This window comes from Rhagoletis pomonella, unplaced genomic scaffold, assembly GCF_013731165.1.
Source record: "Rhagoletis pomonella isolate Grant_MI unplaced genomic scaffold, Rhpom_1.0 Rhpom_scaffold_00005, whole genome shotgun sequence".
Taxonomy (NCBI): domain Eukaryota; kingdom Metazoa; phylum Arthropoda; class Insecta; order Diptera; family Tephritidae; genus Rhagoletis; species Rhagoletis pomonella.
In genome coordinates this window covers 43,709,288-43,781,376 of record NW_023458559.1, presented here as the reverse complement: position 1 = coordinate 43,781,376, position 72,089 = coordinate 43,709,288, and the positions used below count along the sequence as shown (strand labels likewise).

The 72,089-nt window shown below is 35.6% G+C and overlaps 1 protein-coding gene across 1 annotated transcript; it reads left to right on the top strand.

The window, feature by feature from the left end:
- The first annotated feature begins 24,869 nt into the window (after positions 1–24,869).
- On the top strand, positions 24,870–71,758 carry LOC118739029 (proline-rich protein 36-like). The gene is made up of 3 exons (XM_036470118.1): positions 24,870–26,017; positions 69,675–70,244; positions 70,317–71,758. The coding sequence occupies exons 1-3, from the start codon at positions 25,102–25,104 to the stop codon at positions 71,306–71,308; spliced, it is 2,478 nt and encodes an 825-aa protein (XP_036326011.1). The 5' UTR covers positions 24,870–25,101; the 3' UTR covers positions 71,309–71,758.
- Positions 71,759–72,089: the final 331 nt, after the last annotated feature.

The following is a 72,089-nucleotide window of genomic DNA, read 5'->3' as shown; positions in this document are numbered from 1 at the left end:
GCGCCACGCCGCATCGCTTCGCATCACGCCACTTCAAACCACTTCACTCCACGCTACTCTAAGCGCGGCTGCACATCATTGAAATAAATGCATACATAAGTATGTACATTGCAAGTATTGCGCAAAAGTCTCTTCAAATTTGGATTTCAATATCTGCGGCGCATGACTCAAGCCATGGAAATGGTTGTTAGATTCCGCGCGCAAGTTTCGGGTTGTTTGCAATGCGACACTGCGACGATGGCGGCGACTGCAACGGCATGCAGGCCCAGCGCACTTCAGCGCACTTGAGCAAACTTCACTCTACTCTATACCGCCCCACTCCATACCGCTCCACTTCACTTTTCTCTACTTGAAGTATCTCTCCCCATCTTCTCCGGCTCCTTCGCCGCTGCTGCGCTTTACTCTGTTTCATTTAATTCCACTTCAATTCACTTTTTTTTTTTTTGGTTTTGCTTTTCGCTTCACGTCTGCCGTGCGCTCGTGCATCGTTAATACTGCAGCCTCCTCCATTCGTTTTCTTGCTCCTTGTTTCACCTCATATACGAAATATTGTTGCATCGCTTTTCATTAATATAGCATTTTTTTTTTGCTGTTGTTGCAGTGCTACCGTATTGAGCGTCGTCATCGTCGTCGTTGAAAGCACATTGAAGATTTCACGTTCGCCAAGTTTCGATGCAAAAGTCTTTCGACGCGTTCCTTTTTTTAATTTTTATTCTCTTTTTTGTTTAGCTTTCCTACTCGTACTCTTGCAATGTTTATTGCCGACAGTAGTAGTACAAGTCGTGCGTAAAATTTCATGGGCCTGGTATTGAATTGAAAACACGTTTTTTGCATTTAACTCGTCGAAGTTGGCCCATAGCCGGGTATAGGAGGCAAGCTGTTGTTGGTGTTTGCGGTGGCGGTGACGTTGAACTGAATGTCTTAGCCATACAAAAACAAAACAAAAAACAAGTAAAAACAACGCAACTCAACACCGCGTTGCGTTCCATCCAGCCGCCGCCATACTGTGCCAATTGCCCGCCGCATCAACCAACTCAACAACTTTTCGCTGTGCAGCTCTGTGGCAGTAGCCTGGAGAACGGGTTTCTTCTTCGGCTGTCGACTTTTCAAAAAAAAAAAAGTAAAATAAGAAAACGAGTTGGTAAAAAATTGACAAAGCAAAGCTAAAGCAAAACTCTGCTCGCTCTGCACAAACACGGCATGGACGCGGTCATGAAGTAACTTACGCCTTTGCTGTTGTTGTGCTTGCTTTTTCTTTCTTGTTGCTCACCCCCTACCACTTTTGGGCAGGAAAGCACAACACTCAGAATGAACGCGAATGCGGCAATCACAATCACAGTCTAGTTCAGCTGCGCTTTGCGGCGCTCCTCCCTTCACATCAACTCTTGGAACTGGATTTTGTTTTGGGCGCGTATTTAATCTTGAATTGCCAAGTATCTCTAGCCGCTGAGCCATTTTTTCAATTTATTATTTTCACTGTTTTATATTTGTTTTCATCTTTTGTTTTCTCCTTAATCCGGGGTTTACTGACAGCGCTGTCTTAATACTCGCAACTTGCGCGTCCAATCTTGGTTTGCCTTTTAAAGCGACTTCACAAAAAGAGGAGGTTGATTAATCCAATTGTACAACTAGGCAAATAAATGAAACGGATTCATCAACGCTTCTAACGAACGTTCGAACAGATAGGCAATGGAACTGTTTGTAAGAGCAAAGGCTCCTCGTCCTTGGGCTTATCCTTATCTTGCCCTGTACGCCACTTCACTCGCGGCATTCACTATACTGGCATTCTCAGATTAAGGCTTCTATCGACAGTAGAGATGATCTAAGTGGAGAATTATTGGGCCGTTTAGACCCCCTCGTTGCCGTCTTAAGCCATTGTCGAAGATTCAGACAAAGATTCATTGCAGTCTACAGTTGCACCACTTACATCTGTGCGGGTATCCAAGGCGCTTATAGAACTTCTCATCGAGTTCCCTACTCACCTACATAGGTGAGACCTTAGCGTGACACGGAAAAATAAAAGGAGAAAAAACAGTCGACTACGGCTACTACCATAGCAAGTGCACCGTTATTCTCGGACGCAGACAGGCGTACGGGATACGCTGTTCAAATGCAGTCGGAAAGCCTTTGTCTGCAAACCATCCGATGGGCATAGTGACAGAAGCAGCTCAGAAACTAAACTGGTAGGGGCTCCGCTGGAAAACCGTCTGCTACTGTGTTTTGCCTATTTTAGAGCTTCTCTCTTGCCCTCTGTACTTCGTCATAGTCATTAGACGGTCCATGCGCGTCTAATCCATCGTCCACAATCGCATGGACCGTCTAATCCATCGTCCACAATCGCAGGCTCGGAACCTTCATTTTGTTTTGGTGCAGAAACTTGTTGTCTTTTAGCCGTTTAGGTATGGTCCTTGGAAGAGTTACCCGGGGTTGATCTGGCCTTCATAACATCGTTATCGGCTCTTCATTTCCTGTGTTGACATCCATTCTGGCACCATTCAGCAATTAACATCTTCCAATTCACCGTTCTTATTCCTGCAGGTATTCATACTGAAACCTTCTGTAAGTCGCAGAACTTTCTCATAAATTACAAACTTTATGTCTTTCCATGGATGTTTTACAGATCAACATCTTAACGTCTGCACATCCACGCATTTCAGTATCTATTTTCTTCTTTCAGGATACCCGTTTAGATTCCCTCTCTACTTTCTAGTACAATTTCTACGTTGTGAGAGTTGTGCTCGATTGCAGAGTGTCCCTGTGGCGCATTTTTGCTCCCCTCAAAAACATTTACTTCTGCAGCAGTGTTGTATTGAGCACGAATAATTCCATTTCGCTGCTCGCTGATATCGTTTTGTTGAAGAATTCTCTCAGAGAACAAATTTTTTTCGTTAGCTGCTGTTTAACGTCGATCTTCGTATGGTGAGGCCTATCGTTAGGAGCCGTTGTTTAGACCTCGGCTCTTGTTATGATCTGCCTCAGTCCAATAGCGGACGTTTCATTAGGTAAGCTGAATTGTCTGACTATTAGAATGAAGGGCCCTTATTTTCCTACCTTGGCGTTGTAGTCACAAAAAAACAATTTTTATATCGTATCAAGACTAGCGGCTCTTAGCGAACATTAATATCTCATAGCCTTGGTTTTTGGGTTCGTCATAAATACTTCTCTTTCCTCGAGGTGTGGTCACAAAATGTTGACGAAGGCGCGCCGTATTTAATGAAAGTCCTGCCCTCAAAGGATCTAAACACACATGGAAGCTATAGTAGTAATGTGATCCAAGTCAAGTAATGTCCAGTAGCTGCTTAGACGGCTGCAATATCCAGACCGTAATTGAGCCCGAGTAACGCAGGTCATCGTGGCTGTCGAATCTCTGCGTCTGCAATGGAAATTGAACTCCGATTAAGGCATTAATAGGTCGAGAGTCGTGGTATATGGTGACCGACTTTTTATGAGTGCCGCTGATCACTCGTCGTTATGTCGTCGGGTCCAAAGGTTTTTTGATGTAGGTCTAAACCACGTCCATATATTCGAAAAGACGTGCCTGGGCGGAGGCTCCTCCTCTTCCTCAAGGAGGCGTGTCATCTGCGGCTGCTTTGTCCTTTTCCTTGCAGCTTTTATTCCTTGCTGGATACCAAACTCAAGCATGGATGCCTTTCATTAACTAAGCGCTTACAAAAGTTGATATTATTTTCTCGATTTCAAGGGTTTCATTTCACAATTACTTCTTTTACTCACTCACTTGCGAACATACATATGTATGTATGTATGTATGTGTTTATCTTTCGCATTTCCACACTTTTTATCCATCCAGTTGTCTTTTTAATGTTCGCATCCCACACAAAACTAATCCCACAGCTTAGCAGCAAACCAGCACTGCGTGCAGAAATTACAACAAAAACAATAATGTATGCTGCATTTGCGTTACTAATATTTTTGTTTGCCTTTCCCGTTTTTCCATTTCCCCCCTACTGGCTTTGTGGTTGCCATTACTAACTAGTGTTGTGCTCAATGATACTCGATGTCTAGTAGAAAAAATTAAGGTAAATAAACAAAAACAATATCTCCTCTTACTACCTTCCCTCTCCCCACTTTTCTCCGCTCCACCGTATCTAAGTACCCACGTCGCACAGTGGTCGGCAAGGCCATGTTTTACGCGGAAAATTAGAAGGACTGTTACGATTTTCATAAAACTGTAAGACTTATTTTTGTGATACTAAATTCACATAAGCCCCAAGATTTATAGTTTGACAGTTGACAGCAGTCAAGTCAATTGTCAGTTTCGCAAAAAATATTAAAATCTTTTGAAAAATGTCACTATTTAGGTTTTTAGATACGCTAGTCACGAATTTTATGTCAAACTAAAACTTTAACAGTGACAGCTGTCAAATAAATTTCCAATTTCTCCAAAAATAAGAAAATACTTTTTATTCTTAAAAAATTTCAGTTTTCTTTGTGAATTTTCTTGCAGTTGAGTAACATAATTTTTTTGTTTCGCAAAGTAATTGAAAGTTTCCACAAAAAATGTGGAAGTCACCGTCGAATTCGTTGATTTAAACGGTTTCAATGACTTTAATAGCAATTATTATAGAAAATACAAATTAACTTTGAGTTTGTTGAACATTTATGAATAGGTAGGCGTGGCTTTATTTCGGCTAATTTATTACAATTTTTAAATATATCTTTTTTCGCGTTAAACATGGCTTCTCTGACCACTGTGCGCCAGTGTTCATTTCCATTGCGACCTCTTCGCCAGCATTACCGGCAACTACTCGCTTACTTACTTGCTGCTAGTTTGTTTTCCTTTGTCACTTTGTTGTTAGCAGCAAGTTGGCGCGCATGCGCACACTTTCCATTCACCTTTCCTCCATGCTTAGACTTTTGTAACGATGCCACAACGGGCGACCAAACGACCAGCTGTTGGCGTTGCGTTTGGGCAGTAAGCGAGTTGCACTTGGTATGCTTTTGTGCAACTAATATTACGTTCTCATTGAGCCATAAACTCGAGTTTAGCGTTTTAAGTTTATGAATAACTGTCAAGCGTTCACATTGGGGTGTTTAAGCTTTTAATATGCCTGTTCCCGTACTACAGGATGTAACTTACACACACATAAGTCTAGAATACCAACCGTTGGGCTATAAAAAAAAAAACAAGAAACGAAGATCTATAGAACTTTTCATGCTGATTTCAACCATACCAAGATCATTTGGGGCAAATAAAAACCAAAGCCAATAAAAGAGTTTAAAGTTCAACTTTTCTATTTCTGATGTGTTTAATATCTCGGAAACTACTAATTAACCGGTTGTTAAAAAATTATTCATGCTAATTTCAACAAAATTTAAATGCCTTTTATATGACGTATATACCATAACCAGTTTCAAAACTAATTTTATATAAACGCCATTTAACAAAATATATCTATATTTTTTTTTGTGTTTTGTAGTATTTCAGGACTAAAAATATAAAAAATTCATATAAATTATATACATACATGCAAGACTAATTAATTACCTTTATTTTGACGTCATTTGTTTTTTAACAGGTTATGTTGTTCAGAAGATATTAGTATTTAAAAAAAAAAATCAAAAAATTTAACTTTAACCACTTATATCTTCCTTTTTTACTTGCGCTAGATTGGTAGGGTTGAAATCAGCACAAAAAGTTCTATCGAGCCACATTTTTTGTATTTTGCATTGCTAGATTGTTGATATTCTAGACCTACGTGCTGATTAAATCCTGCAGTACGGGAACAGACTAACTGTTGTAGGTTTGTATTATCAAAGACACGAACAAAATTCGGTCAAAAAAAAAGGGTTGCATTCGCATAAACTCCAAATAAAAGTGGTGTTTAAGGAGAGTTGAACGAAATTGTTTGTATGGTAAATGCCGATTCTAAGAGCCGAGTTTAGCGTTAAACTCCAAAATGGACCATAAACTCGAGCTTGTGGCTCAATGAGAACGTAATATAAGCATCTATTCAGCTAACTCATTGTCAACCATTCTCTCGCTTACTTTTCATAAACACGTACACTCCACTTTTCAACAAACCTTTCTAGTTTTCTAGCCTATACTTCACACCCCATTCGCTGTAATAAGTTGCTTTCTCGTATTTTTATTTTAGGGGGATTCATGAAACGTTGCAATCTTGTTGTAAATGTCGTATTTGCCGCAAAATTTGCCACCTTGCGACACAGCTGATTACTTTTATATGGAAACTTTCTTGCGTAAAAATTGCGACATTGCCATAGTATTTGAGCTGGCAATCATTGCAAAGCCAAAGTTGCGAAACACATGTTTTTTTATTGTCTTCAAATACTTCAAGAAAAAGTCTATCAGTTACTGCTGCTTCGAAATACTATAATTGTAAAAATGTTTCTTTTCTCTAACGCGCGGCATTTTTAGAACATTTTAAAATTTGCAATCCGGAGTTGCTACAACTTTGTTCGCAAGATTGCCATTTCGCCAAAAATGCCACTTTGCGACGTTTTATGAATCCCACTTTTTATTTATTTTTTTGCGATCCTCTATAGCTTGTTTCGCAAAGTAAAGTTAAAAAGTTTCAAGTTTTTAGTTAAGGTTTGATAGGAAATATCGTTGCTAATAATGCCTAATTTAGCTTTGCTTGATTTCGTTGGACTTTTTGCTCCGTCTGCGTAGTAATGAAATTGATTTCCGTTTTTGTTTTCAACTGTTTGTTGTTGTTTACATATTCATTGCTCTACAATTGCTGCATTTTCTTTGCTCTTCTAACTTGTTTTGCCTCGAATTTGCTCTCCTCTGGACGTCTTAGGCTGTTTGTAGACTTTCTTTTACTATTAACGTATGTACATATGTAAATATTTTATACTATGTACATTGTTGGATATAGTCAGCATATTCCATGTTTATGCTTTTAATTATTTTTTTTCTGTTGCCACTGTTTTTCTGCTACTTCATTTCTAGACAAACTTCTTTGCGTTGCTGTTTTTATCTGTTAGTCCGGCTATTGAACTGAAACGCTGGCAGATCTTTTACTGTAAAAATTCGTATTTATGTAGATGAAAGCGACTACGGCTTGATTTGGAGAGTCCTAATCTAAAGAAAAATCTTCCAAATCCGGGAATTCCTACCGCTCTTTTATTTCTGCGCTTCATTGGAAACTGGCCCTTAAAGCGGTTTAGAAAGTTAAAAATAGTTATGTTCCTCTCCTAGAAATTCTTCTATGGTAAGAAATTCGTAGCAATCCAGTCCGAGAAGTCTGGAAAACCGGTTCATTTTAGCAGGATAGCGAGCAAGTTAAGAAACTGGAAAAACGTGTTTGCTTACCATAATCTCAAATATGGCAGACAACGAGTGGCATACTTATTTCTACTTCTGCACATTCGAATTATTTCGACCAAGGTCCTTGTATGATTTATTAAGAAAGCGGAAGCTATCTTGGGAATTCGGTGTTATGGACCGTTCTTTGGTATTTGAAAGATCTTTCCATGGTTGTTCTAAATTAAACGATAAACGCGATATTTAAGTCGAACGTACCGCATTGCTCGTCCCTGTACCGACTAAGGCTAACAGGTAAAACGAAAAGATTTCAAGGGAGAAAAGGTGGAATAAACTCATTAAGAGAAAGTCAAATCCGGTGAATGAAATTAGAACAGCCCGTTTTCACAGCCCCAGCTAGTGCATACTCAATCTACTGGCTGGCGAGTGCCGTTCGATCCTGTTCACCGACGTTTCAATAAATCAATCACCCAAGGCTGTTTAGCTTGTATATATCCGGATTTTCTATTTTTTGTTCCTAAAGACGCCTCAAGTCAAACTATTACAGAAAATCAGCGATTTGGATTACTATTGGCTCTTATCTATCTTGGCCTTTTTTCTAACTTATGAACTCACTTTCTCCCGTTTTGGGCCATGAACAACCTCTGGTTTGACATACTTTGGGAACTCTACGGTCAGTTCCTCTATTAAGTACAATAGTGTTTCCCTGACGCCGTTATGAAACGGCTACTGCGGTAATCTAAATTAGTGCCCCTAGACGTTGCCCAAAACCTAATTAATACGGTCTGACGTCGTCCATACGATTTCGAATCTGGAGCTATCTCCAGCTGGCTTGATTGTTGGGCGCTAAGTATGTAATTCATTTCTTTAGAGCTAAACGCCATTTTTTTTTTAATTTTAAATCTGGGCTCCGTATGTTTTCTATAGGCACTTCATCATCTAAACTTGTACAAGTTTAAGTTATTTTCGTCTGGTTGGCGTTTAAGGAGGTCATTTATCTCGAGCTATATGCGATAAAGGCCCATTTAATAAGGTAGATGCAATATTATGATTTTTGCGTCTGAAGCTTTAAACTTCCAAACAAAATATACACAGTGGATCATCGACAATGCCTATGGCGACCATATGTCGTCGCCATAGATTGTACCCCATAATCAATCCGAACAGGGCTCGTAAATTACTCCTGCTCTGTCTGAGAAGGAATTTTGATACAACCCTGGCAGGCCTTCTCAGCAACCTTTGCTTATTTTGCAGGCGTCAATACTACACCAACGGCTCTTATGAGTTTTACTAATGAAATCCTTGATGTACCCGATTGTTTCCGCTATGCCATTGCATCTAAAGCCGGAAAGAACCTCACATTACTGTCCTGATGTCATCCACTCCAGTACCATTTTCAGTCTTGTATCTAAGCCGTCGTTATAGAAAGTTTTTGCCTAGCTCCCGAAGATAGTTTCTGGATAGCTTCAGTGCTCCTGTATTGGAATGCTAACGACGTTGTTGGTATTGACATTAAGACCCTGCAAAGTGCGCCATTCTTCATTCGTTTTCAGTATTCGCCGTGTCTTTACTCATGCCAACCTGAGGCATTTTCCTGATGGTAGCACACAAACATCATCCGAACGTTGCATTTCTGTTAACAGACAGGGTATAGAATATCCCGTCCCGAGGGTATCATCTCCCTACCTCTGTCATGTTACAAAGGCTGGCTTCTGTGGAGGATAGTCGATAGTCTTCTGGAAAATATCAACTGAATCCATCTTATAATTGTTTCGTCCATTCCATGTCTTCTGGCCGCAGAGCACATAGAGTCAAAGTTAGCATTATCAAACGCCACCTCAATATAAGCAAAGCTGCCCACTGTGTACTCACCTGCTCCCAGCCCCACTTCGGTCTTTGTTAGGTCATGTAGAGCTGATTCACTGGACTTTCCGCTTTGGTATGCATGTTGGTGAACATTAAGGGGGCTGTTCGCCAAAACCCTTTCACTTAACCTCATAACTATTTCCAGCATTTTGAAAGCGCATTACTACAAATAATCCATTATTAACACCATCATTCATTGCACGCATAAGAATTGTCTAACTCATTTCCAGAGAGCAATGACCAGTAGCAAAAGCTTATTTCCTTTGTTCCTTGAGTTAATTCCTTTTTTAGGAAGCACTAAACTTTATTGTCACTGAGTTTTTTTTTCATTTGAAATAGTAATTGAAGTATGTACATACGTATGTACGAGTATAATATTTTCGTGTCTACTATTATTTTCCGCATTGCAATTTTATAGTGTGCAGCTACCAACAGCAGGCAATCCAGCAGCAGAACTAAGATAGTAAATAAAATAAATTTGTAGCTGCCATTGTACTCGTCGTTGTTGGATTTTTATGAGTTTTCAGATGTAAGAAATTCTTTTAGCAGCTTTTGCTAACACTTTCCTCTTTACTGCCGCCGCGCTACCTTTCCGCGCACTGCTGCGAGGCAGCGCGACACGTCTGTTTTGTGCAGTGCAATGCAATTGAATGCAGTTTCGGTGAAGGAAAGCATTTTAATACCATTCTTAATGGGTGATACGCTCACTGTAGCGAATGTTTTAAGTGTTTAGCCAACAGAGCGGGGCCAAGTAAAGCGAAGTAAAATGAAGTGAGTGGCCGCGGGATGGAGAAGAGGCGACCGAACGACCGACGATTTGTGAAGCAATCGCGAAGCGTATGGCACTCCACATTTATACGACTTGGTTTTGGTGGATGACGGACGCTGCCGGCCATCAACCAGTCAGCAGGCACAAGACCTCTGGCGGCTGGCGGCTGGCTACTAAAAACCATTCGTACTTTTGCTACTTGCACTGTCGTCCAAGCTTATGGAATTCCCATTGACTTAACGTGATCTGGAATATATTCGTATGTTTGTACGAGTAGAACGCTGCACAGTAGCCAAATAGCTATTTGCTACTGCACATTTATGACAGTCTTAAGACTAAGCCGCAGACGTAGCCGCCGCCGTTGTACGCCCTTCACTTTGCACCTTGTCCAGCACCTCGTCCAGCTCCGTTGAACATTTCGTTTTTTATTGTTACTTCTTTTTTATTTCACGCTTTTGTATCTGTACGGTTTTTGTGCGCTATTATATTTTCCAAGACTACCGCCGCTACTCTGCTTTGTTTGGAAGTGTGTTCTTTAAAGTTCTTTGGAAAATTTACGAACTTTACAAGGAAAATCAATTATCGGAGCTGCTCCAATGGTCAAGCGTACGGGTTTGTTGGGTAGTAAAAATACGAAAAAAAAAAAAACGTTACTGCTACCGTGCGGCTAGCCAAATAGCTTTCAAACCGTATATCCGTGCATGTAGATTAGACTGGGTCACGCTAAAAAAATAAAATTTAGCCACATATTATATCTGCGTTGAAAGTATTGCGCAAAATTGCATTTACCATAAAAAAAAATATATTCAAAACTATTTTCCCAGCAAGTAGACGCAGAGGTAAGTTTGAGAGCCCCTCATTAGTATGCTTCCCGCGTCTTACAAAATTAAACTTTTGTTGCAATTTCCGATAAATTTTTAAAGCGAATTTAATGGAAATATATGAAAATAACGCAATCATTAGGTTAGGTTAGAATGGCCACCGAAGGCGTGTCGCGCATTTAGAGCACTAAAAAGTTGTCCTTTGTAATACGTCAATGATTAGAACGCTAACTGCTAAGCTGTAAGGTAATGTACTGCGTCAAAACTTTTTAGAAAAGGCCAACCGAGATCTTTGATGGTAGCTCTCAGAAAAGTTGGTTAGCTTCGGAAGAAATATTGAGATGAGTATCCATTTCACTGTACTACAAATAGCTGCAAAAGTAGATACCAAGTGTGACTGTGTCAAGTCCAGACCATCACTATCCTGACAAGAGCGCGACCAGAAAAGAGAGTAGCGCATTTGCATGACTTGGCTCGCTTATATTACACCAGTAAAGGGTACTCCCATTCCCTCTTCATTCGGTTAGACCACCTTCAGTAGTTCAAATCTGGTTCAAACCTCTTCTACTTGAAGAAACCATACTTCACAAATTTCTTCCTAACCGACCAGATAGATCTTTCAATTTCATATGTTCTGGCGCTCTCTAAGCAAATATGGTACCCATCTGACCAAAAATGGTCCACAAGATTTGTACAAAATATTCATAATCTCCATTTACTTGATGGCACCACCTCATGGTGTACCTCTGTTTCTCCTATGCTGGATGAAGGCGCGGTCCTACTTTTCGCTGCCTGTTTTGTCACAGATCGTACTTGGGATAACACTCGCTAAATCGTTTTCGACTACAAGCCTATCTAGGTAGGCCATTATTAAAGGGTCCTTCGATGACAAGTAAATAATTACTCTTTTCACATGTAGCTACTTTAACTTTTCGTTGATATAAATCTCGAGGAATCCCATTTCTAATGCGTATGTCCTGCAGTGCACTGTGGGTAATTTGATCCCATTTTTGTAGCAAAAATTAATTATGACCAAACAAGTAGATTATTTAAAAACATGATCGTTTTATTGATTAGCTTATGATTTTCCACATTTTTGCAAAAAAAAATAATCTTAACCCATGACGACCAATGAGTCTAAAAGGGTCACTTTTTAATTTGTGTTTTTATTGAAAAAGCTTGAGTGCATTTTTTTGTAATAAAGCTAAATAAATGCCACCTAGCTATATTAACTATTTATACAGTTGCTATTTTTTAAGTATATTGCCAAATTTGATTAATTTCAATTGAAAACTTGAAAGGTCTGAATTTCCTAATTTGCCTGCTGAAAAGTTCAAAGGAGGAGCACAACAGCTTTTTGTTTCCTCTCTTTATTGAGTTCCCGGCTACAAATTGTAAGGAGTTTACTACTGGCATTTAAAATAATACCTACAACAAAGCCATTTTCTCGGAAATTGCAGCATGAAATTGAAGAATTAATCTCGATATTCTCAATTTTGCACGTTTGTGATAGTCTTAACACTGCGAAATACGGGGAACATATTAAAAACATTTTCAAATTTGTTTCTTAAGAAAAAAATAACTAAAGGTTATGTAAGTATGCATCTTTCTACAAAAAAAATTAAAAAACGTTATACTAGTTTTCGAAAGCATATACTTTATTATTTATTTTCTATATTTTTGGAAATTTTTTACAAAATGTATATTTTTGTAAGTATGAAAAACCACTTTTGCCACAAAAACTGATATAAATTACTCATAGTTCAGTATTTTTAGCAAAAATTAAAATATATTTATTGGCCTGTAATACTTGGGAGATATCTAAAGGGTGACCGAACTTAATGATTCCCTTTGGGGAAGCCTGAACTTTTTTTGGTGAGGCATCCTAGTGCACTTTTATATATCTCTTGAACAGCGCTACTGGGCACCGATATCCGTATATGTACTTGCATATACATATGCGTTATATCTATGGCGATATTATATCTGTCATGCAGGGTCACCAGGGAAGCCAACTCGTGGGGAATTCCCCGATTTGCGGGGAATTTCAGTTTGCGTGGGGAATCGGGGAATGGACCGTTTTTTGTGGGAAATTTCAGCTCGTTCAATTTTAGTATAACAAAGTTTCAAATGGCCAAAAATTACCGTTGATTTTTCAGAATTTTTTTCGCCGGATTTGCTTTCATATAACAAATAAACATAATTTATTTTCCAATGGAAGAAAACATCGGTAAAAAAATTTTAACTTAAAATTTTAAGACACTTGAAACTTGCTCTTTTTATAATAGAATTGAGTGGGCTACAAAACGACACAATCAAAATCCTTCTGGAAAATTTAGTTAAAAAGCTTGAAATTTTTACGATAGTTTGTTGAATTTTTTTTTCAAATATTGCACAAAGTTTCAAACTTGGATTTATACGGTATTTGTTTAAGAATGAACTATATTTTTATAAAAAAAATAACTCAAATTAAATAACAAAATATAAATAATTGGTGCGATTAAAATTTTTTCGTCCAGTGTATTTACTTAAATATTATATAAATATTTTTTATTATTTATTTGTTAACTAACTTTGAAAAAGTTGGGTTTGGTTTATGAATACATAGATAAAACATTTAAAAATAAAATAAACAGAAAGACGAGCAGTATAGCAAAATATATTCAGTTTTTGTGTTTTTTTTTTTGTAAATAAGGAGATATCTACACGGGTGCGGCATTTTACGAAATTTCGGCCAAAATCGGTTAATTTCATTGTGAAAATCGGGGAATTTTCAAAAATGAGTTGGCTACCCTGAATGTCACCAGTACCATCAGTAGCTGACTGTGTGCCTGTCATGGTGGCATATTTTAACTGCATACATTTTTCAGATACAAACATATATTTTTTTGAATGAAATGTAAGCTTTTCTTCTAATCATTTGTTATTCAAATTAAAATAGTTGATTCTTATTCAGTAGCATGCACAGCTAGTTTTTCTGTGTATTTGTTGCTTCGTTGTTCGTATTCCTCATCTATTTTGTGCTTTTGCTTGAAGTGCTACTTGTCATATGAACATGCGTAGATATTTTTTTTCATGTATAAGTAGCTTCGCTTCTTAACCATTGACGTGGGTGAAGTACTCGTTCTTAAGTATGCAGATAATAATAAATAAAATACTAATGTATTTTGCCGCCGCAAGCGGATACAATGCAGGCGGATGGTCACGCTGCTGCTACTTTAGTACTTATGCAGTTCTTTGTCAACGTTTCTTAGGAAAAGTGCAAACAATAGCTATGCTGTTCTGTTAAAGAGAATAAAATACCTTTGAGTAACCAGCTCGCAATCAGTAGGTCTACTAATAAGCACGACAACGGCCGCCACTCTCCCCTTTTATGGACTACAGCCAAGGCTTTGAGGGCTAAACACCTCCGACCTCAAAATCGGAAGTATGACGAGTCACATGAAGATCCTAATGAATAGTTCCAGATCTAGAAATCTCTAGGAAATTTGAGGTACTTATTGCAGAACGAGCTCTTTGGAATGCAGGAAACCCATTTACCAAACCTAATGGAGAGATCTAAAGTTACAAAAAAAACATTGCTATGGGTAGTTCACCCATCAACGAAGATTCATGTATTCATGTTATAGAAATTGCCTTAGAAGAGGCTCAGTCTCGAAATATGTCTGCATTATGTCGGATAGTCACCCAGCCCTACTAACACTGAAGTTCCACAAAATAAATTCTCTCTCTATGTATTATGATTGCTTAAATATCCTAAACGCTTTTCGAGCCAACAATGCAGTTTTATTAGGATGGGTACTGCCTAGCCAAACAATAAGCTACCGGAGTATTACATGGTCCGGAAACCTTTTGTGAGCTCACAAAAGCATACATAAGTGAATCGTAAATAACTGGGTAGACGAAATGTTCAACAGGCACTGGATGAAATATCCAGCGCAGAGGCAAGCCAAACGATTAATCTGTCCTTCAAAAGAAGCTTCAAAGAAACTATATAATTTAGGCAGAGAGAAGCTCAAAATTTTCAAATTTGGTGAAGATACGGCTCCTTTCGTTATGACCTCAGATCGCGGTCCATAATAATTATATTGAAAACTTTTGATCGCTTAGAATGGTACGGATGTACTGAAAGACTGGTGCCCGAATAAAGCAATAGGCCAGTCTTTTCCGCCTCATTTTGCGTCATTTAATTATGACAGATTCTGTGCTCCACTTAGGCTTGGGCTGAAATGGAGAGCATTATCTTTTAATTGCAGCCGTTCAGGCATCTCAAGTTTTACAGCCGTTATAAGTGTATACGTCCGTCAACATAATTATAGCCGGAATAAACATAACCGTAGCAGTTGCAACGTAATCGACGTAAAGCAAGGCGAAGACGAACGATAGAGCTACAAAATTGCAAGCGTAGACGCTATAGTCTGCAGACGAATCGTTCGTGCGGCCTAACGTTCGAGATAGATAATAAAGCTGTTTGACTACTCTTAGATGCAGATCAGTCAAAATATCCACAAACATATGGATTTGTATGTATAAAGGTCTACAGATGGAATATCCAGGAGTGTGCCTTAAACTACCTCTGGCGTTCCCATTACTTCTAGACATGCATCCATGTGAGTTGTTACACAGATTAAAGGCTGAACTCCCTCCAGACGAATGCACCATAGGCAATGTGTAATTACGACCGCAAACCCCGTTTATACTATAAAATTCAATTAAAATTTACATACATACATTCAAATGTCTGTGTTGTCCCACTTTTTGTGCAGCACACTGTAAATATTCTCTTCCTGCTTCAAATCAACAAATTCTTCACACTAATTTCCGCAACTAATATGCAAGCCATAATTGTTGTCAATCAAATAATCTACACCCAATAAAATTTGGGTCAACATCTACTTGGTTTTCTTCAGAAGGACGCTGACCGCTTTGTTGCTGGTCACCGCAAGGAATTCCACGCTTGCTGACTACATACATACATACATATGTGTTTCAAAAAGACCAGTCAGTAGCAAATGTTTTTTTTTTTTTATTTATTACTGCACAGCTTGTCTCGCTTACTTGTCTTTGCATGCCACTAATTAGCAAGCTTCAGCTACCACCTGCACCTACCAACAAACCCTACTCATTAACCCTTGCCCACCCTTGTAGCGTGACACATCTCGCCCTATGGGCTCCGCCGATACATACACACATAAGTTGTGACGAAATGTTGTACAATGTACATTATTACTGATTGTGTAAAAATTTTACGCATCACGCCCCATAATTGATTTTCCCACAGCGAGCGGAAGGCAAACGGCACACCAGAGATTTTGCAGGTACTTACTTTACCTTCTTTGTATGCAGTAGAAGTTCTGTTTTTGGCTTGACGCCTGCAAAATCAACAAGAAGTTGGTTGACTTTGTTGCATGCAACACATTAACTTAACTGCTTATGCATATATTTACATAACTGCATGCCAGAAGAAGCAATGAAGCCGTTTGACCATCCCTTGCCTTCATGTAGTACTCGGTGCATACATATGTACATATCTGAACTTTTTTTTACAAATTTTTAATTGTTTTATTTTTAATTTTAAGGTTGAATGTAATGGCAAATACAAACTGCATTATCTACACTCTAAAAAATTTTTGTTTAAATTTGCGCATATTAAGATAGGTAACCAGTTTCCTTTCTTAATGAATGCAAATTTAAACACTGCTTGCTTACTTTTACTTATCATATGTGTGGCGTAGAACAAATTTCAAATTTGTTTTTTGAGTTTTAAACATCTATTGTTCACATTTTCACAGTTTACACATAAAATGTTTAAAATTTTCTCTAAAAAATTTTCGTTTAAATTTACGCATATAAAGAGAGGTAACCAGTTTCCTCTCCTAGTGTGTGCAAAATTAAACAATGTCTGTTTACTTTTACATATCAAATTTGTCACGTAGCGCACACAAGGGGAAAATTTTCTTTTCCATTTCTTGTGCGTCATTTTGTAAGAATGCAATGCATACTCACTTACTGTTGCTTTTTACACTTTACAGCCTAAAAAAGTTTACCACTGATATGTACTTAATAAGCATTCGAAGATTTAATTTGCTAACTTCGAATTCGTTCCACCAAAATGAGCTACATGATAAAAATACAAGTTCAGTTAAATTTTCGTTATTCGAATTATTAAAAAATGAGAAACCAGAAATCGACGAAAATTAATAATAAAGTGTAAAAATTTCGTGAAATTATTTAATTTATTTATATTAAAATTCTTTTGTAAAATTTTGTATTACTTTTGAAAGTTGAGTACATCTTTAAGCATTAATTTTTTCATGATTTAATGATCGGATCTAGACCAAATTACGAGACGACCCTTAAGGTACCATCTTTCCATTAAAAAAAATAATTATTGGAATCGGTTCACGCGGTGCAATGTTATGCGGTGGAATAAATAAAAGAAGTAAAAATACTCCGAAGAATTGATAACCTCTCCTTTTTTGAAGCCGGTTAAAAATGTCTGAGTTCTTTGTAAATTTTATGTAAATAAAATGCAATTGATGATACTTTAAAAAGTTTATTTATTTATTTATTTCATACTGTAAATAAAACTTTCATAAATGTATTTTAAAGAGCGAATTTTCAGTATTTGCTGATTATATATATTTAGAAGTATAAACCCTTTCCCCCCAAAAATATATTCCTGCGTTCGCCCCTGGCACTTAGTATTTATTATTCGTAAAAAATAAATTTTTATTTTTAAAATGTTTGTAATTTTAAACATTTCATGTGTATATTTTAAACAACTCATGTTCAAAATCAAATTTTGAACATCTTGTGCGTATACTTGAACAGATTCTGGTTGAAAAATAAACACTTTTCAGTAGTAGTTTTACATGCACTTTTTAGAGTGTATGCTACTCGTACTTACGACCGAGTTTTAAGTAAATAATTAACGCCCTTACACCTCCCTCTCTTCCCTCTGCTTCATCGTTTTTCTGCTTTGATGAAGAAAAATTACTATTTATTACAAAGGGTTAACATCAACACATGGCAAAACATTGCCAGTGTGAATAAGTGATTTGCTAGGCAATTAAATTCTTAAGCGTTGCATTAGCAAAGTTTAAACAAGATGGAGATAATTAAAAAATTTTGCATTTAATAGCTAGTGGTATATGCATAAACACATACCTTTGCATGTATATACAAATTTGTATTATAATAAATATATATTATATAAATATTGTTCGTGGCTTTGGATTCCCGCAAATTTATTTTTAAATACTTATTTAACATAATGACATAGTATTCACCCTGCGATGAAATGAGTTGAGTTGAGTTAAGATGTGTTGAATTGAGGAGAGGTGAGAAGAGTTGAGGTAAATTAAAGTGAGATTAACCCTGGCATTCAGTAAGCGGTCTCTAGTCACTAAATACTAGTGACTTTTAGTGGTAAACTTGGATTTTGACAATATTTGGTATTCAGTACGCTGCCTCACGTCTGTAGTCTAAAAAAAAAAGTCACTAATTTGTCAGCTGGCTAAGAGCAGGTCACAAAAATAAAGATATGGGGGAAAAGTTAATTGGTTACCATTTTATTCAAAAAAAAAAAAATGAAGCGAAATGAAGGAAATTTTTTCAACAACAATTTCGTTAGGAAATAAACCACAATGCTTTAATATCATATAAATCCATCGAAAAAAATAACTAATTTTTTTTGTTTTTAAAACATTAAAATCTAAAGATTATTAAAAAAAATAAAACTAATAACAAAAAGAAAAAACACTAAATAATAAAAATAAAAAATCCTCTACGCCCGAGGAGGACTCGAACCCGGACCCTCTCGACCGGCAGCCTAATGCTTTGACCATTTTCGGCCATTGTGACTCTTTGGGCCGCGCGGCAAACAGCATAATTAAATGCTATCAGTTGGCTGTATGTGTTTGTTGCCACCACGCATTTTTGGTGAACTTTTTGTGACTCTCTCCTACTGAATACCCAAATCATCTCAAGTCACAAATTGCTAATCTTAAATTTAGTGACTTGAGATGAGACTGAATTACTGCATCCCAGGGTACGTGAGTTGGTGTGAGTTGAGAAGAGTTGAGTTGAGCTGAGTTGGAGTGAGTTCAGCTGAATTAAGGAGAGGTGAGGTAAGTTAAGGTAGGGTGAGGTGAGTTAAGGTGCGCTGAGGTGAGGTGAGCGCCATAACATTACATGCATAACATGTTTTAACCTTCAGTTTTATTTTCTTCATTATCCCTTTCTCTATGCCTATCTTTGTATTTATCCTTCCTTTTGTCTGTATCTTTTTTCTCTGTCTTTACATTTAATTTTATCTTAATTCTTATCTTTATTTTTATTATTTTCTTCAAATACTTATTCAACGAAGAACAAATATTTTTAATCACACAGTTCGTCAGCAAAGGTGTATTTTAGCATTTGAACAGCTTTAATGCCCACTTTACGCGGGCCTTTATGCATCGCCTAATCCTCTTATACTAAAAATTAGTAAAAATTTAATAAAAATCATGTATTGTTGCCACCTATCTAACTAATTTACAGCGCTATTTAAATAGCTATTACCAGTAATGTAACCTATAATTTTATTCAACATACACACCTTCAAACGCCATCTTGAATTCGCGCCAACGCATATCCAATTCATTAACATTTTTAAACTGAAAAAAAAAACAAAAAATAAAACAAAATATCTGTGGTCATAAGCAAAAATCGCCTAAGTCGAAAAACCTGAATTCGAGAAAAAACGTTTTAAACATTTGGATTGTAATGTTAGCCTTATAGGGAAACTAAAATATTGTCGCCTGTAACTTTTTAAGTAGCCTAGCTGGCGAGATGGGAGTTTCACATACGCATGGAATAGTGGTAGAAGAATACGATAGCATATACAACTCCATTCTTTCTTATGTCGACTTAAACGGTTATTGTTTATGACCACATATATATTATAATCCATACGCAAACTATTTAAAATTTGAATATGCAAATGCGAAGTATTTCTGTAACTTGTACGGGTATCTATGAAGTTGTTGCACACCCAGCAAATGCTGTTGAACTCGAATATGAAACCTTTTTCAAGAGAAAAGCAAAACAACGCGAAAAAAAAACCAAACTAACAAATAAAAAAGTTAAATGAAGATCGAAATCAATAAGAAACGAGGTGAGTGAAATATACACAAAGCGAAAGGCCAAGCGAAAAAAGCCAACTAGCCATTTTTATAATAGCCATAGGAGGCGCGCTGCTGTTGAAGAAAGATACGCCGATTGAATAGAATCAATAAGCAACAAAAAAAAACTAGGTAAAACAAAAAAGTCGTTGATTGACTTGTTGAAAAAATAATTACAAAAAAAAGCAAAATAGCACCACAACAAATAGCGCGAATGGAACAACAAACGAACGGGCGAACCAGCAAACGATCGAGTTGTTGATCAGTGAGCTGAGTGTTGATCCGATCGGGCGAGTCAGCGAACAAATAAACTTTAATATGAAGCGACGGGAAGTAAAACAAAAAATAAAATAAATAAAATTAAAATAAAAAAATTTTAAAAAATAAATAGATAAAAAGTAATGGAAAAGCAGTAAAGTAAATAAATGATATTAAAAAAATGCAAATACGAGCAAAATATTGTGCAAGTAAAAAGTAATGTGAATGGCGGTAATACAAAAATAAGTCGGCGAAAATAGGCAGCAATTGAAAGAAAATAAACAAGGTAATTGTGTGGAAAAATAAAGAAAAGGCACAGCGCAAAAAAGGTAGAGAAAAAATTGGAGACATAAAAAGAAAAAATTGCAGAAATAAACAGAAAAAATAACTAGAAACAGAAGCAGAAAATTATGCAGGCGGCAAGCAACTTGTTAAGATTTCAAAGGCATTTTTTTAGCAGAAAATAGCGCTTGTGCTTGAGCAAAGCTAGTCGTCAACTTACAGACCTGCAAGCCCAAGTAGCGCTCAGTTTCTCGAGAGCGGGACGATCGTGGAGACTTTTTTTTGAGTCACCTGAGAAGCGCTTGAATCGCCAGCGAGTGGGTTAAATTTTGAAAAGCCTAGACTAACTACCTACTAACTACTCGCAAATGTAGCGCGCTGCTCTGAAGGCGCCCGCTTAGATCAGTGGAACGCTCGATCGCATTTAACTGACTCATGCGATCCAACGCTGGGCGGTAAAGTATGAAGGAGACACACAGCGAACGTAAACAAAAGTAAGTTAGCTAGCGCGGCGAATACTGGCAGCAAAAGTGAATGAGTGCCAACTTTGGAGACTTGCTACTTCGCCTTTGCCGCCCAGTGAGTGAGTGTACGTGTGTGTGATGGGGCGCTCCCGCTTATGCTCGCGCTCACACTCACACACACACTTTGTCTTCTTGACGCAACTTGAATGGGGGCTTGCGAGCGAGTGGCTGCCACTTAAAGATCAACATCGAAGACAAGCTTAGTATCGGTTTGTGGCTGCGCGATTAAGCACGACTTTGCGGAGAAAACGAAATACGCGTGTGTGAAACTAAAAATTAAAAAAATAAAATAAATCTTATTGGCTTTCAATCAGCAAAAGCAAATATAATGCTGCGTTAAGCCTGCAAAGTACATGTAATAAGAAGTTAGTAATCGTGAGCTGACTGAAAAATTAGAAGTGAGTTGCATAAGGCGTATGCTAAAAAAAATTTAATAAAAAATGTCCAAAATATATTTACAAAAATTTTATTAAAAACGTGCAAGCTCAGCCAATTTAAGCGCTAAGAAAGTGATTTGGAAGTAAAGCAACTTTTGCAGTTGTTTTATAATTTTCTAACAACATAGCCGTCGGAGTTATTTTCGTCTCCGCCGCGTGGCTAACAACTGCTTCCGTTTAACCTTAATTCGTGGGCTTTTTATTATTATTTTTTTCTGCAACTGGTAATCGAGTGGCACTTATGGCGACAATCCTGACCTAGCTCCGGCTCTACTTTTAACGTCTCCCTTGAAAAGTTGCAATTACAAATACACAGACTAGTAGCGAGAATTACAGTTACTTAGCACTCGGCGGATGTACATACATACATACTCGCTTTGCTTACATACGTGCTTTTTTTCTAGCAGACTGATGGACATTTACTTTTTTATTTATTTTCTGCAACTTTTTTTTTCTAAAACAAAAAAAACTCGTCTTGTAATTGAAAACCCCCACTCAAGTTCAGGCACAAAAAAAAAGTGTAATTAATCGACAACAAAAACAATAACAATTGCAACAAGTTGTTGCTCATTGCAACGCGCGTCTGTTTATTCTATGCGACACACAACCGCACGCATGCGTCGATTGCTAATAAGCGCGACAAACAGCACAACAGACGAACAGTCAGGCTAGGCTGGCAGTCAAAAAGCAACTTAAAGTGACTGCTTTGCATGCGAATTACATACGTGCAATTTTTTTGCTCTCCAGTGTGTGTGTTTATTTCTTTTATTTATATTTTTAATTATTCAAATGAAATTGTAACCAAAGCAGTGACGGCGGCGAGTGTGTGCCCACCATCGCCTTCATCAAACAAACAAGCTGTTTTGTGTGGATTTGTGTCGCGCCAGCAAGCAGGCTAGCAAAGCAAAGCAAAGCAAAGCCAATTGCAGTGGCGTTGAATCGGCCAAGCGCCTGCATTAAGCAGCTACATAGTGAATGAATGCCCGCATAAAAGATAACTGCTGCAATAGAGAAATGTTAAAAAAATAAATTTAAAAAATATTAATGCGATTGCAAGCGAATTTTTTTGCTGTTTGGTTTTCTGTTTGTCTGCAGTCAAATGCGCCGTGGATATGAGTTGAATACAGAAAATATATTACTAAGTGAATAAACCAAAAGATATGGCTGCAAAATTTCCAAAGGAAGTGCGAAAATTGTCAACTTAAGAGGGCGTTAAATCCTGAAAAAATACATATGTATGTGCAAATGAAATTCAAAGGATAGAAAACAATAAGCAATGAAATTAAAGAAGTAAATAAATATACAAATTAACTGAAAAAATTAAAAACTTTTAGCAAGGAAAACTACTTTACTTCACAATTGAAAATTTAATGCAAACTATTAAAGCAAGCAAATGTACAATCCCTTGCAACTTACTAGGAATAATGCTTTTTCCCTTTTTCTAGGTAATTTTTTAAATTTAACTTTCATTATTTTGCGGTTCATTTTCTAATAAAAACCACATAAGCACAAATTTCAAAAATTTTGTGGAATATCAAAGAAAAAATCATCACCTTTGCATCCAAATTTTAAACCTTTTTCTCTTTTTTCTACGTTATTTTTCTTTTATTTTATTTCCATTCTTTTTCTATTAAAATACAGTTCATTCCCTAACAAAAACTAAGTAAACGCAAAAAAATCATAAAATATTTATCAAATTTTCAAGTTTTTCGCTTTTTTCGGGGTAATTTTTCCTTTTTTAATGTCCATTATTTCACAAGCAATATATGTATAGTTAATTCTTTAACAAAAATATATAAACGCAAGTGCCAAGCTTTGCACAAAATTTAAAATTTTGAGAAGAATTTGATATTTTAATCAAGAAAACATCGTCAGTATTCAATTTTAGTAACAAATTTAAAAAAAAAAATGTTTTTCAGTTAAAAAAATTATTTACACAAAAAACAATTACATTAAATAATCATAAGCCAGAAATTTAATCGAAAAATTTATAAAATCGGCATAAAAAATTCATAAATAAAACCAAAATTTATTTGAATACATTTCAAATATTATTTTATGAAAATGTAAAATATTTTTGTTAAGCATTTGTTGTGAAATAATTTTTTTTTACCAAAACTTTTTTAAAATAAGCCTCGAAAACGATCACGGAACTCAAAAGCTAAAAACACTTAGGGGTATTCATCTAATGTCACAAACTGTCTGTTAAAAAAAAAACAAATAACAAATATGTGTCGAAAAGCATTTTGCTAAAAAAGAACAATTTTTTTCTAATTATTTTTTTTTCTAATTTTTAGTGTTATGTAAATGACATGACCACAAATCAAAAATTAAATTTTTTACTTTTACAAATTTTTTGCTCCTCTCAACCTCTCAAGATTCGTTTTGTATGTATGTTGCAATATTAACGCTATTGCTGTAGCGTTGCTATTCATGCTTAAACGCTCCTACATTCATACATAAATACTTTTTTTTGTTGTATGGAGTATGCTTTAATATGCAAGGCACGTTTTCGCATATTATTTCGTATTTAAGCAACATTTGAATGCTGAAAACTCGAATCGTGAACTTCAAACAACATTTTTTTTTTTGTTCAAGCTAGGTATGTACATAAATATTTACTATATAGTTGGGGAATATTGAAGTGACATATTGGCACGTCGTGAACGCCAGAGCCAAATATTTAGGAAAACAATGTGAGATTTTCAATAACAAAAACGAAAACCATAAATAAAACACAAATAAAAAATTACTTCATGAAAATTCATAAAGGTTTAACTGTGACCACCTGTTTATACTAAAACAGTGACGCGAAAATTTTAAAAGTGTAGGAAAACGTTGCCGAGAAACCAACTACGAAAATTTTACAAAATTGTTGAAAGCCTATGAGTTTTTGCAAAAATGTTTTTGTAACAAACAAAATACACAAAAATTGTATTTTTCCTTAAAAATTGTATTTAAATTACCCCTCCCCCCCTTTGTTTTAATAAAAATAACTAAAATACTCTATGAAAATCATGAATTTTATCGAGAATGAGTTCAACCCAATAAAAAAAATTTCCAAACAGTCCCACTCCGGAACTATACAAATGTGCAAATCGTGTGATCCCTGCTTGAGAAACGTTTAAAAGTGAAGAAAAAGTAAAAAAAACAAACAAAATTAGTTCAAATTAAATGACGAAATTTGTAAAACCCTATTCAATTTTGCGTGAAAGCGTTTTAAAAGCAATTGACACGAAAAATTAAAATTTCTTAATATTTTGCATACAATTTTTTTTTTAAATTTGCATAAAAAATTTCGTTTGAAAAATTGCATTAAACTAAAATTTTTTAAATTCGTCTAAAAAATGTATTTTGAAACGTATTTCCTGAGAGTTTATTCTTAATTCTTTTAAATTTTCGGAAATTTTCGTTCGTATAAATATACATACATATATTCACCCATAACAACAAAAAACCGTGAATCAAAATATAAAATGCAAATAATATAATTTTTTTAAACAGATTGACCTATTGATGCATAAAATCAATTTATAAACTGTGAATAAAATTAAAACTAAGTAAAAACAAATAACTATTCGAACGTCCAAAAAAATTATAAAAAACCAAAAGTTTGACTTCAAAAATCGCCAGCTGAATATGGCGCGCGCTGTGCACTGAATTGAAAAAGAAAAAAAATAACGCACAATAAATTAAAATTCTGACATCCTGTATCGCGCATCACAATGGAATATCTGCTGCTCAATGCCTTCGAGCAAAACTACTACAATCGCATTAAGGAGTTTGAGCGCGTTGTAGCCGCAACTGCATCCGCCGCCGCCGCATCTGCTGCCACACAGAATGCGCTAGCGGCACGCAACACTTCCCATGCGTCTACGAATAGTAACAGCCACAACAGCAACAACACTGTAAATGCCTCGTCGACCACCTCATCCATAGCTTCGCCCTCAGCATCCTCCTCGACCGCCTCATCACTCTCATCTTCACCAACATCTGCTGCCGCCACTGCTGGCGCTGCACTGCCTGCATCCAGTCCAACGGCCAGCACGCATAGCAGTAGCAGCAGCAGCCATCAAGCAGCCGCTACCAACAAAATAAACAACGCTCTAACAAATGGCCACAAACTTCCGCAAACGCAACCACAACAGCCGCTGGCTGTGGCAGCGGCGGCGGCGGCGACGACGGCAGCAACAGCTGCCCAACAGCCGCTATCACCGCCGCATCATTTCACGCATACATTTTCCGCTGCACAAGCTGCTGCTGCCGTCGCGGCCATGGCTGCACAACAGCACCTGCATCAGCTGCAGCATCAACAATTGCAACAGGCGGGGCGGTTAGGTGGCGCGTATCATGTCGCCGCCGCCGCCGCAGCGCCGCCATCACCAACAATTTCACACATGCAATTGCAAACGTTGCCACTACCACTACAGCCGCCGCCGTCTCATTTGCAACACTTGCATCACCACCACCAGCAACACCACCACCATCATCATCACCAATCGGCTGCGCACGCGCATGCGCATTTGTTGCACGCGCGCGATCAACAAAACAACTCGAATATGGCGAACAGTTTGTTGTGGCAACCGTGGCGTGATCCCCATCACCACTTGTATCAACAACAACAGCAGCAGCTGCAAAAAGGTAGGTGATGTGTGCAAATATGTACTTATACAAATATGCCTTGTTTTGGTGTGAAGAGAAACAGCGTTTTTCAAAGTGCTTTCTTGCCTCTTTGCATGCAAATGCTAAAGAAGGACAAGCAAAATGTTTAAATTGAATCGTGTTTGGTTCTGGTGTTCCAGCAGCACGCGCTCCACAAGTGTCAGAGTACAAATTAAATATCATAAATATATCTAATACCCGACATAAGTTCTGCCTGGGGCTCTTCGTATGCTTATGTCGCTCTGCAATCGATACTCAGCCTGCGCCGAGATCGAATACTTTCGAAATTTCTTAAGTTATGAGGAATCGGCCCAGTGCATACATATATGTATGTTGGTCCTATTGAGCTTAATCCTTCCATTGAATTCATTCGGGTCCTGCTGCGTTAATTTTTTAGGCATCGAAAAGTCGTTCAATCATGTCCTCTGCTAATTCATAAAATACGTCTCTATGCTCTAGCTTCCTAGCTAGCTAACTTCCTTACTAAACGACCCGTAATATATCCGACAAGGTAGTCATCCAAACATGATCTGTTTTCAGACAATTTCGAAAAAATGCTAGTTTAACATTCTTAAGATTCCCTTAGACTGCGGATTACTCCTTTAGATTTTTAGTTTTCATGGCGATAATGATAGTCGCTTTCTCATCTGCCAACAAAAAATTTCTTACGTTTTTTGCTGGTCCTTTGATTATTTTGCAATTGCAGTATCAATTGGGCTCGCGGCTCTACCACTAAAGCCGCTGGACAGGCTGGTAGCTAACATGAATTCGTTCGAGTCTCTAAAACAGTCATGCCCAGCGCAGCGCAGGGCACTTGCATATGGAATTCTGTCAGCGCAGGGCATGACTGCTCTAAAGCTTTCAGGGAAATGGCGGCTAAGCAAACACTGGAATAGGGCCCACAGTCGACTGAAGTCTTCATCAATCAGGCTGATCAGTGCAAAATTTCCTTTTACTAATTTAAAGAGTTCCTATCGTATATCTAGCTAAGGGTCCCGAAATAGTGATATGTTTTTTTTCTAGGTCGATATGCTACTGTTAAAGCGAAGACTTTTGTGGTTTTTAGGAAATTTTTAGTCTTTCGCATTTCCTCCTGGTCTCGAAAGAACCTTATAGACCCTAGTCTATTCCTTATCTTAGATCTAAACTGTTGCATTCCATTTACCTTGGGACTTTAAACCCATTTACTCTTAGCCCATTCACTAATGGAATACAGTGATCGGACTTCTACCACATTGTGAAGATGAACGATGAAATTTCTCAAGTAAAAGTAAACAAAGCCGAATGGTAGGATAAAATAAACTGTAAAATAGTAATTTTCTCAGTAGTAAATTTTTCGACAGGAAACGCGGTTTTATTGTGTTAAATTTCAAAACATAGGATTTATAAAAAGAATTAATAATAAAAATTAAAAAAAAAAACGGTCGAAAGAAAATTTTCAGAGATGAATCTCATTAAAAATAAATACAGGAACAGGATTAATGACGAAACAGTCGAAAGTTAAACCAAAGGTCAGAAATTTATACGCCGTCTGATTATTTACTTATTCAAAAAAAAAAATATTATAAATTTATTCATGGACAGTTTGGTTTGAATACTATTTAGAGATCAAGCTTATCACTGCTATCTACTAGAAATATATTTACATACAAATTGATTCCGTCTGCGCTGGACTTTATTTAATTTTGTTACAAAGAAATGTATACAAATTCCTTATGAAAGTATTGCACGACTAAATTCAAATTCTTGCCAATAATTCACTATTGGCCTAATTAACATATTTATATATAAAATCTAAGTTATGGATAACGAAAAAAGGGCCAATGGGGCAAAACCGTGGGAATATGAATTTCGCAGACGACTGTATTAATTTCGCACAATCAATTCGTGCATTAGTATACTATATCTTGTAGATACATGCATTTGTACATACATACTATGGAGATGCATGCAATTGCAATTAGCTTAGGATAGCAGATTTATGACAATGCTCTTCACATACAAATCTGTGCATTTGTTCATTTGTATGTGCGCATATAAGTAACTTAAAGTTATATGAATTGGCTTCTCTCTCAACCCATAGCAATCTCACAGTGCAATTGACACAGATGCGCAAATTTACGTAGGTAGATATTTATGTATAAATGTATGTATGTGTGTATGTGGTTCAATATGAGCTAAATTATGAACATTGAGGTCTACATGTTGCTGGAATTGCATACAGGCAGGTTGAAAACCAAAATTGTCATTACTAGCTTATTCTACTTCGACAAAAAGGAACCAATCTGTTGGATAAAGTAGAGACATATTTTCTTTTCGCGACACGAAAGATTTCAAAAACGTATTTCAATGGAGTCAGTTACTTAACAACCATACTAGTCTCCATATTGCCTGCCCATTTAGAAGGCTTAAAAGCAAAAGCAAATCTACTTCATGAAACCCGAAGCTGAGTCTGCTAAGGCACATATTAAGAAATCATGGAACCCACAGAATGATGGGAGGAATATACAGATGGCAAGAAATATTTGGGGACGCTTCCCGCAAATACTGAGATAGGTCTACACGGCGATAGTGCGACCCAAGAAAACCATCATCTGAGTCGGTTAAACTGCATAACTTGTGACAATCTAAGCGCTCACCAAGATACAAAGGCTGTCATATGTATGCAGATCTGCAGCCATGAAAACTTTTTCAAACGAATCCTTGGAAGTTCTTCTAGACCTTACCCCTCCTCATATTCATACAAATACAGATACGTACGAAAAGGGCTCTACTACAGATGACTGCTACCAACATCGGGGCAGAAGGGTTTCTTAGTCGTAGGAGGATCCATATTCCGACGAAGCAGTGCCCCGAGGAATACCATGCATCCGAAGTTCAGCTTTACAAGGTGGTCTAAAACTGTTCTAAGTGATGAGAAGAGCTGGACAAGCGTATCCGATAAACCAAAACACGAAACCCCGGCACGCTGATGGGTCATTGACTGAACAGGGAAGCCGGATAGTTTTAGTTGGACCGATGTTGTGATTCTCTTGCAAACTCCTGTGGAGGACCCGCAGGGACGACATGCATAAAGTTGTAGTTTTCGAAAAAAACTATAAGGTTGAAACACAGAGAAAGGCGATCTGGAGTACCTCTATCATGGGGAGACACATCCAGGCGAGTACATTAAGGTGGTATTCAGATGGCTCGTGAAATTCCCGAGGGGAAAGCAGCAGGTGTTTATGGCCCTAGACTGAAGCTTTCGGTGTCCCTGGGAACCTTTCCCAGCATCTTTTAAGCGGAAGTTTATGTCATTAATCTATGAGCTGGGATTAACCTTCGAAGGAAGTCTCGAAGCAAGAGGTCCCCGATTTTAAGCGATAGCCAGACGGAACTCAAGTCTCTCCCATTCTTCGAGACAAAATCCTCGGTGGTCTCTGGCTGAGAACAATACCCTCCAATTGCTATGGGTACCAGGGCACATGGAAGTCGAAGCAATGAGGAAGCGGACCATCTTTCCAGACTGGCTACTGCCTCGACCTCTTTCAATAGGTCCCAACACGATAAAGGAAGTGCACAGGAAGGAAAACATCAGACTAAGGGAATTGCATCGGCGTAGTGCCATGTGACTTCGTCAATCCAAAATCTTACTAGGAGGGTAAAATCTAAAAAGATATATGGTACTCATTGAACTCCCTAATGAGAAACTAAGGATCATTACAGGTACTTTGGTGGACAACTGTATGTTAAGATGTCACTTGTATAATTTAGGAATCTGGTCTAGTGACCTATGTCACTTTTGTTACGCTGCCAAGGAGACTCCATTACATATTCTTATGGAGTTTAAGGCCGTCGCATGTTGAACGGAGAGCAGCATGGGGCATTTATGGCCACAACGGGACGACTTACACTCTCTACCCTCGGGGATTTATTCTGAAATTTCTAGAGTCTCTAGGGATAGTCGGGTAGTGTGATGAGCTGAGGGCACAATTAACCGACTGGTCTCAGTGCTTTATTCAACTATCTATCTATCTAACTTGCGAATAAAGGAGCATCGACCCTTTCATCGGCCCATAGCCCTTCTGTGGTATAGGAAATGGGGCAGTCCCTGCAATCTCAGGGATTTTGTGCGTTCATCGAGGGCTTTCTTGTTCACACTCCAACCAAATGCTGCCAATACTTAAGTGACTTGATGCCTTTTGTTCCTTGCCTGAAGCTCATTCAAACTGACTTCGGTAGCTAATGTAGTTAAGAATGTGGTCTAGGACTTAGCAAAGGCAAAGACGAATCTAGCAAGAAAGGAAACCCTAATGATGTAATAAGTTCTTTTTTACGCCTCGCTCATTCATTGTGCTCAGGTACAAGTCAACTCTTAAGTTATTACTAACTTTTAAATTAAGTCATTTTTAAATACTTCCAAATACGTCTTGAAAGTTTCACATTTAAAATTAGTCCCAGTTGTGTGTAAATGAACTATTATTACAATAATTATTTTGGTACACAAAACACCTTTTAAATATGCATACCTATGTATGAATGTATGTACATATGTATGTGCATATGCGAATTAAAATGGTCAATACAAAATAATAGACCGGCTCACTACATAGTTAAAGCAGCCTACATAGAATGCTCACTTCTTTTTTGTGTGTATGTATACAAATCTGGCATGGCCAAAATGTGTGGCATGAATCATCAACCTCCATGCCGGCGTCAGTGGCGAGCTACCAGTACAGCAATCAAGTCAGTCAGTCAGTGAATTAGCCGGTCAAACAACTAAATAACCAACCAACCAGACAGCTACCGATCAGACAAACAAGCCGCTTAGCAAAGTGTGTGTGCTTGTTTTTTTTTTTTTTTTTTTTTTTTTTTTTTTTTTATATACCTTGCATGTACGTACTTGTATGCTTAAGCGTAGCTGAAGTTAAACATTGGTAAGCGTATTCGCTTGCTCACCGACCAGGTAGCAAGTAGTCAAATTTTGGCAAATTAAAAAGTGACCGGCAAGTTAGCTGGTTGGGGAGCAGCAGGCAACCTCTGAATTAGCATGTTTTTGACTGTGCGCTGTTGGTAAGCCAATAAATAAATAAATAAAGGTGATTCAATAAGACTGCAGATGTGCGCAATAGGACCACTGTTCCAAGCGCTGTGTGACAAGTGGCACCGCTCTGTTGAAACCACATAGTGCCCAAGTCCATGTCATCTAATTCAGGCCACACCAAACAGTCACTCGTGGGTGCATAGTTTTTCTTTCAGCGGGTGCCGTTTAGGTGAAAATATGCCTCATCCATCGCTCATGATGATTTGTTTTTTTTTTTTTGTAAATCGGCATCATCTTTTGGATCACTTTTACGCAATCTGCATCACTCCTGTATCACCCTATGAATATGTATCCATATCGGTAATTGCACAACAAATTATATACATACACATGTTTGCGAAATAAATTTGTGTTTATGAATTATTAAGTAGGTATGGCAAGTACAAAAATATTTAATTAAGTACACAAATTGTATTCTACATATTTCTATTCATAGCCATTTACGGCTAACAAGTCAATGACAGCTGCGAAAATAGCAATTCTTCTCTTTTTCTTTACTTTGCGTGTAGGTATTTTTAGATATTTTTTAATACACTATGGAACAATTTTGATGGCGTGGTAATCAAACCCCAAAAGAACTTTGCTTAATCTCGTTAATTTTTTTTTTTCTTTACAGTGGGTTAAAGTTTCCACTTTTTGATCACAAAGTAGTCAACTTACTTCCAATTTTATGAAAAAAATTACTTCAAATGTAATTCCTTTCCACAGAGTGCACTTGAACCCCTGGACTCTTTTTGAATTTTATTTTGAAAAACATATTTATGTAGGTCAATTAACAATGGCAGCTAGACGGCTAAGGTGTTCAACGTAATTTTTAAGAAGCAATTTTACTACAGCGTCGACGAATATTAAAAATCAATCCATTAACCGTGACTACGCTATCGGTCTTTATCTAAAAACTATTCCAGACGATTTCGTGTAATACTTGTCTACAGGAAAATTTAGCGAGAATATTTTTTCGTAGCGCCTTTAACCCTTAAACGACCCCCTATATGAACCTTTCCGACCCTTTTTTTAGGAAGTTAAAAAATTGTAGTTAGAGGGTTAAGGTTTTTGCGAGACAATTTTATTTAAACAATGTGGAAACCTTTTCCTAAAATCAAACTTAAAAAAAGATTTTTGGATGGTTAAGAGTTATCGACAATTTATTAGGCCCGAAAATTGTATTTGAAAAATGTGGTAACATTTCTCAAAAATCTTAATTAAAAATGGAAGTTAGAGGGTTAAGTGTTATCGAGAATTTATAAGGCAAGAAATAAATTTAAAAAAAATGTGGCAACCCTACCGTAAAAACATAGTTAAAGATGCTAGTTAGAGAGTTAAAAGTTATCGGCAATTGTAAAAAAATGTTATTTCGAAAATATGGCAGCTATTATTCAAAAAAAAAAACAAAAGTAAAATCGAAACAAATTTCTTTAATGCTTTACTACTACCACTAATACTAGTACTATTTTTGCTGCATAAATTTTATCAATGTACAATTTTTCTGCGAACACAATTCTATGCTGTGTTTATAGTTTTACAAAGATAACCTTAATCTGACGTGTAAAAGGTCTTTCAAATATTCTTGCCATTTAATGGAGGTGTCTTGGCTTCTTGTTAACTAAAAAAATTCGGTATTATGAAAAATTTCATTTTAACCCTTTCAGTTCAAAAAAGCCGAACAGCTAAAGATCCCGAACATTTTTTACTGGGTAATTTTGGATCGTTGATTTCAAATGGCAAATTATTATTTTTTCTTTCGCGAAATATATTTCAAATCTTTAAATAATACTTACAAGTGTTTTCCAAATTTTCGAATTCTAATGAAAAACAGGGATTTTTTTCAATAGATTACACTGCTCTCTACCGAATTTTGTGCACTTTATAAGCTAAGGAAAAAACACGGTTAACTGCATCCTTAAATTTCATTTAAATACGCGGTAAAGAAGAATGATGTAATTTGGTCAAGCCAACCCCTTCCTTACAAAACAAAACTCTTGTTAACGAAAAACGAGCTTTGAGCTCAATAAAAAACTCCAATATATTGAAAGCTGGTACTGAAAGTGTTAAAAGCTAAGAGCGCTCTGAGATTTCGGACGCCCAACATGCTACGAACAACGTACAATAATCAGAGTACTCTACGTACAGAAGCTACGATTATCAGCTCAACTTGGAAATCCATTTTCCTGACAGAACTAACAGGGAACGTGGTAACATCGATCTTCAAAGATTACTCAAAAATACACTCTGTATCTCGAGTCTTCTCTCGGAAACTATCTTTCAGAGCGTAAGCCAGGCTGCGATGTACGCAATTGACATGGCGGCGAAGCTGTAGTGCGATTCTCTAAAGTTTAACAGTACGACTTGTCGAGTTGTCAGCTAACAATTTTTGTTGTTTGCAGTAACGATTTTGGGATTCACTAACTGTGCTACCGCTAATGGGCACAAATCCGTTGCATATACCAAGGCGCTCGTGTGTGCACAAGCATTTTATATGGAAGAAAATGCGCAACACCCTCCACAAAAAAAAATCTAAAAAATCAACGGTAACTTTAACGCGACTTGAAACTTGCACTTTATCAGACTAAAAGTGAATGGGCTACAAAACTGCATACCCGAAAATCTTATAAAGATTCTGAATAAAAAGTTCGAAATATTTGTAAAAATTTTTTTAAGTTTGATTAATTTTTGTGAATTTTGTCGAACTTTTATTTATGTGATTTCTGTTGTTATATAGTAGATGGAACTATTAACAATAAAATTATTAAAAATAAATAAATACACATAAGTAGTAAACAACATAATTTTGAATTTTTCTGCCATATTTTATTCGCAGCTGTACATAAAAAGTTTACAAAAAACATTCAACGGGAAAAGTATTGTTAAAATTTAAAAAAAAAAATCACTGAATGCACATTTTGTACATATCGTCGTTTAAAGTACAAAACCGCGTATCGTCATTTTGCAAAACCGCGTAACTGATATTGGCTGCCAAAAATTGGATTTACTCACACAAACTCTTGGCTCAATCATTATCCATTCGTTCTGAAATATACTAGCCAGAAATGCGATTTCTTTATAAAAAAGAAAACCGTTTTGAAATATGAGTGTTTTTACCCTCTAGAAAATAATTTCTAAAACTTCACATACGCGGTTTTGCATTTTGCTGATACGCGGTTTTGCATTTTGTTGATACGCGGTTTTGCACTTTAAACGATGATATGTATTTACTTTCAAGACTGATTTTATTATGCTAGTGTAATGATGATTAATAAAGAAATATTTAAATATGCACACACATATATGATATTTACACTTTTAGCAAACGATGTACACGTATTAAATTGAAAAGTTAATTCTTCAATTCATCAAATTTTAATGAAATAAAGTGCAAGTTTGATGTTGCTGAAAAATCCTTTGATTTTTTTCGCTAGGCGGTGTTGTGCATTTTTTCCATGCGAAAAAATTGTAGAACGTACTTTTACGGTTTATTAATAACGCCAATCTAGACGTCGTCAAATTAGCGGCGTTTGTAATCGTTAACGACAACAACTGATTTAGCGCTAACGAATGTTGTTAGGGAAACGTTTATCAAATAGCTAATTTGTTAAAATTGTTGTTTAGCTGGCTTAACAATAACAAGAGTTAGTAAAATCGCCTAGAGAATCGCACCCCTGTGGTAAGCCTAATTGACCTTACTTCACCTAAACTTGCCTTGGAGTTGCACTGAAACTTGGTATGACTCAGTTAAATGTGTGCAATGCCTCGAGTAAAAGGTATTGAGGTTATTATTGAGAATCATTATCTCCTTAAACCTTGTTGGACTTTGTCAACTGTGAGCTAAAAACAAAAAAAAACACTACAGCAAAAAAAAAGAAAAAGTAGTATTATTGTACCAATTATCGTGAAAGCAAACAGAAGCCATTAAGTTGTTTAAATTACAAAATCAGCACGTACAAGCACAAATGCACCGTTCAATTTAGATAACTGTCACAACTTGTATATATTTTGCATATACATATGTTTTTATGAATTTAACAGCGCAGCAAATTTGACACTTGTTCGAAAGCTCGACTACGAATACAAAACGCAATAAGGAGGACAGGTGCAATACTTGACGTCGCGTGGATCAATGCAATTTTTGGTTTCTCCGTAAAAGTGGAAGTGCTGCTCGGCCAGGCCAAAACTGTCTAACAAATGGTAGTCTGGCCAGGTCATAAGTCCTTTATTTTTAATAAATGATAGTCGGAAAGAGGTGAATACCACGGGTGGGATAGACCTTTTTTCTTTTGACTCAGGCCGAGCGTTGTCATGCTGAAAGATCCAATTTGTCATAGCATATTGAGGTCGGTTGAACTTCAACTCACGCCTTAATCGCATAAATTGTTACTGGTAGAGTTAGGCTGGAGTTGCTCATTGTAAGTAAATGACCTTGAGCAGACCCACCAAATGCTCAGCAATAGCTTCTTGCTATAAAAACAATTCGGTTTGATTTGGACTCCCTCGTATGGACTTCATTGAAATAAATTTATATCTAAATTTTATATTTATTAAATAAATAAATAATAAATAAATTCATATCTGCATATATATTCATTCGTATACTAGGGTTTAGATGCAAATATTAATAATAAATAGTAGTAGAAATAAAAAGTAGTAACTAGAGAGTGTTAAAAACCAACCACCTCGTATGACGAATTACATAAATAATCATAAATTTGTCATGCCTGGCATATTGTTCGTGAGCTCGTGTTGCTCATTGGGCGGCAAGCGATAAATTTTAAAACAAACAGGAAAATATATTGTATGTATGTATGTTCAACATTTTCTATTACAATGATTCGTTGAGAATGGAACGTTTTTAAGGAACTATCAACCACGCGAATCATTAGTTATATTAATTCATTCTTTACTTTCATACAAAAACAGGGGATGCAGGGGGATTCAAGCATTTTCAAAAACCACATAAAAACAATCCAGTGAGGCATTATAAAGCAAAAAAAAAAAACTGTTTATTTCTTCACTTCAACAGTTATTATTCCATGTAAAACTGAACATTAATGAAACATATAAAATTGTATCTATATTTTAACAAAAAAAATAAAATAAATAAAAATAAAAATACCACAATAAATACATGAATTATGTAAGAATACAAAGACAAATTATTTATCAGAAGCATTTTCTCTTACACACTGGAAAAAAAATAATAATTAAAACTCTCAAAAAAGCAAAATGGCTACTCCGAAATAATGGTTTGAAAAAACGCATAAATTCAAATCCACATAAAAAAAACCGCATAAAGAGAGACCTAAGTGTACTAGAATGTGGATGTTAAACGGTTCATCTCGACGACGAAAGAGTTCATAGCGATATTTTGAAGAGGGTTGCCACCTGTTTGGAAAGTCGAATTTAACTAAATCATACAGAAGTTCTATGAAATATTAAAATATAGTGAGGATACGCTTCATAGCTACATATATTACGAAGATAGTTGACACCTGTTTGGAAAGTCGAATTCAATTAAATTATACACAAGTTATATGAAATATTATTAAATTACGGGGAATCATGAAATATTTATTTTGAATATTTGGAATATGTTGAGATGTTCGCAGAGGGTTGTTCCCTATTTAAAAACTTATATTCAAATTATCAATAAAAATCGTTTTGAAAAGGCCTCATTTATAAACTAGATAAAGTATGGTTGCCACCTGTTAAAAAGTCATGTTCAACTCTTTTTTTTAATAAACTATTTTTTCACCCCGGTCTCTGCTAGTTAAAAATAAAAATTAAGAAAAATAAGCTTTGTGTGGATGACTAAGCAGCTGAAGTACAATAAAATTAAAGCCGCAGATTTTTAAATAAAAAGTGATTCGCGAAACACGCGCCAACGTCAACAGCAAAAACAATAGCAACATACACATGCGGTAATTTATAGAAAAATAAGTTATAAAACGAAACAAAAACGTAAATGTAATTAAAAATTAACACATTTTGCTGCAAACACAAAACCTAAGAAAACGAAAAAAAAAACACAAACAATTAAAACTTAAATGAACCACGAGCCATAATAACAAAAAACAAAAAACAATAACCACAAGTTATTTATGTGTACGTATGAGCATATACATAGATATAATGTGTATACATGAGTGACCTATAGGAAAAGCTACCCTGTAGGAAAAACTACTAGTAGTAAAAAATACTATTTACCAGTTTTCTTTGCAGCTCAACTAGCTCTTCTACTATCTTCTTTCCATACTTATTAGTTAGCAACTAGCTTCTTTGGCATGGCAATGTTCTGTGTAAAGCAAGCAAAACACAAAGCGTTTTATGCGCGCGTATTAACATTTTTGCGGATGCCGGCTAGCCTTTTCGCCATTGCTACTGCTATTACTGAATAGTATTTAGTTAGAGCAGAAGAGATTTTTCGGCTCACTTTGAGCTGAGTAGTTGTTTGACTACGCAGCGGATTAAGCCAACAAAGCGATGCCTTGCGCAGGCGTGTCAGCTGTTAAAAAGCAGACCTACAATTCTGTTTCTTTTGTGGGAATTATTTTAAATTTTTGTTTGCTTTATTCTCTAGAATATCTAGAGATACTATTGTTAGCTATTGCTAACTTTTTTAAAAGCTTTGCTGGAACAAAAGTAGTGTAAGGTTTCAGTTTATGTAAATTTGCATGAGTCACTGTGTAAAAAGATCTGCGGGGATGCGCGGTCTTTATATTCATTTCGGATTTGGATACTTAAAGCAACGCAAAACTCCATAAGAATCAGAAGGCATCGATCTTTATTAAAAGATTTCGTCCTATTATTGGCTTAATCGGATTCGCGGTGCCTCTTTTGGAATTAGCGAATTTGCCTTTCATTGAATATGAACGCAAAAAAATAAAACAAAAATCTTTTTTGAAACGATGCATCTTTAATTTCTCTTGCTTCCTCTGTATGTCAAAATATAAGTTTTCATAGGAAGTGGACTTAGCAACTTTTCACTCTAAGCCAGCGTTATGTACTTTTAAACGAGGTTGCCATCTATGCTGGCAAGTGGAATTTGTAGAATAACTAAAAAATGCATAAAAAGTATATGAAATAATATAAAGCGAAAGTTTTAAGAGTACGGTTTTACTATGAATGTATATTTTAAGCAGGGCTGGACCCAGTTTCGAATTTTAAAATTACTTACTTCTGTGCATATATAAAAAATACATTAATACTGATAGCAAAAAAAAATCGATAAAGTCTTTGATTACAACATAATTTAATCGAGGTTGCCACCTATCCGGTAAAGAAGAATTTAGAAAATAATTAAAAAACACTTAATAATTATTTGAAAATAAGTATAAAACGAAAATTGTTAGAGCAAGCTTTTAACTTTAAGTGTAAGCAGAGTTGCCAACTTTTTAAAAAAAATTATAAAAAAAATATTTATACAAATGCGTTAACAATTGCATTGCGAGCAAACTTATATGGGAGAGTATTTTTCTTCTGATTTCTTTTTCTAATAGATTATCAGCTACCAAAAATTAAAACAAAAAACAAAACCGACTTCAATTCTCATATAAAAATGTAAGATTACCGTTAAATTCTTCATGATCTAATGATCGGATCTGAATCAAATTAGAACGGGACCACCTCTGAGGTGAGTTATGCGGTAGCATGCATAAACAAAACATAAAAACAAAAAATATTCCGACGAATTGATAACCTTCTCATTTTCTTGAAGTCGGTTAAAAATAATAACTATGCAAATTCATAAAAAATTGCATTGCGAGTGACAAGCTGAAACAAACTAAAATTTTTAAGTGTCAACATACCTATCAACATAAATTGGGATAAACCTAATGCTTCATAAAAATTTCAAATACATGTACATACATCAGGGTTAAAAATTAAATTGCTAAGGATTTTCCTAAATGGAAAAAAGGAATGACCGCATTTTTTTTAAATATATGTATTTATAACTGCCTCAAAGACCATGCAGTTTTCCATGTACATATTTTATATAGAGAAAAAAACTTACGTAGAAATGGAATAATACCAAATCGTTTATTTTACCATTTTTTAAAACTAACGATTTTTTGTGGGTCCCCATTTTATTTTTTTGAGGTTTTTTTGGGTACCTATAAAAAAGTAATATTAAGAAATGCTCATATAATCAATTGGGTATTATTATTGGAAGTCTCCCAAAGAGAAATAGATCGGAAAATATTGATTTTCAAGAGCTTAACATTTTAACCTTTTTCCCCCACAATTATTTTTGCACCACCCTAATGTATATACATGGCAGTACAGACGACATATTTTCGTCATGTGGCATGCGCGTAATTAAGTATACGCCCGCGTGCGTGGCAGTTTTTTCGCTTTTGGTATGAGACAATTCGTCATTTCTACGTCGCGCATGCGGGCGCCCACACTTCACATACCTACATATGTGTGTATATGTATGTATTTCTTGAATTTCTTCGCAGTGACTGATACTCGCACGAGTGCATAAGTGGCTGAACTGTAGCTGTCTGGCCGCCTTCCATTACAACCTCATCCGCTTGGCTACTACCGTTAAGTACTTCTCGCGCAAACGCATGCCAATCTCGGCTTTTTGGTAACACCCCACATAATATGTATGTATAACAATTTCAAGTCATGAGTATCTACGCGCGCTTGTTAGCGCATCAGTTCAACGATTGACGCGCCAGCTTAGGCTGTTACCAAATGTCAGCCAAGTTAGGTAGGGAATGAAATACGAAAGTGTCGATTATTTATATATACATACATACTTACATATTAACATACATAATATGTACAAAATAGCTAGTAAATTGTGTAGACAAGCGGAGAGTAATAGCTGACAATTTTGTGTCTGGGCAAATAATTTTTGATGCTTGCTGACTAATCGCAATGGCGGCTGTTGTTTAACATTTTTATTTATCTTTCTTTAAATACTTTTGTTATTTGTTTTGCATTGTTTTGTTATATTCATTGCATTTATTTTTTATTTACCTTAACGTTTGTTACTTATTTCTCTTTTCGCTTTGCTTTCCTAAAATTCAATGCTTGGTTATTGTCGGCGTAATTGTCAGAGTACGAGAGTAGCAAAGTGTTTTTTTTTTCTTTTTGGTTGGCGTTATTATTAACGGTCATACAAAATACTTGAGCAACAACAACCAAACCAACAATAGTAGAGGAAACAATTACTTTGTTTTCATTAGCTGACAATAGGAGTTACTATTTTTTATAGTTTGTACTAGTTTAATAAAGCAATCTGAAGAAAACGTATAGGTTTTTTATTGTTATTTCTAATGAAATGAGAGAAATATCAAAAAACAATGAATTGTTGCAAATTGTGACTTCGCTTTCCATTCCTAAAGGCGCTCGTGAGCAACAGTCTCCCATTAACCCATCACAGGTTTGTCAGTAGATTCTCTCTGACTTGAATAGTTCGACACTATTTTTCAAATTAGCTTTGAAAACTCAAAGCTGCAATATTTGCAAAGTGTTTTCTAACTTGATTTATGTCATTCAATTCATTATTATTACTCCGTTATAGAATTAGAGAAACATCAATTTTACCAAGGAATGAAACCGAAACCGAAACCGAAAACGAAACCGAAACCGAAACCGTTTCAAGCACCGGTTTCAATCGGTTTTCAGAAATTTATAAAAATCAGCCGCAGGATCTAGCAAACAAAAATTTTTTTCTTCAGTAGCATAACTGCGCGGTTTCACAAAAATTGACTTGCATGACAAATTTGTTGAATAGTGTTTGGATAGCCTCATTTTTAATTCTTATATATCGTGACTTATGGCAACACTGATAAATGTGCTGCAATTCTAGGCGAGTTTATACAAGGCAGTCAGTATCTGTGCTGCCGCTATCACTTCAATTGAAGTTTTTCACTTCACTTTAGAAGCCGTCACTTCGTCACTTAATTTTACTTCGTTTTACTTCACTTTCCACAAAATAAAATTTACCTCCAAAATAAACAAAAATGTCTTTGAAATAAATGAATTATTTAACCAAAATCGGCAATATTTTGCTAAAATTCTTGTTAAGTAGTCATTTTGGCACATGTTTAGTTATAAAGCGCACAGAAATGAATGGGTGGATAAATTATTTACTAAATATTTGACGGAAATAAATATTTAAGTTTTCATACATCTTCAATTTTACAGCAAACAAGAAACATTTAAGTGAATCTGGTGATGACGTTGTTGATGGGGATGACTTTTTTTTGTCAAACTTGTTTTCATTTTTTTATTCCAAAACCGATACCGGAACGAAACCGAAACAAATTTTAAAGAACGAAATAAAAACCGAACCCGAAACCGAAACCGCAAAGTTTTTTTTGAATCGGTTTCATTCCTTGAATTTCACATGGATTATTGAGCCCAAAGATTGTCTCTTATTTTTACTAGCAGTCGGTAGATATGTATGTGGTTTGAAAAAATCCTGAGGTACCTGAGAATAGCGATTTTGAAAGAATTTTGTAATGGTTATCTCAAACATGTGATTTTATTTTCTAAAATAAAAATTTCATACAAACATATAGTCATGTGAAAAATAATTGAGGCACGACATTTTGACCAGTTTTGGCTATTTTTCTGTTGTTAGTTTAATGTTTATTATTTATTTATAAAACCAAGGCTCTTCATTATCTAACAAACCCCATATGAATCGAAATTTCAAGCTTTGTAGAAAATTTTGAAAAATTTAACAAATTTCAATCTTAATTAATTAAATTAAATTTGTTGTGCCTTGAAGAAAATAATACCATCGGAAAATAAACAGAATATCGAAAATCAACACGAAATCTTAACCACTTGAAACTTGCACTGTATTAAGCTCGAATTTATTGGATTACAAAAATGCATACTTAGAATTTGTTGTTTAAAAAAAAGTTTGTTTGATGTAAAAATTGTTTGCATTTTTTATTTCAAAAACTTTAAGTTTTTTTTTTACATAGTTTGGAAATTTTGACTTATATGGTTCTTGTTAGATAATAAGCTGTATTTTTATAAAGAAATAATAAGCATTACACTAACAAAAGAAAAATAGCCAAAACTGGTCAAAATGTGGTGTCCCTATTATTTTTCACATGACTGTGCATACACATTAGACCGAACCACCTTGCAAGCAAACCAAAGAGTTGAGTCTAAACGCAGTATGTATATTTGCAAAGCAAATTGGAAAAAAAAATTCTTTGACCGAACCTAGTTGTCACCTTTTTACATTTTTCGGTTACACCTACATTCAGCAATAAACTTTTTTAAATAGTTCTATGTACTAGACGGGGTATTTGATGTCAGTGAACTTTGAAACAAACAAAATGTTTCCCCGAAACAAAAAAACATCAATATATCACACTCTAAGCTGCGACTGGAAATGCCGAAGATATGACGAAAAATGCATAAAAGGAGACCCCTACGTTCGACCAGGAAAATTTCTTTTTTTTCAGATTGCCCTCCAAAATTACTTTAGACTCGAAAATGTAGTTTTTTTGCCCGTAGGGTTTTGCGGTCTAATTTAAATAGGACATACATATGTGTGTATGCATTTTTATATTAATTTGCTTTCATAATTTGACTACCCTATTGTTTGCAATTAATAAATATAGCAATTTTTCTCGTTTATATGCATGTCACAGTTTCGAAAAATAAACAACTTCACATTTATTAAAGGGCATAGGACTCATTGAACTCGGCTTAAAAAGGGAATGTATTTGAAGTATGTATGTATGTACATACATATGTAATTGACAGTGAATGTCACATATGGCAGTAAATGTAAGAAATAGCTATTAAAATGTTGAGTACCTGTAAGAATGTCAATTTTTGACATTTACAATACTGTCAAACTTGTCAATGGAACCTTACGAGCGAGTGAAGGGAATGAATAAAATTTCTGTAAAAAAAAGGAAAGCAAACACCAACGAACAATGACAATGTTTTTGGTTAATAATTAACAGAATTGCATGTTGGAATTTATTTACATTTTTTTTTTTTGTGTTTCTTTTTCTCCTCTTTTATTTCTACATTTTTGGTTATTTTTTTTTTAAATTTCTGCAATTCTGCAGCAGCTTAGTGAAATTTTAACGCTTGCAACACACATTTGCCAATTGTCAATGGTAATTTGCAAAATTATTACAGACTGCTTGTAAGTTTTTTTTTGCTTTTGTTGTTGACTTGCTTTCTTTGAAATGCCTGCCTTGCAAAAGCGCCTGAATTGTTAACCTTTTTTGGCTGATGTTGCCATATGACTTCTGCTTGCGTTTTGTAATAATAATGGTCGTCATTGTCGTCATAATCGGGCCGGGTGTAACAAACTTTTATGGTGGCCACATAAAATCGAAAATGAAAAGCTAAGCTAAATTATTTTCGCTTAAACGGCACATTAATTTAAATCTTATGAAATTATAGGTTTTTTTTTATGTATTAAACAAAAAATGTATGAGAATGAGAAAAATGTATAGGAATTTATGAGGGAAAAATGTAATGATAGAAAGTCATGCTTAAGTACTTGCATGCATATATGCATACAATAAATAAGGAAAATTTATTTACGGCGTTAAAGCTTTTATGAAAGCCATCAAAATGGTTTATTAATTACTTAAATTCGTTTTGGACAGTTTTATTACACCGTAAATAATACCACACTTATAGCTATTATGATCAGTCTGGAAATTTCGCGGTTATTTTACGGCATTTCGGTATTATTAGGCAAACATATTGCAGGTCTGTTTCCAAGTCCCGATATTTTGGGACTCTTCATCGGAACTTTGGGATTATTTCCGCGATTTCCTTTTTAACAAAGTATGAAGTCTACATTGAATATAATTCCCTGCTCAGAAATCCTGGAATTTTTCGAAAGTATAACCAGACCATTTTCGAATTGTTTTGTATTTTGAATGGCTTAACTGGATTGAGAACCAGTTCTTCAGGCATACGAGGAAATCTAGCTTGCGGCTCAACAATTCAACCAGAAGCTGGCATAGGGTCAAAACATAGTGGAGCGGCGAGCAAGGAGCATCGAGCAAAGCGTCGATTTCAAATGCATTTGTTTCAATGGGAGAACGCATAGTTAAGAGCAAAGCGTACATACACATTTATAGTTGGAGCTTTGCTCGATGCTAGCTCTTCGCTTAAAGGTCTTCTAACCAGGGACTGAAAATAATCGTTATTTTGTAAATTTTAACCAAAAAAATCAACAAGTTGTAATCGCCGCAAAACAGTTTTAACTATACTCACGTATTTGTGCTCGTACGTCCTAATGGAATTTACAATTATTTTAATTTTCCGAATTTAACCAATAAAGATTAAAAATAATAATTAATATTCGCGTTTTATTTTTTCGCTCAAGGGAAATTATTATTACTTGATTTTTTTTTCGATCAAAAATTATGATTATTTTACGATTACAATTTTTTACTTAAGAATAATGATCAATTAAAAAAACTCAAAAGCTATAACAGCTTTATTACTGATGTATCCTTTTCAGAGGCAGCGACACCCCAATAAGAGGAATAGGTCCCAAAATTTTCAGGTCAAAATTTCAGTTGGTTGCGTCTGTATGGCCTCTAAAATTTTATAAATAACCATTACTTTTAAGTGGAAAAATAAAAATTAATAGAAATTATTTTCTCTGAGCGAAAAAGTAAAAGTAATAAAATAATCATTTTTGATTGAAAAAATAAAAATCAATAATAATTTTTTTCACTGAGCGAAAAAGTAAAAGTAATAATATAATCATTTTTTATCGAAAAAATAAAAATCAATAATTATTATTTCCGTTGAGCGAAAAAATAAAACTCAACAATAATTATTGTTTAATATTAATAATAAAAAATATTAAAAAATAAAATGTTAACAAGCCACAATAACATTGACAAATAATTATTGTTTGTTAGCGAAAAAATAAAAATCATAAAGTAATGATTAAATGCTGATTTAAATTATTTAATTCATAATGATTGACGGCCCTGCCTCTAACTTTATGTTAAATCTGGTAACATAACGCCTGTGCTATTTAGCAGAAGATTTAGCTTAGCTTCCTTCAATCCGTAGCTATCAATTTGCACTCTCTGACCAAGTCAAGTAAGTGCTTGAGCTTGAGTGAAGAAGAAGCTCTCCCAAAGACGAAATTCTGACGAGTGGTAAAAGAAATTATCTATTTTGTGCTGGTACAGAACGTTACGAGGATGGTTGTGCGAGAGATCTCGCTAGCAGTGACTACATTAGTCAAAAAGCTAGAGCGCTGCAACTGGCTGTCCATCCTCCTAGCTGGTGGTAGACCTCCAATGGTCGATCCCAACATTAGTCTCCATCGTTAACTGTCGTATGGCAACCCTTCAAGTAAGACTTAGCATCGCTTGAGCCCCTTTTAGCTCCATCTGTTTGCAGTTAGAGAAAATATGATCACCTCAGCATTTTCTTCTTACCTCCCGGAATCACAAGGCTGAGGCTAACACCGATGCCCCGTTTCTATAGCTACCGCCTCGCCTCAACTAGAATAATGTGAAGTGCCATGACAGCTTCAAAAACTGTGAATTTCATAAAACGTGACAGCAGCAAACGCCCGCCCTTACCAAGCATATTGGATATCTAGAAATCATTGACAGCATCATTCACAAAACTGTGACACACATTTGCGCAACGATATGCATACGTAGCATTTTGACGTTGATGACAATTGTATCCATGAAACACTTCACCACTTCGATCGAATGCTAGTAATCCAGAATAAAGTCGAAAAAATTGTTTACTTTTCAAATAATACCTACATACATATGTACATACGTATGTACGTGACTTGACCCACTTCTGGCGCCCGTCGATCAAAGCACCAATTCAAAGATTTGCAAATTCACTAAAATCACACCCAAAGCAAGCAAGAAATTCTCCACAACTAACTTTTCAGCAGCGCACTCAACGCTTAGCGGCAATAAAGCCTTCTCATTCATTGCACGACAATGAGTTCACTTTCAGCTACCGAAGATAATTTGCAAATGTACATATATATAAATACACATGTACTGGAGTTTGTATGCATGTGCAATTTGTTTTTTTTTTTTCAATTTTCAACTTTTCATAAAAAAGCGCATAGAATTTCTTAGAAATACAAGCATTAAATATGTACACGAAATTTTACCGTGAAGTATGATTTATCACATAATCAAAAGAACCTTCACAGCAATTAAAAGGAAAAATATAAAATTATGGAAAAATAATTCGCTAATTTTTTTCTTCAAATGTGACAAATAACGAAGTTTTCACTTATTTTTCATTGTTGGGTTTTCAGAGATAATATGCATGATAAGTAACCATATATTTAGAATTTTTTTAAGGTCAAAGTTGGCAAAATTCAATTAACCGCGGAAGGTTATGAAAACATTGAATACTGAAAGCATAAAATAAAAAAAAAATAAAAACAAAAATAAAAATTAAACATAGAAGATAAAATTCTAAAAATTATGAATTTTTCTCAAGAAAACTATATCGTCACCATCGTGTTATACCAGCGGTTTAAAGTTATAACTTCAAATGTAATTAAAAAAGGCGCTTGTTGCAATGTGTGAATAAAATCTAAGCAATTGCTTTTTTTTTTAATTTCAAACCTTTACTCGATTTATTCAAATAAATTTAAGTAAAATTTTCTCTCTATTGACATCCATATTGTAATACTTTATTTAACTTATAAACAAAAGGTATCTCATTTTTAAACAGGTGGCAAGCCTCTTTAACACGTTTTCAAAATAAAGTTTTTTAGTCCTCATTAGTTTGTCTTCAATATTCATTCAACTTATTAATAAAATTGTATCTGAATTTTCAAACAGGTGGCAACCTTTTAAAAATATTTTTAAAATAAATCGCCTTTCGTTTGATATCTGCACTGTTGTAATTTTTTATTTAGCTTAATAACTAATTGATTTTATTCTTTGAAAAGCGTGGCATCTCTCTTCGAAAGAGCAACAAACTTACTCTCACAAACACTCACATTTATAATAGTAGTAGGAATAGTTACATAGTTAGTTTGTTATACAGTTGAACAGAGGATACTGAAGGACCTGAACGATCTTTTGTCTCGCTAAAGAGAGTCCCTAGCCCTGAATAACCAAGATGGGTTCAGTTAGAAATCCATCGATTAACCTGATATCTGCTCTATTTAAGAGACTCCCTATGCGAAGTCAAAAAACCTGGCCTCTCTGAGGCCCTATAATAAAAAATTGTGTGTCTTAAAAAAATAACAGCAAAACAAAAATAAAAAATTTATAAAAAGTCGCCTAGCATCACGCCATTTCTGTGGCTTACTCATCGACCCATTAACATTGATTTCTTTGTACGATATATTTTTTTTTCAAATAAGATAACAAGCAATAATATTACCTATCGATCAAATATAAAGGTACATAGTATGTATGTATTCGAAAAAATTTAACAAAGAACTACGTATTATTTTTGTGCAACAAATTTGGGTGTTTTGTCTGTGACCATTTGGTCACAAATTAATTTTTTTTTTTTATAAATTGACTTCAAACATAATTTTTGTCTTTCGAGACCTGAGGTGAAATTTAGCAGGCAACTTTTTTTTTATCGTTAAACTGAGATTTTGATTTTTTCTGTCAAATTTAATTGTTATTTTGTGATTACTGCTATTATTATTTTTTCACAAAAAATTATCGTTGTTTTGGATTTCTATTTTTTTCGGTCACTTTCCCGTTTTTATGACAGATTCAAATCTTTTATGGTCGAAAAATTTATATCTGAGAATAATGGATATAATATTATCAAATAAATAAAAAACAAAGATAATGATTAAATATTTATCAAAAAGATTAAAATCCAAAAACGATTATTCTTATCGAAAAAAAAAATCATAAAATAGGGATTAAATTTGTTACAATTTTAACGTTTAAATTATAATTTATGTTATGAGGATAACATCGGTTACGGGTGCTGTTTTAAACCTTTAGCTCCTACCATAATGGCTCTCTTCCCCCCTATTTTTAGAAAGTTCCTGTGTCAGTTTATTAAAAATTGAGTGATACAATTTTATACAAAAGTGTTATGCTGAAAATTTTATTTGGGGTCGCCGGAAATGAAAAGTATTCAGATTAAATATAAATGCGCTATAAGTGTACAAGCAGGCAATTGTTTGTCAAACATTTTAACCCCTTAACCCATACCGATAGTACGCCACCATTACCTTTGTTGAAGAGATTCTATAATTCTGAGTTCCCTGAGGTCGAATTCTGGTTTAATAACAGCACTGAGCCCGAACACTTACATTGTCTTCACTGATGGCTCCAAAACTGACCGTGGGTTAGGATCTTGGTCTTGGGGAGTATGCTTCGACTTCCAGGCTGAGGTATTTGCAATCCTCAAGGCCGTGGACTACATGGTGGAAAATATGTGAAGGGGAAGGAGTTAACGTGTCTGCAGTGACAGCCATGCTGTTGGTCTATCAACCAGGGCATCCTTGTCAGAAACCAACGGGCGATCCACCAGTAAATTAATCGGTTGCCATCAGTACTCCCTCCGTTGTCAGTAACCACTGGTCGTTCACAAATATCGACAACAGTTAGCGCCACCGAGTAGAGTCGTCGATTGTCCACTGATACCGGCATCAGTCACTGCTGCTGCTCGCATATGTGTCAGTGTTTTATACGGTGCGGGAGTGGGACCTCCGCTTGACCATCAATTGGCTTAAAAATACCTAAACCGTACAAAATCCATCCCATATTTTAACACACTGCGAAAAAATTGTGTCAGATGTGGAGCAAAGTCTCTCTTGAGGTCCTCAAATGGATCTATATCATTCATTACTTTTATCGTTTTTATTAAATGACAAATATTTCGTTTTGGTAAAGAAATATGTACATACATACATATGTATGTACGTACAGGCAAACAAATATCATCCGACTCCTCACCGTCGCTATACTAGTTAGTAACAGTCACAAGAAGGAAACAACAACAACAACAAAACAACAATAAATTAAAAAGTAATAAAAAACTCAAAAACCAAAATGTTACAACTTAACGATTTCGACCCTAAAATTTGACAAAACCAGTTTCGTCATACAAATAAATGCGAGATTATATCTGCTGAAAAAAATGGGCAACAAAACTGTAGCCATTCACATTATGAATGAGTTTTGTGGCATCTTCCTTTGGCTGAATGAAGCGCAGACTTTCAATTTTTGTTTTTTTGTTCGCTGCAAGTTTTGGCAAAATTTTGTGAAAGAGTGCAAAGAAAAATAAGTACCCACATAGAGCGGTATACACACAGATTTGTTTTTACAGTATTTTTGGTTCTGTTGCAGCGATTTAAGTAAACCATTTTACTGCTGTATGGCTGTATGGTAAAAATAATTAAAAAATTTTAGTTGCCAAAATATTACGAATTGTATGTGACAAAGCTATGAACTGGTAAAAATTGAAAACAGCATAGCAAATTTTCGAAGTGTTCTTAAATTGAGAAATCACAAAAAAAAAATAGTAAAATACCTTTTAAATTAAAAAAGCAGCTGCAATACTCGTTATACATACAGAAGCAGCATACAAATCGCACGCTAAGCATCCGCACCTTATCACAGCTTGTTTTAAACACGCAATCACTCAGCTGCCTGGGCCTACAGTCCACCATAAAGGCTCGTCCCATTTTGTGCGAGCAGCGAAAAGCAAGATAAATTAATAACTACAAAAAAAAATAATAATAATATTGTTTAAGCGACGACAAAGCAAGCACAATGCTGGCTGCACAAATACAAGCACACCTACACGCATATATGCATACATAAAATAAAAGTCAAACAAAAAATATAACCAGCGTCAACGTTAAAAAAAATAAAATATCAGCAGCAGCACAATAGCCAGCTAGCACCAAAAGACCTAAAAAAAAAAAACAAAAAAAAACCCGACACAACATGCAAACACAACAACAATAGCAACGCAAAAAATTAGCAAGCGCAAGAAAAAAAGCCAGCAAACAACGACCGGAAATGTGTAATAAAATTTAAATGTTTCTTCATGATTTCCCCATTTTTGCCTTTTACTGTTTTTTAGTTGTCAATTTTTTGGTTGGACTTTTTTTCACATTGTACTTTTGTAGTTTTCGTGTATGTGTATTTTTTGTTGTTTTATGTTTTTTTTGTTTGTTCCATTATCCATTAAATATGCAACGAAACCAAATGATGCGCAGCGGGTATTTTGCACAGCGGGTCCATTATGTTTGCATTTAAAGCGCATGCGCAACCAGTGCCGTCAACGTTAAGTGGCTGCTGGTAACAACAAAAATGTGGAAAGTTAAGTTTTGTACAAGAGACCCCTTTAGCAGACCAGATAGATACATATTTATGCAGTTTTCGTTAAGTTGCGCATTTTGTCTGTACTTCTCAAACATTTTATATGAAATTTTAAAATGCTCGTACCTGGACTGCTTGAGTATTTAAGTCGCACGATAATTTTTTTTTATTCGATACTGTGTGTAAAGATCTTAAGGAAATCTGAAGATGTTTGATCCATGCTTTCTTTTGAACTGTGGCACGGCGATCAGAAGTCGACGTACACAAAGTTGTTTAGAAGGTTGTCAGAATAATACACTTTTTGATGGGCTTTAATGGGCAAAATGAGACCAGCCACCATCTTTGAAAAAAAGGAAATCCCTTAGCTTCTTCGGAGGTACCCAACACTTTCTTAGCGGTTCCTAGTCAAAACTATCTAAATATACTAATAGCTTGAAGACAGAAATAGAGCTATAGTGTGCTGGGACCTGACTGATAACTTCAGATAGTCTTCTTGATTGTGATACACTATTTATGAGCACATCATGCATGATCATCCCATCACCGATCACTATATAATAAGGATGGTGCAGATGATATGGTCTATAGCTGTCTGACGTTCGTTAGACTGAGGGCCTGTTTGGGACAGATATATTAATAACGGGGAGGTAATATTCTCTTTCATTCTCTTTAAACCATTCTCTCTAAGCCGGAAGCGAACTGTCTCTAAACATGCCGTGATATTAAGGTCTTTTCTGGCTTACAAGGGTCTTTTTGACTTTTCGGAATAAGCCGTCTGACGAGTGAATATGACATTGCGCGCTTGCGGTCAAGTGCTTCTGGTTTTGGAACAAATTTTAATGCATTTTGGATCATTCCGTGGGAACTATACGGCTCACTTCCGTATAAGATTTGCCTTGAGAAATTGGTTTTTTTATAATATCACGTTTTTCGGCGCTGAAATGCTTTCCACGTCCCATAGCTATTCAAAAAATTTATAAAATTCAACTTTTTACACAACAGAGGTTTTAAATAAATTATATTTACCTTTATTCACGTAAATAATTTCGATAAATGTATAAGAACGAAATGCGCAGCCAGTGCTATTATTTTGACCGCTTGAAATCGAGTACCACTGAAGAACTTACCCTGCAGAAAAATTATCAATTGATTAAAATAACCAACTTCTATTTAATTTTTTTTTCCGTATTTCGATAAATAACTAACTTTTAATTAGCTATAACAAAACTAACTTTAAGTTAGTTGTAAAGTCGTGCAGTTCTCTTTACAAGTTTCTATTTAAATATCCTCATACAAAAATTACTTTCAGAACACTTTTTTCTGCACTTCGCAGATTCTTTTTCGTATTCAGGACAACTAAAAGAAAGTAGGAAATTGCATATTATCCTTTTTGATGTTATGTCGGATCGAATCCAAATATGAGACCACCTACAAAAAAACTGTATTATCTAACCGTTAAATAGGAATAAAAAGTTCATAGCGGTGGTGCTATTTTTTCCGGCACTGTATGTACATACATACATTCGTAATACCTAACTAAAAGTAAAAACTGAATCAAAAGCGGTTTAAATGAAATTTTAATTATTCAATATTTTACACCTGTCAATATTTTTGTTGTTTTTGTCATATTCCCACAGTTGCCATTGTACATTCCCCGAAAAATTATTCTCACAATGCATATGAATGTAGCGCCAACAGCAAAGACATAATTTTCGTTTACGATACCTTCTCCAACGATACTCAGTTGTACTTATTATTATTTTTTTTTTGTTTGCCTGCATTTAAAAAAAAAATAATAATAATATTCGGCCGCGCAGTCATTTTTCTCACTACACAAACCAGCGCAATCAACCAAGGTCTGCTTCGTTGGCTCGCTTGTTCGTTCATCGGTTCGCTTCAATCCATTCATATCAATTCCATACAAGACGAGGAGCATAGCGTGATTGCGGCCCGTTTTTGTGTAGTTTATGAGTCCTTTTTACCAATGGCAGCCGCCACCGCCGCCACCGCCGCCACCGCTGCCACCGCTGCCACCGCCACCGGTCTTCTCTATCCAAAACTGCCCAACTAGCCGAAGTTTACATCTTCCTGGCTGCTTTTTTCTTAGTTATCACCACAAAAGCTTTGCACAAACATACATACATACATACGTCTGTATATGTGTAGTTGTTACGCGCGCTTCCCCATTATGCTTGGCTTGTCCCTCTCATTGTTGATTTTGTTTGCGTTTGGCAGCTTTACTTAGTTATTGAAGTACATAGTTCCATCGTTTTTTCCATTATCTTCATTAAATTTATTTGTCGGTACGTCCGCCACATCGTGCAATCATCTCAGTTGTTATGCCTGTTTTTCCAACCACAGCTTTCCCTTTAATCATTCGCGCACCCACTCGTCTCTTCTCTGCTAACCATAGGGCGACTTCTACTCGCTCGACCGCGCGCAGCCGCAAACTCACTATGGCCATGTTTGCATCAGCACTTTATTTATTCTATTTATTGCTTTTATCTTTTATCGTTTTCTCTGCCTCCTTTGCCTTGCGGTATTGTGAATTATTATTATTTTTTATTTTTGTAGCTTCATCTGCCGCAACTTTATGCTGCTCGCTGCTCGAAAAATCCAGTAGCCGTTTGGCAAGTTTCTTATTATTATTGTTATTACTTTTGCCGCCGTTACCACTGTGGTTGTTGTGTTGGTCCAATATCGCGATTCTTGTTCGGCAGCAGCCACAGCTGCCATCATCATCATCTTGGTCATTCTCCTACTCCTCACTCACCTCTGCTCCCTTTCGTGGCATCTTCCTGTATAGTTGAGGCGCACTACGCCTTTCATCTTTGCTTCCTTTGATTTCGTTTTTTTTTTTCTTCCTTTGCAAATCCATATCTCCGGCCTTTGTTTGCTCGGTCCGTATCGTGTATACTGTTTTTTGTTTTTTTTTTTTTTTTTTCTGGTCTGCAGTAAATTATGTTTGCTTACATACGTCCGCGCGGTACACAGATACGATTCTCATCTCCTCGTCGCTACTCCACTTCTACTCCTTCTTTATCACTGCTGCCCATTTCGTTCGCTACTCCACTATGTTTGTGAATGAAGATTCATGATTTTCCACGACAATTCATCTCGACACGACGACGACGATGCTTCTTCTTTTAGAATGTCCATCAGGCTAGCGATTCGTCCGCCGCCATGACGTTGTTACTACAGCCACAACCGGTGCCAGTGTCGGAGTCGGAGCCGCAGCTTCAGCAAAAGTGCAGTTTGCCCCATACACTTTGGGGTTAATCCATTTGCTTTACCACTTGCACTCTTTCTTCGGACTTCAGACCGACCCTTTTCCTGCAACTATCCGCCGTACCGCTTATTTTGTTCTTTCTTTTTCGTGCTTCGTGCTTCTACCGTTCTGATTTCTGTGTCTTTTTTTTCGTTCTGCGAAAAGTATGCTTACTATCTGCCCCTCCGAATCGGCGCTATGCTGTCACCGTTGTCTTCGCTTGAAATTCTACGAGTATATAGTCAATTTTGCGTTGGCGGTGCCATTCAAACTGTCTGCGTTCGGCGTCTGCAACTTTGTTGTCGTAGTGTCGCTCTTTTGTTTCCTATGGAGATGTTTTGTTTTTTCTTCCTCTTTGAGATTTACCCAGCTGTTACCGTTTTATACATATGTATGAATTTTGTGCTGTTTTTTAAATTTCGCAGAAGTCTTGAATTATAGTAGTCGCTTTTTATTGCAATGCTTCTTTTGTCAGATTTCCTCAGAACCATTCTTCGTGCGAATTTTTTAGACGAGATTTTTTTAGAAACACGCAATGGTTGGTTTTTTGACGTCAAATAAATTAGGTGCAAAAAGATGTACTCAAAATTATCACGAACCACGGCCAGTTGACTGACTTTTAGCCTCCAATTTTCCCAATAATTGATCAACAGTTTTTTAGGTTCTCTATGGTTGTTGTTGCTTCCGATACTGTAAATGTAATGTAATATAGATTTATTTACCCTATCGAATTTGGTTTGGGGAACAGAAGTCCCGGCGTTGTAGCGTCTGTTGGGTAATTTTTTGTTTCATAACTATGTTTCCCTTGATTTCTAGACTGTCATTGAAGGCTCTCACCTCAAAAAAATCCATTGGTCGATAAATCTCGAAAAAATCTCGATAAGGGTCGTAAAATTCAGAAATAATTTGGAAAGATCCCGAAAACATTACGAGAAATTTCTAGAAAAAACCTGAAAAAGTTAGAAAAAAGCCAAAAATTCGTAAAGCATACAATTTTTGTATTAGTACTTAAATGGCAAATATAATCGGTTGGCTTTTCCGCAAAAAATATCAAAGCGGCACACTCGCTTATTTTTGCCGTAAAAATTTTAAACAAAAATTATCGTATGTAATTTTACTGCTAAGTAGAAAAATGTTTTCGCTACTACTGCTTCACTCCATTTTTGAAAATGCAAAACCATTCCAAATTATGCTTTCTCACTTTTGGAACCGGGGTATTAACAATTGTTATTATTGTTTTTTTTCTTCTTTGTTTTAACCACAGACAGTGGCCGGTAAACAAATAGCGCGGGAGATTTCAACATATTTTGGCTATTTTTCTTTTGTTTATTTAATGTTTCTTATTTTTCTACGAAAGTATAGCTAGCTATCTAATTAAAACCACGTATGTCCGAATTTCAAACTTTGTACAAACAATGAACATTCGCCTTTTTAATCAAAATTTTTAGAAAAAATTTTGGTATACAGTTTTGTAGCTAGGACTTACCATTCATTTTTAGCATTTTTTTTTGCTGACGGTGTAACGCAGTTTCTTACATACAAAGTGTAGATGTTCGACAATAATTTTATATGGAGGAAAATGCACACTGGTCAGAAAAAAATTGCCTAAATTTAACGGTAAGCCCTAGCCACTTCAAATTTGCACTTTATTATACTAAAAAATGCATATCTAAATTTTTTTTAATTCCGAATGAAAAGTATGGAATTTTTATGAAATTCGTCGAATTTTTATAAATCTTGCAAAAAGTTTTAAATTTTGGCTTACATGATTTTTGTTAGATAGTCAGGAATACTTTTATAAAAGAAATAATAAACAATAAGTAAACAGAAGAAAAATAGCCTAAACCCGTTAAAATATCGCGTCACTATTTATTTTCCCGTCACTGTAGATATACATATGCCGCTTTTAACACGTTTACCAACACGTGGTTTATTTTAGCGTATGCGTATGCGTGCAATGCAATACTGCAATTGAAAGTCGAAAAGAAATAACAACAAGCATATTTTGCCTGTCCATAAACAAGTTGAGAACACCTAAACGTTATATTGTATGTATGCCTGCATATAAATACATACATATGTACATGTACAGACATGTATACATATAGTCATCATGAAGGCGCAGTTTTTGTTGTATAAACCATTTTAGTAGGCACTTGTTGTTGTCGCTGTTGACTATGAATGATAACATTGGGCAAGCAAAAGATAAATGAAAGAAGCAACAATTACAACGACAACGCAGATTCTTGGTCAAGATCACGCACACATTTTAAATTTGTTTCGGACGAGTTGCAGCCTCCCAACAACCAGCTAAAGTGGCAAAGTTGCTGCGGCAACGGCGGTTGACTTTTACCCTGTGGAGAAAACTCTCCAGTTCTGAAGTGTCAATTGCGCCCCGCAGCATCCCTTTTACGATAGTTCAGAACTAGTGCTAAATTCTATAGTTCCGAAGCAGTTCTAAAACCGACAGACGAAAGAAAAAAGTATCATGATTTCGGTTCTTCCGTGTGCGATTTTAAATTATTTTCAAAGAAATGTTTTACGTTTACATACCTTTGGCTGTAAGCTGACTTTGCAGAGGTGCTCGCTGTTATTGGTTAGACTCCAGACGGTCCCAAGATGTTAATATGTTAAAACAAACTTTTGTTTTGTATTACCAAACTGTGAAAAGGCATCTGCGAAGTGCAGAATGAAAGTGCATTTGATCGAAAAAGCCGCCAAACACATATCTATGTAACGCAAACCAGCGCTCGCTGCATACCTTTTTCTACAATTCCGAACCAGTTCTAAATTTGTCACCTTAGATATAGATTTCTAATGATAAAAGTGAAATAAAATAGTTCTTGTAGTTTTTTTTCGCTGATTTTGAACTGGTGGGGATCTAGTTACTATCGGACTAGTTCCTTTTTGGGCGATGCAGATCTTGTACGGAACTAAAAATTTTATTCACTAGTCCGCGGTTTCCCTGCAGGGTATGTACTGTATGTATGAATGTGCGCGTGTTCGTTGCTGCTCCGAAGTTAAATTTGTTTGTTATTTTGTGATTCTTGTCTTAAATTGCAAAATACGCATCTGTTCTCATGCGTAGTTGAATGCCGCATGTTTTCGCATACGTTGATGCTCAAATACAGTAAATGTACATAACTACATACATACATACACACATATGTAGGTATGGGTTGCACATGCGCTCATGCATATTTCTACCAATTTTACTTCGTTTAAATTTCTGGCATTGCACGAAAATCATTGAATGCTGCACAACGTTTTTGCTTTGTTGCCAGTTGCCGGTTGCCGGTTGCCACTACTGCGAAGATAGAATTTTTTCCATGCGTGCACGCATGCGCAAACGGAAATGCGCTACACATTGCATTTATCGCATGTATGTATGTACATATGTATATATTTAAAAAGCAGAAGAGCCTCCACTTCGCGCTCAACCTTGATTCCTGTCACCATTCCCTACCACTGCACTCTAAAGCCCTTCCCTTCCCCTTCATCTGCCTCTCTCCCACTTCTGCTAAACTGCTTGGCCGCATGCCACACATTTCCACTTGCATGCCAATGTGAATGCTCCACTCGGAACAGCAAGAAGGTATTTGACTTTTTGGTGCCACAAGAGCACACTAAATGAAGAAAGATACAACAAAATAAAAATGCTGCAAGTTCCAACACAAAAATATCAATGGGATCGCAAGCAGCACAGCAAGAGATGATGATGGCGGATAAAGCAAGCTTTTCTGTGGAGGCAGCCGCAATTCCATTGGTTTCATGGCAGAACAATAAGGCAGGCAGGAAGTTAGGAAGCAGGTATGTACATACATACATACATATGCATATGTACATATATGTACGTCGGTAGGCAAGGCGACCGGAGGCTGGACATGCAAGGCAGGCATTGAATGTTTTTTTTTAAGTAATCGAGTGCGTGTGTCATTGTATGTTAGCCTACTGCTGCTGCGTTGTATAATTTACGCTGGAGCCTGCAGAATTTCTACATCAATTCCAAATATTCGTAGGAAGGGCGTTGTTGCATTTTTCCATGCATACCGGACATGATTGTGGTCTCTCCTTGAGGCTCTTATGTCGACACATAAGTATGTACATATGTACATAAATTGGCACTGCCGCTGAGGTTTAGTGGCAGCCAGGCTTAACGCAACAATTGGTCGAGTTTTGTTGATGGTAAAGAATATTTAACTTAGTATGTTGGAATTACAAGGAGGAATGCAGAATCTTAAGTACATTGTTTTTCTTGTCGTTGCATGCCATTTATCGGTTTTGGGTTTGGTATTTGCTATTTGCTATTTCAGCGTGCATACCAACGATAAGCCACGTGGAGTCGAGCAATCTTCGAAATTTAGCGAAGAAGTTAATAAAGTAGGAAGCCATGGCTCCGTTGTATTTTTGTATGTTTGAAAAGATGATGCGTGTAACGTTCTACAAAAAAATAAACTAGATTCAGGAATACTCGATTGGATGTGTTTTGATATTGAAATCAGGTTCTGATTGGAAATGCCCACGGTTGCCTAAAAGAGTCAACAGTTGTTTACTTGGTTTTAAAGTTACACCTCAAATGCAGCGGTATTTTATCGGATTTTCAACGATGTATTTATCGATAAAGAAATATTTACCGTCAGGTTCTTATCGATATATTTATCGATAAACATATACATTTACAGAGATATTAGTTACACATAACTTTCGATATTTTTCCCAAAATACTGTCGATACTTTTTATCTACATATATATATAAATAATTATCGATACTAAATGTATGTGTTGTATTACATAAATGCAGTAATGACGATATTTCACCGAAAAGCTAACGATACTTTTTTTCTATATAATAATCAATATGAAATTTATAAACATATGATAATACGCAGCGGCCCTGCCTTATGTACATTTCGATATATTTATCAGGAGGGTGTATTTATCGAAGGAGAAATTCCAGCGTTTTCTTGTGCTTTTATCGAAATATTATAGATTTTTTTTTTCTATTTAATAATCGATATGAAATTTATCTATTAGATGATATTATTAACGAGGCTTAAATCGATATATCTACATATTTACTTTTCGGGCTTTTGTTTTTAATTATACCTACACCTGCAGGAAATGTATCTAACCATAATTTAACTTGAACTTGTTTAGGAAGGCACTAAAGGTCCCTATTGCCTGCATATTTTCTTTAAGGAAAGCTAACTATATGTCTTATGGCGATGGTCGCGAAATAGTCAAGGATGGTTACGTCTGCATTAGATGTCAACTAACTTGTAACTACCTACTTTTGGACATAAAATGCCTATAAAAATACAATTTTTTTTAAATTGCTTATTTACAAATGTAATTTATTTAACATTACGAATGTATATTTCTTTACAAATTCTGCTGTAGGTGGTCCCATATTCGAATTCCGTTAGACATAACTTCAACATGATTAAATAAAATTTCGATCTTCTTTCTAGAGTATTTAACCATTTTTATTGAGTTGGAGGCCGCTTTTAATGAAAAATGTTTTGGAAAAACCATAATAATACACATGCGTTCATAGATGCATTTATCAAAATTTTAACGAAATGTTGATGTATATCGATCGATAATCGATATATTTAATGAAATTATTTTCGACATATAATCGATATTTTGTTTATACATTTATACTTTTGTACAACAACTTTCACCTAAATTTCAAACTTTTTTCGCAGAAGTGTTAGAATTTTTTCGAGTACGCTGTTTTGTAGCCTATTCAATACCAGTGTAACAATGTGCAAAGTTTCAAGTGGCTAAAAATTACCGTACTCAAAAAAAATCGTAACACTTCTAAGAAACTGGTTTGAAATTTTAGTGAAAAGTTTTTGGATTTTTTTGTAGTTTTCTACAAAGTTTAAAACTTGGGTTTATATGGGTTTTGTTAGAGAATGAAGCGTAATTTAATTGAAAATTCCTAAAAATAAATAAATAAAATCGGTGGGAAACAATATCACTTTGAAATGGGGGTGCTATTGTATTGTCCAATACTGTATATCCACCATCATGGACGTACGCAGATGCAGGCTTCGGAGGGCGCAAGCCGCGCTCAATTACAAAGTTTAATTGTTGTTCAATAACTTCAGTTTTTCAATCGCTTAAAACTTGCACTTTATTATACTAAAATTTAATGGGCTACAGAACTGCATACTTAAAAAAATTCTAAAAAATTTTAAAAAGCTTGCAAATTTATTATATACTCTTTTTAAAGAACTCCGGTGTACAAAAAAAAATTCATAACTCTAATTATTGTAGAGTGCACCGCATAATAATACTAGATATACTTAAATATTGGGCAATACTCAGAGCTACCATTGTGATTATTTTTTTATCTTTTTTGAGACATCAAAAACTAATTTTTTTAACAACAAATGTGTCTTTTCATAGAGAATTTTGATGTGTGTATGTGTGATTTTTTTTCAAATTTTTTCTCGCCCCGTTCTACAGATATTTGGAAAACTATTAAATCAATTTGTTTTCATTTTTGTGCTGTAAAGTTTTTAAAAATGTATTATTCAAGCTCAAATTTCATATTTATTTATTATTTATGTTTATGCATCAACCCTTAAGATTTGAAATAAATCAAACACATGAAGTGTGAACCCCGTCCGTTTTGGTATGGAACGCCCCATATACATATATATATATATGTACATATCTTTTGTCGTTGTCACTGCTCATCGATCGTTTTATTTTTTTCATTTGTTATAATATTTAATTTGCATATTTGTTATACATACTTAAATTGGTGCACACCAAACATATTTCCTTATGTATGGAATACTTACCAAAATATGTACATATGTATGTATGTCTTTATATATTTTGCCTTAGTGTGGGGTATTGGAATTTGAAAAATTATCACGTACGTACGTGCAAAGAAAATGCAATGAGCATTAAATTAATACGATTATGTGCTATAAACATAAATGTAACAACTGCCAATTTGTATTAGCTATTATGTATGGAAATATGAATATGCTGGTATTAGCAATATAAATTTGTTCATGTTTCCGGAACCCCAAAAGCTTTTCACTGGAGCATATTATCGCGAGAAAAGCGCAGGTTTTTAACCAGTTTGTGACCATTGTTGCTCAGAAAACATTATGAAATTCCAAGGAATTTTTGGAAAAGAACAGATGTTTTTATTTTAACGTAAACATACTAACTACAGATTTTAACTAAAAATCATGATGAGCAGAATTGGCTCCTTCACAAAAATATTACATACCGAAAGTTATGGCACATAAAACCACCAAATACCCGTCTCAAATACCCTTATGTATGTATGTGTGGACATTAGGGTGGTCCAAAAATCCACGTGGGGGCAAAAATTAAGGTCAAATTTTTAATGTTCTCACCCCTAGGATTGTTGTACCCCTGCTTTTTTATTTCGGTATCAAAAACATTTTATAGGTCGCTCAAAGATTTCCATGTATTTTATATAGGGAAAAACAATTATTCTTAGAAATGGAAAATCATTTTTCTTGAAAATCAATATTTTTCGACCGGAAATCTCTGTTTCTCTTCAGGAGACTGCCAGTAATAATACCCAATTGTTTTTTTTACCATTTTTTGATACCAGCGATATTTTGGCTCCCCATTGCATTTTTATGTGTTTTTGGAGAACCTGAAAAAATTGTCAATATTAACAATTGGTAAAATAAACAATTGGGTATTATTATTGAAAGTCTCCAGAAAAGAAATAGAGTTTTCCGAGTTTTCAAGATTCTATACCACTTCTACGAAAAATGTTTTTTATACCCGAGCGCACTTGTGCACAAGGGTATATTAATTTTATTCACATAACGGTTGTTTGTAACAGCCAAAACGAATCGAGATAGATATAGACAAATGTATACATAAATGATCAGGATGAAAAAAGAAATCGATTAAGCCATGTCTGTCTGTCCGTCCGTCTGTCCGTCTGTCCGTCTGTCCGTCTGTCCGTGTACACGATAACTCGAGCAAAAATTGAGATATCTCAACGAAATTTGGTATGTAGGTTTCCCTTAATCCAAGGTAGGTTGGTATTGAAAATGGGCGAAATCGGACTTTAACCACGCCCACTTCCCATATAACGGTAATTTCCAGAAATACGAAAACTGCGATATTTTAGTAACTACTGAAGATAATTCACTCAAAATTGATATTTACAATAATTTTTAGACGAAAAATAAGAATATTATAAATTTTTGGAAAATGGGCGTAGCCACGCCCACTTATGGTTACATGTGTATATCTTGGTAACCGCTGCCCCAATTTCTTCCAAACTTGGCACAGTTGTTGGCCTTGGTACAGCATAAAAACCGCCGAAACTTTTTAAAATCGGACAATAACCACTTGGCACAGTTGTTGGCCTTCGCATAACATACCAAATGGCCGAAAATTTTTAAAATCGCTCAATAACCACGCCTATTTCCCATATAACGGTAATTTTCAGAAATATGAAAACTGCAATATTTTAGTAACTACTGGAGATTATTCACTCAAAATTGATATTTATAATAAGTTTTAGACGAAAAATAAGAATATTATAAATTCTTGGAAAATGGGCGTAGCCACGCCCACTTATGGTTACATGTGTATATCTTGGTAACCGCTACACCAATTTCTTCCAAACTTGGCACAGTTGTTGGCCTTGGTACAGCATAAAAAACCGCCGAAACTTTTTAAAATCGGACAATAACCACGCCCACATCCCATATAACGGTAATTTAGAGAAATACAAAATCTTCGATAAATCATTAAATATTGAAGCTCATTTTTTCAAAATTGATGGTTGCAACAATTCTTTACCAAGAAATGCGTTTATGGTAAAATTTTGGAAAATGGGAGTGGCACCGCCCACTTATGATCACATATAAGTATACCGGTAACCGTTCTACCAATTTGTACCAAACTCGGTATGGTTATTGTACTTGCCACGTGTAAGCAAAACGTTGAAAATTATTGAAATCGGACTAATATAACGGCCGATTCTCATATAACGGTAAATTTAAGAATTGCTTGAAACTTCAATATTTCGAAATTGAAGGACGCTAATTTACTCAAAATTGTTACAACTCGGCTTACCATCTAGCGGAAGGTTTCGGAAGGGTGAAAAAACATATATTTAATACTTGCGCCGGGTATTTAATGTTCGGCTCCGCCCGAACTTAGCCTTTCTTACTTGTTTTCATATAAAATTAGTGCATGGAAATTTTTGAATGACCTCTAAAAATTTTTTGATTTCAAATATAAAAACAAAGCAGGTATATTTTTTCGGTATAGAATAATCCCTGGAGGTGAGAGCTTTAAAACTCCGACTTTACGTCATATATACATTAAACCGCACCGCAAAAAAATTCGGCTTACGTCTCTAATTCATAAGAAGTTTTACAAGGCAATTTCGAAAAAAAATTTTTGGCCGAGCAAAGGTGTCGCCTTTTTTTTTGGATTTTGAGTCTTCGACAATTACAGTCGTATCTTAAAGTATGATAAGTATGTATACCGAGGAGACAATTTTTTTGTTCCAATGTTCATTGATCCAAGTATCCCGTTCCGGTAGTTTCCCACAAAATCTCAGCTCCTATCGCACTCAAGTACCACCCTTATGTCAGTAAGTCAAAGCTCAACAAAAACCATTAGTAGAACTAAATAAACAAAATTTTATTGTCGAATTTAGGTGTCACCGAAAAATGTATAAAGGCGACCCGACCGCTAGGTTTGGCAAAAAAAAAACCAAAAAAGAAAAAACAAATGTTTCGAAATTGTCCTGCAAAAATACTTCCGACTCAGTGGTATACGACGAACTTTAATTAAAAAAGGAAATATACTTTGGATTAAAAATTCGTGGGAAAGTTGCTTTATTGTATTCATGAAGTTAACTTTTTGTTTCAGAAAAGTTTGTACCCATTTGTTTTTTTTTCACAGCAATGCTTTACTTTTGCTTTTTATTGCATGCTCTTAAATATTTTGCATCGTAACAAATTAATTCACCACATAATATTGATTTGGTAGCACAATGAAGAGTGACAGCACAAACACACACACACATCCATTTATTTATTTCTAATGTAGCGTACAATGGCGTGTAAAATGTGTACGTAAAATAATTTTTTTTTTTACTTTTGCACATAGTATACCCAAGAAAATGCTCTGCTCTGTAAGTGTAACTAACAACTTAATGAAAGTCATAATTTATGCACACAGATTAGACTATTTACAATAGCAGCAACACCGGAAAAGAGGTTTACTTTTGGTTTTGCAATTACGATAAATCTCAAAAAATTAATACATATTAAAATATTTCTATGCAATAATTTCTCGGTGGGAAACAGAAGATACTTCGTCTTGTCTTCGTACACCTCCTTTGCTTTACTTCCATATCCAACGTGGAAAGCGAAGAATAAACGGTGCTGCCTCGTATGAAGGCTTAGGTCGGTATTGATCCAACGTACCTACATACATATATGACTGTAAGATCTTTTCCTCTAAGTTTTACTTAAGTTGTTTTCCAATAATCGCTAACTCTTCAATGTTAGTTCCCTCGACTTAGTGACTCGCCGCTGTTCATAGATCTGCAGTTCTATCCAGCGACAAGAATAGATTTTGCTTTTTCCAGTTTTCCATTACCCAAAGAAATACTGTTATCGCTCCCACTCCACTGAGCCATCCTTCATTCTACTAGGCTTATCTTTACCTTAAAGGGTTCAACTCTTACGGCGCCAGCAGTGAGAAAATTATCATCAATGGGCTCTCTTTCACTCTCAGAAGAGATGCAGGTGGGCGCCTCAGTTGAAAGGTATGTAGAGTGGTTAGGTCCTTTTGACACCACCAATGCTCTTAGCGAGTTTGCAGTGTTTTTTCGTAGACCCCATGAAAGAATAGCCCAAGGCCCTATTAAATAAAATAGCCAGCGAGATCGCCACACTTCTTATTTATATTCACAAAAAGTAATTCCGGCGTAAATACTTACATATTTATTCGGGTACGTATAAATTTATATATGCATGTATATATGTACTAGTAATTTTAATCCCGGTATTTTTAAGTCCCGAAAATCCCGGGATTCTAGGTTTTGTAATTTACACTGGCGGCAATAATAGAAACGCTTTATGTTGACCAGTTTTAGCTATATTTCTTTTGTTTATTTAATACTCAAAATTTTTTTTTAAGTACAAAACCGCGTATCGTGATTCTGCAAAACCGCGTAACTGACGTTTGCTGCCAAAAATTGGATTTGCTCACCCAAGCTCTTGGCTCAATCCTTATTCATTCGTCCTGAAATATACTATCCAAAAATGCGATTGCTTTAAAAAAAAAGAGATCTATTTTACAACATGGGTGCTTTTACTCTCTAGCAAATGATTTATGCAACCTCACATACGCGGTTTTGTACTTTAAACTGCGATATAATACCTTGCGGCAGGCAATTTTGCACACACAAAAAAATCAATATATTCGCCAAACCAAGGGACAATTATAGTAAAATTGCGTTCTTAATTTTTCTCTCTGATGTCAGGATTTTTAAAAGAACTTTGAAATTTAAAACATATGAGTTTTTTCAAAAAATGATTTAAAAATTTCGGTGCAATATACCTACAAAAATAGTATGGGTATAAAATGAAAGAAAAGATTCTGTAGAGTTAAAACAAAATTACATTTTTTGGGGCGTAAGAGACGGGTAGGTATCGAAAATACCCTTTTATAATTTTATCCTTGAATATTCTCGAAATTTTTCAGTTATTATTATTTTTTTTTTCAATTTTATATATCAAGCACTAACTTTATTAGCCTAAACAAATAAAATAAATTCGTCCTTGTGAACCCAAAAAAACGATTTCATTTGGTATCCATGTATTTGTTTTACATTGCACTGAATTTTTTAAATGAATTTTGGAAATAGTCTTATCTTTGTAATTATAAAGTCTTTTAAAAAAAATCATTACGTCAGAGAAATGAGGTAAAATTTTATAAAAAAAAATTTAGCTTTGAATAAACAAAAGGAATATAGACAAAAAACTAACACTAGTATTATGAACTTATTTCAACCAGAAAATAATTTTGTTGACTTAATTTACTTTGCATCGAGCTTTTTTTAACATACCTTGAATTACTTTATCAGATATGTACTATATGCTAAAGTATTATTAAATGCATATCAATTTAATTACTGTCTTTCGTTTTGTTGCTTATGAAATAATGTTCACTTTAAATAGAAAACAACGTTCCAAACCCATTTACTTATTATTTATTATAGTTATGGTAGGAGAGCATCTCACACCATATTGATGCAATTTGCAAGTTGTTGAAAAATAATAAATATCTAAATTCCGGGACTGATCCCGGGATTGAACCAACGACATCCCGAAAATCCCGGGATCGTAAAAATCGAAAAAAATTAACATCCCTAGTATGTACATATGTATGTACCACATTCATATTAAATCATAAATTTTATACGCAACGCAGTAAAGCAAAAAAAAACTAAAACTAAAACTAAAAAAAAAAACAACTAAGTGCCCCAACATCACTCAGAAATACTTACACGCACATTGTGTGATGACTGCGAAAAGATGGGGCGTGAACGTGAATGTAAATGTGTAAAGGTGGAAACGCCAAACAGCAAAATATACTAAAAAAAAAAAATGAAAACAAAAGCCTCCAAAGTGAGAAGTGGCTAGCAAGCAGCAAAACAAAAGCAGGTTTTTGTTATTGTGATTTCAAATGCCCGTGGCGGCGTCGGGACTGTTGTTGTGATTTCTATGGTGTTGGTGGCATGATCAAGTCGACGTAGAAAAGCGCAGCACAGCAAGGCGCGCGCGTATTGTGGTAGCAAACTGGTTTGCTTTCAACTTGATTGCTGCCGCACAGCCGTTTGTGTTTGCGTTTATCTTTTTTTTTTTTGTTATGCTATACTCTTTTTTCTATTTTTTTTTTTGCTTGTTTATTAATTTTTTGGTTTCTATTTTCTTTTTTTTTTTATATATAATCTGTATTCCTTTATGCGCTCACTTTCATAGTCTGGTGTTTGTCGTGTGTTTTAAACATTGTAGACTTTCGTTGTTTATTAATAATGCTGCCATTGTCGCTGCTCACTTAGTTTCAAATTCGCGGCCGTGTACTTCCTTCCATTTGTATGATTTGTAATATGTACACAACTTACTTGCTTTGTTTTGCTTTTTTGTCTTTCTAACTTTTTATCTGCTAGTTTTTTTGGCATTGTATTTCTTATCTTGTTTGGTTTTCATTTACTTGAGCTTATCCGTCTATTGATTACAGTTTTCCTTTTGAAAAAAAAAAAAAAACTGACAAGCCTCTTGCAAAATTGTTATGCTGCGTTTCAACAGATTCATTTAAGTAGAAATTAATTTCAATTTAATTTTTTATTTAATTCTCAATTGAATTTTTTCCAGTTTCAATAAGCTTTTTATTTAAGTTCAGTAAAACTTGGCAGCACCGTGCCAAAAGTGGTAGTATGTGGTTTGTGTATACTGATCAGCTGATTGAACGTATAACATCACTGAGTGTGGGTATTCCAATTTAATTTTTATTTCAGTGAAGATCATAGGCCACTTAAATCAAAATTAACAACAAATTAAAATTGAAACCAAAAATTCAAAAATTAAAATATATGTATTTTCACTTAAATGATTCTGGTAAAACGCAGACTTAGGGTTCTCTTGAGATGTGTGTAGGAAGAATTAGAAGGTTTTAGTGCAAATTTTGTGTAGATAATATGTCGACAATTTTTAACGATATTTATTCCTAACCACATAAGCTTTTATAGATAGTATTGTCGATTTTAATTGATTTTATTTTATTTATCGATCTTATTGAATATATTCATCAGAACTGTTATCAACGTCATCAATTAAAAAAAAAAAACAGCGCAGATTTTATAAAAAAAAAAATTATTTATTATAATTTGTATCGATATTTTAGCCACATGCAATATACATAAATAACCTCATAAAAGTATATCGATAATTTAATCGACTTTTAAATTTATCAATTTAATTTTTGATATTTATCGATCTTCCCATCGATGTGCTTAGAACAACCGTTCTCAATATCAATGTTATTCGAATTTTATCATAAAAATATCGATAACGTACTCAACATACTGATATCGAGTTTTCTATCGTTATATGTATTTATCGATTTTTCGATACTCTTGTCTTACTGCGTTGTGTATATTGTATTCGATACATTTACCGATAATTTAATCGCATGATTTATCGATAAATTTTGGAATTACATACTCAAGTTTACTAAGTACAACATTACTGCTATACATATTTGCTACATACGTACAACTGATATATATATATATATATATTTATCGATAACGTTATTCGTTAAGTTATTGATATAGTTGCGTGTCAAGCCGTTATCGATATTAATGTAGATACATATATTTGCCTCTATACTTTTCGATAACATCATCGATATACTATCACCAAGTTGGTTATCGATATATTTATCGATATCGGTTTAATAAGCCAATTGAATATTTGCACACGATTTCTTATGCACTTTTGTTTAAAATAAACATTTACAGTAGCACACATGCAGAGTATCGGCTGTGATTAAACAAAAGACTTAAGAAGCGAACTTCAGCATCGTAAATGAGCATAGATCAAGTTAATAGAAAAACTCGTTGCAATATGCATATAAAACGAAAGCGTTTTAAGAGTACTTTAAAGCAGGATTATTTTGAAATAGAGTTGCCAAACTCTATTTTAGAATACGCTATTGTGGAAAATTGTTTGAGCAGGAAATAAAATAAATGCATGTGTATCTAAGTTAAGTAAACTTTTGCATTGTGAGCAAAAAATAAAAGCTTTATCTGAAAAGTATTATTAAACAAAGCTGCCACCTATTCGAAACAATTTGAATTAAGGAAATAAATTACACATGTGTGCATTGAAATAATCAAACAAGGTCTTTAAACTTTAGAAACACTTCGTACCAAGAATATTTTTGACTAGGGTTGCCACCTGCAATAATTTATGCGTGTAGTGTAATGACGCGAATTTTAAAGTGTTCAGTATTTTTTCTTTTTTTTTTTAGTTTCCTAATTTTTAGCGCTAGCGAATAAAATATCCATACATATATGTATGTTGCCGAATAGCCCGTCAGATTACCGCTGACCTAATTTAGCAGCATAAGCTAAGCGTTTAATTTTCTAGTTCAAAAGTATGTTTCAATTTCATGCGAGTTTAAATGGGAACTATTCGCACTAAGTATGATATTTTTCTTCCTCCTCTATCCCAGCAGGCGCACAAATATATTTAACATGTAAGATCGTGATTCATGAATCATAACACCTACGCTTCAGTTAAACAGCGCCTGAAAGCTTCGTTGTTTTTTTTGTCAATATCCAATTGACATTACTCTTTTTTTTTATTTTTTGCACACTTCGTATTGAAGTTTGCGTTCGTGTGTTTGGTGTACTTTATTTTTATTTTCGTTATTAAATATGCGCGAACATGTCTGAATGGCGGCAGCGGTGACCAGCAACCAACGAGCGATGATCAAAGCCAAAGCCAAAGCAAAAAAAACGCCAGCGCATTGACGTTGCCATTGAAGTTGTTGTCGCTGAGTTTGACGCGTTTCGAAGGCATGTGATGAATTTTCAATGACTAGGTTCATAGTTACATACATACATACATACATATGTACATAACGTTTATTTCTACTATATGTAGGTATATACATTTATTTTTCTGCATAGGGTTTTGTTGGCTTACCGCCAGGTCTCATTTGTATGTGCTGTGATCACAAAAATGAGGTTTAGCAAATTTTAGAGTTGCAATAAATGGCAGACATTCTTAAAGCCCATGTTGGTTTCCAAAAAAAGATACCTAAATACATACATACTTATATGCTTATCGCCTTGTTAAAGTATATTAACCTTTACCCAAGAACCGGAAAAATGGCTAATAATTTTTCTTTCTTTTTTTTTAATTTCCTTTCAGAGGGTCGCATTTCATCAAAAGAACTGCCTACTGCTCGTTGGCGTCGTGAGCGTCGCTCGCGTGCCGGTGAATACCCCGCGCTGGGCAGCGCCGCCGCCGCCGCCTCAACGTCGAGCAGCCTCTCGCCTGCTGGCACGCCACCGCCACTAACGGTTTGTCCTGGCTTAACATCACCAGTGAGCGCGCATCATCATGCCACCGCAACGGTGCACAGTGGCGTACCACCACCCATGTCTATTATGATGGCTGCAGCAATGCGTCCGCTTTGCGAGTCCACTAATCGTCCAACGCCACCGCCATCGAACTCCTCAGCTGCTGCCGTAGTTGCGGCATATCATCATCAAGGCGGTGGCATGGAGAGTCCCATTGATATGTCGGTATCGTCGTCGACGTTGAAGCATCGATCCTCGCCGCCGCCACCTTATCGCGCGCCATTGCCTGGCTCCACATATGCCACTGCGCTGGCGCGCCCTAGCGTTATCACACAGGCGCCATCGAAGCGCGAACGCGAACGTGAGCGTGGCGATCGCGAATTGCTGGCGAATCGCGAGAATGACAATCGCAGCACTGGTAAGTGTCAGCACAGAAATTTTTTTAAAAAATATATATATTATATGTTTAAATTGTTTTTTACTTCTGTAGAATCCATTTCCATGTGTGAAACGGTGATCGATGAACACTTTCGCCGCTCGCTGGGTCCCGACTATGCCGCGCTCTTTGGCAAGAAGTCGCCCGGTCATAATCCAACCACACCATCACCGCAGCCAAGTGCGGCCGCAATGACAACCACAGCTGTCATAAATACGCCAACGCCCACACCACCACCAATGGTTGCGTCCGCGTCGCCGATTGCAACGCAGGCATTAATTGTCGGACATGCGCCGGCGCCAAGCGCTTTGCCGCCCTATCATGCAACCGCCGCCGCTGCCGCCGCCGGCGCACCGCAAGCGCTCATTTCACCAAAGCCAGCAGCGGTCTTGCTCTCTTCGGCCGCCATGTACGCTGCGGCGGCACAGCATTCAGTCAAAGCTGAAAGCTTATCGCCACATCAATTGGAGCATATCGCCATTGCTTTGCCGCCACCACAACAGCAGCCACTAGCATTGGCTACTACACAACGCAGTAGTACGCCGCCCAATTTAAATGCACGCGGCCTGCCTGCTCAATCGCCACCACCACTACCACCAACAGCAACAAGCGCGGCGTTGCATTCCTCGCCGCCGCCGCCGCCACCACCAACATTCCCACACACAGCCTCATTGCGCAGCCAAACAGCGTTGGAGCTGCACTCAACCAGTAATTCACGCTCGCCGGTGGCAACACCACAGCAGTCGCCAAACTCAACCACTGCTGCGGCAACACCACCACCGCAGCCGCCGTTGCCATCGACTTTTGTGTCCTCCTCGTCTACGCCACCAACAGCGACAGCAACGCCACCACCCATTATGCCGGCGATAATGCGCATCAAAACTGAACCGGGGATGTCGGCAACGAATACGCCACCAGCCTCACCAACCTCAACCTCTTCGCCGACGAGTATCACTGAGGTGAATGCTTCGGTTGATGATCACTTTGCCAAGGCGTTGGGTGATACCTGGAAGAAGTTGCAGGAGAACAAGGAGGTGCGTAAGTGAAATATAGCAGTAAATCGGAGGAAGCGCAAGAGAGATGGTTGCATAAATGAAGAGTGAGGACGGAGGTTTTGTGAGTTGATGTAAGGGTGTGTGAAAAATTAAAAAAAAAAAAATTTTTTAATTAATATGAAAACTTTGATATGCATGCCGGTTAAGAAATTAGGTTCAAAAGACGGAATATAAATATAAAAATTGTTAGCAACAACAATGATCTTTTAATTATTTTTCTAGAACGGAAAACCAAGTTTAATCAAAGTGAAAATAGTTTTTAAAAGCATAGAATGGTATGTGGCTGTAAATCTGCATCTCCAACTTGAAAATACTGTATATCAAAAAAAAAAAAGTTTGTAAAACTTGAAAGCGAAAATGTGTTAAATCCTCTAAAAAATCTTAACTGTAACTTACAAAAAACAAAATAGGTTTAAACCAAACCTAAAAAAAAAATAAATATTTTATAAGTTTATGCTTACGGTACGAAGTATGTATGTATGTAACTCGCAGAAGAAGATTAGATCTTTAATTTTAATAACAATTATTACTTTTCCCATAAAAAAATCAAAATATGTATAAGTATAAGTATTACTATCAAATTACCATCAACCTATGAAAGAAGCTTTTAAAAAATACTAAAGCATGAGCATACCATGACAAATAACTTCATATGCATAAATGTGTGCATACAAACAAAATTGAAGAAAAAAGAGTGCAACTTAAAAAAAGTTGTAAACTTAAAAATTGCATTAAAAAAACCCTTATTGAGAATCAACAAATAAATACTACT

Excerpts from the sequence above, each read along its gene's own strand:
- LOC118739029 (XM_036470118.1), top strand. The coding sequence starts at position 25,102 with ATGGAATATCTGCTGCTCAATGCCTTCGAGCAAAACTACTACAATCGC. Across the intron at positions 26,018-69,674 it reads ACAGCAGCAGCTGCAAAAAG|AGGGTCGCATTTCATCAAAA; the intron begins GTAGGTGATGTG and ends ATTTCCTTTCAG. Across the intron at positions 70,245-70,316 it reads GAATGACAATCGCAGCACTG|AATCCATTTCCATGTGTGAA; the intron begins GTAAGTGTCAGC and ends TTACTTCTGTAG.